This window comes from Macrotis lagotis, chromosome 2, assembly GCF_037893015.1.
Source record: "Macrotis lagotis isolate mMagLag1 chromosome 2, bilby.v1.9.chrom.fasta, whole genome shotgun sequence".
NCBI lineage: Eukaryota > Metazoa > Chordata > Mammalia > Peramelemorphia > Peramelidae > Macrotis > Macrotis lagotis.
The window spans coordinates 237,262,325-237,334,413 of NC_133659.1; the positions used below are offsets into that span (position 1 = coordinate 237,262,325).

General features: G+C 38.0%; 2 protein-coding genes, 3 long non-coding RNA genes and 2 other non-coding genes across 10 annotated transcripts; 1 reads left to right on the forward strand and 6 right to left on the reverse strand.

Moving 5' to 3' along the window:
- Positions 1-2,272: 2,272 nt before the first annotated feature.
- On the reverse strand, positions 2,273-17,538 carry PGBD2 (piggyBac transposable element derived 2). 4 transcript variants are annotated; one of them, XM_074225223.1, is made up of 4 exons: positions 17,343-17,538; positions 13,661-13,722; positions 7,694-7,759; positions 2,273-6,798 (listed from the first exon to the last, which is right to left on the reverse strand). In XM_074225223.1, the coding sequence occupies exons 3-4, from the start codon at positions 7,708-7,710 to the stop codon at positions 5,040-5,042; spliced, it is 1,776 nt and encodes a 591-aa protein (XP_074081324.1). In that variant the 5' UTR covers positions 7,711-7,759; positions 13,661-13,722; positions 17,343-17,538; the 3' UTR covers positions 2,273-5,039. The 4 variants fall into 4 exon arrangements, with proteins under 4 accessions (XP_074081324.1, XP_074081325.1, XP_074081326.1 ...); XM_074225224.1 differs by lacking the exon at positions 17,343-17,538 and adding an exon at positions 17,010-17,229; XM_074225225.1 differs by lacking the exon at positions 17,343-17,538 and adding an exon at positions 16,884-16,938.
- An 11,032-nt stretch (positions 17,539-28,570) lies between these two features.
- On the reverse strand, positions 28,571-53,927 carry LOC141511493 (uncharacterized). The gene is made up of 3 exons (XR_012475346.1): positions 53,670-53,927; positions 52,181-52,428; positions 28,571-28,978 (listed from the first exon to the last, which is right to left on the reverse strand). It is a non-coding gene; the product is annotated as an uncharacterized LOC141511493 (long non-coding RNA).
- Positions 38,331-46,878, forward strand: LOC141510878 (L-amino-acid oxidase-like). The gene is made up of 6 exons (XM_074220297.1): positions 38,331-38,528; positions 39,105-39,217; positions 40,892-41,093; positions 42,968-43,036; positions 43,659-43,795; positions 46,050-46,878. Exons 1-6 carry the CDS (start codon positions 38,331-38,333, stop codon positions 46,876-46,878), a joined length of 1,548 nt encoding a protein of 515 aa, XP_074076398.1.
- On the reverse strand, positions 52,692-52,798 carry TRNAL-CAA (transfer RNA leucine (anticodon CAA)). Its single transcript has 2 exons — positions 52,761-52,798; positions 52,692-52,737 (listed from the first exon to the last, which is right to left on the reverse strand). It is a non-coding gene; the product is annotated as a tRNA-Leu (tRNA).
- Positions 53,928-54,299: 372 nt separating the features above from the next.
- On the reverse strand, positions 54,300-54,407 carry TRNAL-CAA (transfer RNA leucine (anticodon CAA)). The gene is made up of 2 exons: positions 54,370-54,407; positions 54,300-54,345 (listed from the first exon to the last, which is right to left on the reverse strand). It is a non-coding gene; the product is annotated as a tRNA-Leu (tRNA).
- A 13,622-nt stretch (positions 54,408-68,029) lies between these two features.
- On the reverse strand, positions 68,030-69,204 carry LOC141511494 (uncharacterized). Its single transcript, XR_012475347.1, has 2 exons — positions 68,801-69,204; positions 68,030-68,390 (listed from the first exon to the last, which is right to left on the reverse strand). It is a non-coding gene; the product is annotated as an uncharacterized LOC141511494 (long non-coding RNA).
- A 1,548-nt stretch (positions 69,205-70,752) lies between these two features.
- Positions 70,753-71,906, reverse strand: LOC141511495 (uncharacterized). The gene is made up of 2 exons (XR_012475348.1): positions 71,504-71,906; positions 70,753-71,093 (listed from the first exon to the last, which is right to left on the reverse strand). It is a non-coding gene; the product is annotated as an uncharacterized LOC141511495 (long non-coding RNA).
- Positions 71,907-72,089: the final 183 nt, after the last annotated feature.

Here is a 72,089-nt window from a genome sequence, read left to right on the forward strand (position 1 = left end):
ACATAGCATCCAAATTCTTAAAGGAGAAGTTAAATGAGTTAAATGAAGTTAAATGAAGGAAATAGACAGGAAAACTATACTAGTAGGAGAGCTTCACTTTCTCTTCCCAATATTAGATGAATTTGACTACAAAATAAACAGAAAAAAAAGTTAAGAAAATGCAAAGAATTTTAGCAAAGGTTGATGATGGATATGCTAGACTTCTGGGAAAAACTGAATGGAAACAGAAAGGAGTATATCCTTTTCTTAGTTATAAATTAAGGCTTTAAAAACCTCAGAAATACAGAAAAGTAGAAATATTAAATACATTATTTTCAGTCTATAATGCAATAAAAAAATTACATTCAATAATTAGCCAAGGAAACATGGATCAAAAAATTAATTGGAAACTAAATAATCTAATACTAAATAATGAGTGGATCAAAGAAAAAAACCATAGAAAACAATAATAATTTCATTAATAGGAATGAAGTCAAAGAAAAAATATGCCAAAACTTATGGGATGCTATCAAACAAAGGAAAATTTATATCTCAAAATCAATAAAATAAGAATATAACTCTCTGAGCTACCACCCTCCCACCTTTGTATCGCTAAATTACTTCATCTTTATATCCCTTTAAAAGGTCATCTCTTCTCAGCTGAGTTGCTCATCTTTCTTTGGAAGGTGAGTCAACTCGGGGTATGTGATTCCCCAAATAAACTTACATGCCCCTATATCCTTCCTTACTACTTATTCCCTGATGGCAGTGACTGCTCCTGTTGCTGCTGCTACTAAACTCTCTCTTTTCCTTAGTTTCTGCTAACTACAATATTTTTGTTCCTAAGAATGAAATAAAATAAAATAAAACAAAGTATGTACAGATCAGTAAACTGAGCATGAAAATAGAAAAAGAGAAAAAGAACAAATTAAAAATTCCCAATTAAACACCAAATTGGAAATTTTGAAAAAAATCTAAGAAGAGAATAATAAAACAAAGTTAAAAAATAAACAAAACCCATTGAATTGATAAATACAATGAGGATCTGGTTTTATGGGAGGAAAATCAATAAAATAGATAAAATCATTAGTGAATTTGACTGAAAAAGAAAAAGGAGAAAGTCTAATTACTGGTATCAAAAATGAAAGGGTGAATGTTCCACCAATAAAGATGAAACTGAAGCAATTATTAGGAACTATTTTCCCCATTTTTATGTCAATAAAACTGACAATCTAGGAGAAATAAATATAAATTTCAGAGGAGAAAACAGGATACTTAAATGAATTGTATCTTAGAAAAAAACTGAGATTAACAGAGAAAACAGAATGCTTAAATGAACTGAGAAAAAAACTGAGTCATAATTGAGCACCCTAAGGAAAAATTCCCAGGAATAGATGGATTCAAAGTTAATCTTTTTTTTTTTTTTAAGTTTTTTGCAAGGCAATGGGGGTTAAGTGACTTGCCCAAGGCCACACAGCTAGGTAATTATTAAGTATCTGAGGCCGGATTTGAAATCAGGTACTAATGACTCCTGGGTTAGAGTTCTATCCACTGCACCCCCTAGCCGCCCCTCAGTGTTAATTCTACAAAATATTTAAAGAGCAATTAATTCCAATATGATATAAACTATTTGAAAAAAAGACAAAAAAATGAATTTTATAAAAAATCCCTTTATGACACAAATATAGTGCTGATACCTAAAGCAGGAAAAGCAAAAAAAATAAGAAGAAAGAAAACCATAGACCAATTTCCCTAGTGAAAACTGATGCAAAATTTTTAAATAAAATAGTAGCAAAGAGATTCTAGAAATCTAAAACAAATATCATATATTAAAGCCAGGTGGAATTGATACCAGGAACACAGGGATAATTTCGGAAAACCATTAGCATAACTGACCATATCAATTATAAAAATCATATAACCTTGACAGATGCATAAAGTTTTTGACAAACTATAACATTATTCCTATTAAACAATAAAAAGAATAGGAATAAATGGAGTTTTTCTTAAAATTATATATATATATACATATATATATATATTATCTGTAATAGGGATATGCTAAAAGCCTTTCCAATATGATGGGTGGTGAAACAAGAATGCCTATTATTATTGCAATAGCAATAAAAGAAAATGAAGGAATTAGAATTAGTGATGAAAAAAACTATCACTCTTTTGCAGATATGATAGTATACTTAGAGAATATACTAAAAATCTAGTTGAATTAACAATTTCAACAATTACAGGTTATAAAATAAACTCATATAAATTATAAGCATTTCTATATATCACCAATAAAGTAAAACAGGAAGAGACAGAAAAATAAATTTCAATTGAAATAAGTGCAGACAATATAAAACACTTGGGAGTCTACCTGCTAAGGTACACCCTGGACAATATAAACACAATAATAAAACACTTTACACATAAAGACAGACCTAAACAACTAAATATTAATTTTTCATGGGTAAGATAGACCAAAATATTAAAAATGACAATTCTACTTAAATAATTTACTTATAGTGCCACATCCACCAAACTACAACAAAAGAATTTTATAGAGCTAGAAAAAATGGAATATCAAGGAAATCAATGAAAAACAATGTTTACAGAAGGTGGTCTTGCAGTACTAGATGCTAAATTGCAATGTTGTTGCTGTTTAGTTGGTCAGTCATATCTGACTCTTTGTTACCCTGTGGATCGTATTTTCCATGAGATTTTCTTGGCAAAGATATTTGAGTGGTTTGTCATTTCTTTCTCTAGTGGAAAATAGAGGTTAAATGACCTGCCCAATATCATACAGCTAGCAAAATGTCTAAGGTCCAACCTACTCAGGTCTTATTGACTCTAGGCCCAATATCATATCCACTGAGTCATCTAATTGCCTTTAACTGTATTACATAGTAGTAATCATGAAAACAATCAGGTACTGGCTAATAAATAGTATGATGAATTAGTAGAATGCATTAGGTACACAATACAAAATAATCAATGACCACAGTAACCTAGGAATTGATAAACTCAAAAATCTAAGTTTGTGAGACAAGAAACTTGAAAGCTCTTGACAGAAACTAGTTTTAAATTAGTTTTAAACCAAGATCTCAATCAATATAACAAGGTAAGATCAAAAATGGCTATATTTAGACAAAAGGGATAGCATAAGTAAATTAGAGGAGCATGGAAAATTTTATCTGTCACTATGAATATGGGAAGAACTTATGATCAAATAAGAGACAGAGAGCAATATAAGATGTAAAATGGATGTTTGATTACAGTAAGTTTAAAAGGTTTTGCACAAACAAGACCAATAGTTAAGATTAAAAGGAAAAAAGGAAAATGGAGGGGGCATTTTTTACAACTAGTGTTTTTGATCAAGATTTGTTTTCTCAAATTTATAGAGAATTGAGCCAGATTTATAATACAAGTCACTCCTCAATCAATAGTCAAAAGCTATGAACAGGCAGAGGAATTCAAATCATTCGGAAAAAATGCCTGAAGTCACTGATTAGAGAAATGAAAATTAAAACAACTCTGAGGTTACCATTAACAGAAAAGGAAAATAACAAGTATCAGAGGGGATGTAGACCATTGGAACACTAATGCACTCCTGGAGGGGTTGTGAACTGATCTAACCATTCTGGAGAGCAATTTAGAACTATGCCGGAAGGGCTATAAAACTGTGCATTCCCTCTGTAACCACCATTCTTCCAGTCTCCCAGATTACTAACCACTATATTATCCTCTACTCTTCCCTCTCCATTACCTTACATATCCAATCAGTTGCTCAATCTTATTGTTTCTAACTCCACATTTCTATTATCTCTCACAAAGCCATCACCTAAGTCCCCATCAGGTCTAGAGAATTGCAATGGCCTTCCAATTGTTTTGGCCTCAGCAATCTCTCCTCCCAACTCACATTTCTGTCAACTGATTTGTCTCAAGCCAAATACGTCTCTTTGATATTTAAAAACTTTCACAGCCTAGTCCTAATTTATCTTTTCACTATATACACATATGTACATACATATATGTGTACATGTGTGTGTATTTCTCTTTGCTTCTAAGACCAAACTGGCTTCTCTATTCTTCATACTCTCCATGCCTTTCCACTGGATATTTCCCATGACTAGAATGTACTCTCATCCTATCTCTACCTTTTAGAATACTTTTTCTTTTAAAAGACAGTTCAGGTACCAACTTCCCCAAGCCCTCCACCCCATTCAATTGACAGTATCCTTTCTCAAACTATCTGGTATTTAATTATATTTATCTCATATATACACATATATGTATTTATTTATATGTAAGAATGTATATAATAATATACATTCCACAACTATTTGGAAGGCAGTGAGGTGGCAGAGTGCCAGGCCTGGAGTCAAAAAGGTCCCAAATCTCAACTCAGACATTAACTGTAACCCTTGTCCTTTGCCTCAGTTTTCTGACTAAAATGATTATAATAGCATCTACTTAAGAGGGTTGTTGTAAGGCAATATTTGTAACGTGCTTAGCATAGGGCCTGACACAATGCAGGGGCTTAATAAATGTTTTCTTCTGTTTTTGTTGTCTTCCCCTATTACAAGAGAAGTTCCTTGAAAATAAAGATTATTTCATTTAAAAAAAAATAGTGTGTAGCATATTCTGATTTCTAATGCTTCTTTATCCAATTATTGGTTCCTGGTTACTGTCTATTCTCCTCACTGATATCCAACTATAATATAAAAAAAATTAAAATAAATGGTTCAATAGCATATTACCAAGAATTTCAAAAAAAATAGCATCAACCTTTTTTTTTTTTACTATATTTAGGTACAAGACCAAAAATGGGATTTTATTTGGAGAAAAAAAATCAATGATGAAATGAAGGGGAAGGGAACAAATAATGCAAAATCAAACTATCAGAAAGTCAAGTTCAAAAATGCTGCTCTAACTACTATACATAAATATTATTACATATTAAAATAGATATTTGGATGTATATAAGTAAACTTTAAAATGTTAACTCTAGTGGACTGCAAACCATTGTTTTTTTTTTCTTTATAATGCATGTCCTTGAGTGATTATTTTATATGATATTCTCTGAAACATTTTGCATGAACACCTTTCTGACATTTTTCACATCTGGTGTTTGTTTGAGAATGGCAAAGTGCACATCGAGTTCGCTTATCTTGGTGAATGATCCAATGACCAATCATGTCAAATCTGCTCTCTGTTTCTAAACGTCTACTCCTTCTTCCTTGGGATGATGTGTCAGCATTGCTTTCCAAATAGACACAAGCCACATATCTTCTGAAAGCCAGAAGGTCTACCTGGGTTTCTTCACTACAGATTCTGTGAAGCTGCCATGCGTTGTTTAGAGCCACATCAATAATGTAACCTATAAAGCTAGAATACCATTTCATTCCTCTGATTTTCACTTTATATTTGGAGATATTTTGGTCCATCCTGGCAACACCTCCCATCTTCTCATTGTACAACCTCACCAATGATGGCTGATGTACTGATGTCCTGGTTTTGGATGCACTTGAATAACGATTTGTAAGTTTTACAGGTTCTATTCCAACTGCATTGGAACATACATCAATAACACTGCTATCATGCCAACGGCACACAATGATTTCCTCACTTTCATCCACTTTGTAATCAAATGAGCCTTTTTTCATTTTTTTAAAGTCTTTAGGATCTTTAAGTGGGCACCTCTCAGTCATGTATTCATGGACAGTTCCTGTGGCCTTCACCCCCTTTTCCTTCAAAATGGACATTAATTTGACACTTGTAAAAACTTTATCAAAAAAAATATGGTATGGCAGACAGCCTCGTGCCTGAAGGGCATCTACAAATTTTATCACCATGCTTCCTCCTAAATCTATATCCTTTTCTGGTTTTGTGAATAATGTTCCCTGAGAGGGCTCAAACCAGACTAAATACCCTCTGCTAGTTGTTCCACACCAAATCTTATAACCAAATCGAATAGGTTTTCCCTTGTGCAACTGCTTAGATCCACGATGTCCAAAATATTCACACATGGATTCACCAAAGCTATAGAATTCCTCTAGGGGAGCATGCTTTTGGAAATTCTGATTCATCAAAATTATGAGAGGCCTTACCTTTGCAAATCTATCACTCTCATCAAGTTCATTGTTATCAGCAAAGTGTAAGTATGAAAATATTAATTCAAACCTGTCCCTTCTAATTGCATCAGCAACAAGGTGATGATGTGAATCAGGAGATGTTTCCCAAAACATTCTCCTTCTTGGATAAGAAATGTAACCACTCAAAATCAGTATTCCCAAAACACACTTTAATTCCTGAGCTGTAAGACCCAGGCTGACATTTTTCTGCCAAGCATATCGATTAGTTTCATTGACAATGAAATTAATTGTTCCTTCATCAAAAAACAATTCAAAGAGTCCAACTGGGCTCAATTCCTGGCTCTTGAGATACTCGATATGAGGATCTGATGCAGACCAACTTACAAAGTCAGGTCTAATATCTCTTTTAGTCCAAACCCTCCTTGGTTCAGCAATTTTCTTCTGTCTCTTTCTTGCTGGTTGTAGTTCAATTTCTTCATTGTCCTCCCCAGTATCAGAGTCTTCAGACACTACAGCAGCATGTAGCATGCTTCCAGGTAAGTTCCCTCCTTTATGTCCATCTTCGTCTCCTGAGTCTTCATCAGTGAAGTCTCCTGCAGCATTATCAGGTGGTGAGATGAATATAATTTCTTTCTCTTTGGTAGACTCATCTTCCAGAGAATTCAAAACTTCAAGCAGCTTAGCAGCTCTTATCTTAGGGCGAAGCAATTTTCCAGATGCATCTACTCTAAAAGTACAGAACACAGGCATTATTGGGAGGGGGAACACTCTAGATTAGATCATCTTTAGTTGCTTGCTATTACTTTTAAAGATGATTCTAGATAGGAAGAAAAAAAAATTATTTTCACATTTTTATTTAGGCATCCAGAAAGAGGAAAAAAGAATACAATGAATAATTGCAACCTGTGCCAAATTTCAGAGCAAAAAGGAACCTTTGTGACTAATCACTTCACTCCTTTCTTTCCGCAGATGAGATATCTAATGCCTGATAAGTTAAATAACTTGCCCAGGGTGACAGAATTAGGCCTAGGACACAAGTCTATTAATTCCTAATTCAATGCCTGTTTCTCTCTACCACAATGGCTGCTTCAAGTCCATAGAACTCACAAATCAACATTCAAACACTAATTTCCAAGTGTTACTATATGAAAAACAAACATGACTTAAGCAAGTTCCTGGAAGCACTAAGCAATTTTTCCAATAACACTCTCCCAAAATAGAAAAAGACCTACTCTTTGGTGGCATTCAACCATTCCCTACAATATACATTTTCTGTTCTATTCTTTTTCATCTCTTTATTCTTTCCCATTTCCTTTATTTTTAACTTTTCTTCTTCCCATTTTTTCTTATTCCTGGGCATTGCTTAGCTGCACTTTTAAAATACTTTTATCCTCAATAATAAATTCTTTCTTCAGGTCCTCTGATTTCAACAGTGTCTTAGAAAGTTACTGAGGGAATTAAGAGATTAAGTAACTGACTTGTCTATAGTCATACAAGCAGAACAAATGAGAAACTGAAGTAGTTCATAAAGCTCCTTCTGACTCCAAATCCAGCTTACTCTATTAATTATACTGAGAAAGTAAATAGTGTCAGAATATCAAATACAAAATAGCAATTCCTACCTTGAAGTTGATGTCATGGTGAGCTAGGGAATATAGATCTACACATTCAAGAGTCCAAATTTCTCTCTACAACAATTAAAAAAACATTTTTTGAAAATTAAATGTTAATTCAAACTTGTTCCTAAAAATTAAATATAAAACTTTAGAAAATTTTAAACCAGAAATAAAGTTTCTAATTCAAATGTTTTCTTTCATAAAATAATCATTTCTGTTCATCCAATAATCAACAAACATTTATTAAAGACTTACCATATACAAAGTATTGTACCAAAGAAAATAAATCTTTGTTTCACAAATAAAAAATTTTATGTTATTAAGAAACAAAAGAAATGGTCTTTTAACCTAAATATGCTAAAATACTCTTGGGAATACTATTGCTGTTTAAAAAGGTATTTTATTTTCAAGCTGGTATTGAAAATGTATTTCTCAAGTATCTGTTAGGAAATGATTGAGGAAAAAAATAATCAAAATTAAGAGGAATGGGGGCAGCTAGGTGGTGTAGTGGATAAAGCACCAGCCTTGGAGTCAGGAGTACCTGGGTTCAAATACAGTCTCAGACACTTAATAATTACCTAGCTGTGTGGCCTTGGGCAAACCACTTAACCCCATTTGCCTTGCAAAAACCTAAAAAAAAAAAAAAATTAAGAGGAATGAGCAAAAAAAGTGACTAAGAGCCATCAAAATCTTCAGGACAGTAATGGAGGCAACTAACAGGAAATAGAATTTTGGAAGCACAATAGTATATTAAATGGAAACTAATATTCAAGTAGGAACCAGAAGGTCTGGGCTGCAATTTTGGTTCTGACATTTACTCCCCATGTGATTTTTGGTAAATCACTTTAGTTGCCTGGGTCTTGGTTTCTTCATGTGTAAAATAAGATGCTCAGGCTAAGGTGGCCTTTGAGGTGGTGTCTAGTTTTATATCTATGATCCTATGATAGAGTTGGCCTAGACACTCTCCAAGGCTCCTTGTAACTCTAAATCTATGATCTGTAATTTTTTCATAGGAACTTTAGAGGTCATCTAATCCAAATTTCTACCTAATTAAGGAATCTAGTGACAGATAATTATTCATCTTCTGTTGGAACACTTGTGGGTACTAAGGAGATAAGCATTTCATGTTCCAATTTTGGATATTAAACTATAAGAAAATTTGTTAAAATCGGTTATAACATTTCTCTATGATTTCCTTCCATTAGTGCTACTGAATGGAATACAATAAGTTTATTTTCTCCTCTAAATGACAATTAAGTCTAAGGCAAAGAAAAAATACAATATTTATAATCTTTTTTAATGTATCTCTGCATCATAGAACTTTTTGGGTTAGTGAAAGAAAACATGAAGTCTAAAGGAGGAATTCTTGGTGGCTAGATGGATAAGATAGTTATAGCCAAGAAGTCAGCAATTAAGACAGGATTTTATTATGTGACTACGTTCACCAACATGGCCGGTAAAAAAGGTTCCTGAAAGATCTTTGTAAAATGACCTTAAAATCTATAGTAGAACTCTCTGGGAAAGTCAGAGATATGAATATGAAGTAGATTCTAAGAATATACTTGGCAACAGAAATTCTACTCAATAGATTGATCCTGCATCCATCCAATTCAGATGATTGAGGACGACATCCAAGAAAGATTATACTAGGCAAGAGGAAATAAGTAAGACATATTTAGTTCAAATTTAGTTCAAAATTTAAGGTTAACTGCTAAAAAATGTTTTGCTATATAACTTTTCTCCTTATCAATTTAATTCCAGTTAATTGCAGTTTTTCCATCTTTAATAGCTTAAAATAGGGGGAGGAGGGGAATTTGCTACTTTAACTAAGCTTGCTACTTAAACTTTAACCTTAATACTACACTAAGACTCTTGGGATATCATATATTTCCCTATTAAAGGTAGAGTCCTTTTAACAAAAAAAGCATTGTTAATTTCAGGTATAGAGAATATGAGATCCCTTTCTAAATGCAAAATTGAATTAAAGAACCCTGGATGTGTTAAGGGGTAGTAGCAGCAAGAAACTATTAGATCAATCCTTGCTGGTAAGGGTTTCAAGCAAGGCAATCCTTTTTTGCTTCCCTAATTGATTCCCTATCTCCTTTCCCAAAGAAGCTATTCCCAAATTTATTTTGTATCCTCAAACTTCCCACACTTATCCCTACCACCACCCTGTAAGATGAATATTTTCTTTTCTTTATCTCAGAACCTTCTGATACCACTCCCCCCAAGTCTCTGATAACTAGATAGTTCTTTATCTTTAGTTTATTCCTTCCTGTTTCTTTCAGCAGACTGAAACCTCAGTCACCCCTCAACTTGTTCTTTAATCTTCAACTTTTCCCTATTTATTTGTTCCTTCCCTACCAAATTGTTTAACTTTTTCCTCAGTTTCCTCCACTGTAAAATGCTCCCAGGGTTGCTGTAAAGGCTCAAATGAATAACATCTGCAGAATCCTTAAGCACAGTACCTGGCATGCACCTAGATATTGTTGTTCAGTCATGTCCAACAATATGTGACCCCATTTTGGAATTTTCTTTGTAAAGACACTAGAGTAGTTTGCCATTTCCTTCTCTAGTTCATTTTACAGATAAGAAACAGATGAAGCAAAAAAAGTTAAGTGGTTTGCCCAGGTATACACACAACTAATAAGTGTGTGAGAATTTGAACTCATGAAGATGAGTCTTCCTGATTCTAAGCTCTACCTACTGTTCCATCCAACTACCCTATAAATGTAGTTATTATTATTACTTTCAATTATGCAAAGTCCCCAATTCTTAAAAAATCCTTTCTGTCCCCTAAAATCATATTTCTGCATCTCTTCTCCCTTTCTCATTCAAACTGTTAGAGAAAATTATATTCACTACCTCCAATTCTTTTTTCTCATTTCTTAACCCTTTGCAATCTGACTTCTGACTCAACTAAAACTGCTCTCTACAATGTTATCACAATCTCTTGTCAAACTTGATAAGTCTTTAATTTCAATCTTTTTAATTCTATGCTATATTTGATTCTGCTGGCCATCTTCTCTTCTTGGATATTATTTCTTCTCTCGTGTTTCTAGAAACTACTCTAAATTCTACTACTACTACTACTACTACTACTACTACTACTACTACTACTACTACTACTACTACTACCACCTGTCTCACTGGCACCTTCTCAGTCTCTATGCAGGTTCATCGTCCCTCTTATACCTCCTGTGAGTGTTCTTCAAGATTCTGTCCTGGACCCTTCTTTCCACACTTCCTGTTTTTAGTGATTTGCTCCCATTGATTTAATTATTATCTCCATATAGAGGACTCAAAAATGTATATATTTAGCCCAAATGTCTCCTGAGCTTCAGTCCACATCAACTTCCTATCTGACATTTCACTATCCCAGAGCCATCTCAAACTCAACATAATCCAAAGAGAATTATCTTCCCCCTCAAATCCACCCTCTTGCAAAATTCTTTACCTCAGTAGAAAGCAACACCATTCTTCTAGTCACCCAAGATAAAAATCTCAGTTATCCCTCATACCCAATTAGTTGGCAAATCTTTTGTTTCTAACTTCACAACTTCTCCCTGAGTCAACTTCTCTTTACTCCCATACCTACTATTTTAGTTCAAGCCCTTGTCATCTCTCACTACTTAATGCTCTCCCTGCCTTAAGTCTCTCACATTCCAATTTATCCTTCATGGTGTTGCTAAAGTGACTTTCCCTAAACCCCTATCTGACCATATCAACCCTCCCCCATTCAATAAACTCAAATGACTCCATATTACCTTTAAGATCAAATATAAAAGGTTTAGATTTTAAAACTCTTCCATAACCTGGCCTGAATTACACATTATTCTCTTTCCACACTCTCCAGTCTAATCAATCTTTTCTGTTCTTTACAGTGAATTCCTAAATTTTTTTTCTTTTTTTTTTCTTTTTATCTGCCTTTGTCTGAGGTCAAATTCAAACCTCCTGTCTTCAAGGTCAGTACTCTATCCATTGTGCCACCTAGCTGTCCTATCTGACCTCTGACATTTGACATTTACTGTGTGACCTTGGGCAAGTCCACTTAACCCTGATTGCTTCATATCCAAGAACCATCTCCAGTCATCCTGATTCACAGCTGACCACTGAACCCAGATGGTTCTGGAACAGAAAGTGGGGCTGGTGACTTACCACAGCACCCCCTCACTCAAATCCAATTCATGTGCACGTCATGGCACCACTTCTCTGACCTCATGATCTTCTTCAAGAATGAAGGACAAAAATCATCATCTCTGCCTTTGAAGAGATTTATCGATACTTCCTATAAAGTACTCCCTCCTTCACCTTCTTCTCACTGATTTTCAGTGAAATGACCACTTTTAATACAAAACCTTTTCTGAACCTTCAATTGCTTGTGTCCTCCTTGCCTAACAACCATGTATTTATTTTGTATTTAATCTGTACATATTAATTCTATTATGTGCATATACATCTATGTGTATACACACACATATATACATACATACATTGTTTGACACGGTAGGCATTTAATAAATGCTTACTGATTTAAGTAAAAGTCTAGCACTATAACTTGATGGAAAGTTATCTGATATAATGAAGAGCCTCCATTTTTTTTTGAGACAGACCTTTTTGAAAGAAATAATGCCAAAGCCTTTGCAGAATAATGTTTTTAGATAACTGAAAGAAATGATAAATTTCAGTTAGAAGTTAGTAAAAATAAAGATGTAAAACCTTTCCCAATCAAATTCATGGACCCCTGAGATCTATTAGGGGGTGTGGGCAATGGAGGAAACAATCTGTGGACTCCATGTTAAGAACCCCCCCAGTAGAGTAGACTATATTCCAGAAATAAAGTTAAGTGGAGAACTGACAAAAAATTAGGAGATGAGTTCTACCAAGTGCTTTTCAATTCAGTAAACAGTTGTTAAGTGCCTACCTACTATGTGTGAGGTACTGTGCCAAGCACTGGGGTTATAAAAAAGAGGCAAAAGACAAACCTATTCTCAAGGAGTCTCTATTGAGCTATCTGACCCATACCAATATTTCCAAGTATTAATCCATGAAATTTCTACTACCAAAAATCCCTATTTCTCTAAAACTTTAAGCTTTCAAAAACTGCCTTTCTCAGGAGTTCATGATCAATCTTAATGGATTTGCTCATTTCATCAGTGCAACAATCAGAGACAATTTTAGGGTATCTGTGATGGAGAATACCATCTATATCCAAAGAAAGAATTGTGGAGTTTAAAACAAAGACCAAAGACTAATACTTTTAATTTTTTTAAAAAAGGTATCTTATTATGTAATTTTGCTATCTCTTTTATTTTATTTTTTTCCTTAAGGATATGATTTCTCAACACATTCAATTTTGATCAATGTACAGCATGGAAACAATGTAAATACTATCAGACTGCCTTCTATGGGGGGAGGGGAAGTGAGATTGGAGAAAAAATTGTAAAATTCAAAAAACAATTTTAAAAAATGTCATTACACCAATTTGCCTCAGATTATCTAAAAATTTCTCCAAAAAATGGTCACTCATTTTGATTCTAAAAAACAAAACAAAAAACTGACTTTCTCTTGTAACCCTTAATCCTCCCTCCCCCATCTTGCCTAACTCTTGGATCTTCCTCAGTCTCACTGATCAAGACAGAGCAACTAATAGTAAAGAATTTAAGTAGTTTAGAAGTCTGAAGTACAGTTGGGATGGCCTGGACAAACAATGAGATCATTAATTCTATGATTTTATGAAAACCAGAAACTCAAATAACCTTCAACTACTGCTTCTAATGATAGTAGCAAGATTAAAATATCAAAAAAGAAAAAGAAAAAATTAAAATATCAACTCTTATAAAAATGGCCATTAGAAATCACTAGTATACCTTACTTCACTTTGAAGATAAGGACCCTGAAGTCCAAGAAGTTCTGCAAGGTGGGGAGGGAGGATTTAACAAAACTCAAGATCTATGCCCTTAAGGAGCTTACCTTTGTGGAAAAGTTTGCAAGAAAGGACTTGTAAAATCCATTGAAGATTCATTTCTATGATCCTAGTAGAAAGAACATAGGTTTAGAGTCAGAATATCTGTATTCAAGTCCTAGCTCCAATACTTTTGCTCTTATAACATTACATGGGCAACTATATCATACTTATAAAGAAATCAATAAATTCTTCCAAGTGTCAGTTTCCTCTGAAGTGCTGTGTTTGTTTTCTGAGGCTGTTTAGTTTGTCACTTATAGGAATTGTTTTTTATTTCAAATCACACTTTCTTTTGAATTTTGGTACTGTTCTCTTGTGCGCTTCAAAGATCCTTAAAATAAATGACTTCTCCATATCAACAGCAATAACTTTAACACTCTGAAGCATTTTAAAGAGCTGAAGTATGCTTTTTAAGTTATACCATAATGCACATTTCCTTGTATAAAAATCTTTTTTAAAAACCAAAGAATTAAAAATACAACAAAAGAGAAAAGAAAGTATGTGCATGGCATGAAATTAACACTTTACTAATAGAAAATTGACTACAGGAGGGAAAACTAGCTTTATATAGTTTCAAGTCAAGTTGAAATGTTTGGAGTCAGTCTAATATCAGTAAAAACAGGCACATGTTATCATTGCTATCACAGAACTAATCTGAAATCATATCAAAATTATTGATTATCCCAAGTAATTTGCACATTATAGTATGCAGAAGTAGCAGGCAGCAGTGCCTTAGAAGTCAATTAAGAGAATGTCCCTACAAGCTTCATAGTAGTCCGGAATGATTAGGAAAAAGAAGATCCTGAAATTCAGTGATAAAAAATTACCTACAGTCTCTGAGAAATCAGTTTTAGCAGAGGGAAGTGAGAAGAACCAGAGTACAAGGAATTGAGAAGTAGAATAAGAAAGAAGAGCACAGGCCAATCTTTTTAAGTGTTGTGAAAGTGAGGGGAAATGCAGGACAATAACTTAACAGGATGACAGGATAGGGTGAAGGTTTTTTTTAAGGATGAATATAATATACCTGAAGTTTTTGTAGGCAGCAGAGAAAACAGTAGATAAGGCAAGGTAAAAAATGAGACAAAGAAAAGGAATAATGCATGAGGCAAGCCCCTAGAAAGGAGGCAGCATCAAGAGCATACAGTCTTGCCAAAGGTGAATCAGCTGCTCATCAAAGACTTGGTTTTGACAAGAAGATTATGAAAAATGATGATTGAATTCCCAATGGATGATGAATTTTTTCAATAATGAGACATGGTCATCTCCTGACAATTTCATAAGTTTGTGTGTGTGTGTGTGTGTGAGAGAGAGAGAGAGAGAGAGAGAGAGAGAGAGAGAGAGAGAGAGATTGAGAGATTAGAAAGAGGTCAGAGTTGGATTAGAATAAAGATTTTGGAGAGTTCCAAAGAAAAATCAGGAAAGAACAAAATTAAGAACTCAGATAAAATGAATTTGTAGTAAATTCAAGATGGCAGTCTGAGCAATCATCTCTCTTCAGTGGCAGTAGCACTTACCTCCTTCCTGATCAGGTACTGTATGAGGACTGCTACATTCCAAAGAGGATTCAAACATGTCCAAAAGTTAACACTTCTCCTGTCCTCCCCACTACAAAAGTCTATCCTTTTTAAATTCTCAGTTTTTGCTCATAACAGCACCATTCTTCCAATTTCAAAAACTTTGAGTCAAAGCTGCCTCTCCCTTTTATTTCATTTCTTAATAGCATTCACCAAGTTCTGTTGAGAATACCTCTTCTGTCTCTCTCAAACTTGTTCCTTTTCACTATCCCATGTTGCCTCTCCATCATCAAACTGGTATTTAAATTACGTACCTGTCATTTCTCCTTTAAAGATTATAACTCCTTTAAGAGGTTTATAATTAAGACGTTTCATTATTTTATTTCTAGTATTGTGTAGGTGCTTAATGAATGGTTGTCATTTAAAAATGAGGACACAATATTCTATGGCACGTTCATTTCTGTATTCTTCCCAGGAATGGCTTCTGTTTTTGTTCTGGCTTATCTCTAAAATTCTAAGTTCACAAGTCTATTACTGAATCCATCTAGTTCAACCCCTTAACTTTTCAGAAAAGAAACTGAGGCCCAGAGATATTTGCCTCAAGTCAAACTGGCAAGTAAGCATCAAAGGCAAGATTTGAACCCAAGTCCTTAAAATATAGAGGAAGTACCCTTTCCTCTGTCATTTTATTGAGTTTCTTTCTGCAAAATGGATAATTAAATGTAATTAATAGGAAATATATATATATAAGGAGTGGAATACAATCCAAAATGGTGATATCATTATAATTTTACAACATCCATAACAGTCTTTCTCTCCCCCCCTCCCAACACATACACTTAATTTCCCATAATTTTACCATAGAAAAAGCAATATTTCTCTATTTCTTCTATGTGGAAGGCTTCACAAAACAAAGATCTTTTTTTTTAAACAATAAAGAAATAAAATTAAGCTTAAACTACATAAAAGGCAGGTGGCAATTCAAAGGCAAAATTGATTGATTGTTCAGTGGAATTTTTTTTTTACAGTACTCTGTAAATTGTTAGGATGTAAATCCTGTTAAAGGATGATAGAATCAAAAACTGAAAAGCATCTTACTGATAATACTGTCCAATCATTTACTTAAGTCTACCACTGAGGAAATGAGGTTTAGAGCAGTTAAATAAGTTGTTCAAAGTCAAGAGTAGAAGTACACACAGCTGGGTTTCCAATCCAAGTCCTCTGACTCCAAAGCCAACACTTTCACCATACCATACACACTAGGAGGCAAAATGAACTGAAGGCAGCAAATTGAGCTGAAGATGAATAATAATTTATAAAAAAATATGTTGAAAAATTTTGAGCCCAAAAGTGATGAACAATATACCCACCTTCTAATGGGAAAAAAATAACTTAAAATTTAAAAAGAGATCTATATTTTTGGATATGGCTAACGTGGGTATTTGTTTCATCGACTATGCAGCTCTATACTCGGGGCCTTGTTTTTCGGGTTTTGTTTTGTTTTTCAATTTCCTCAAGGAGGGCTAGCGGGAGGGGCTGATCATTTTTTTAACTGAAAGAATAAAAATAATTAACCTCCAAAAAAATGAAGCCCGTGGCAATACGCATTTTAAAAAAAGCACTGAATAAGAAATGTCAGACGGCGTGCAGAAGTAGACAAATCTTGAGGCTCTCCACTCCTCTGGGGGCGCATCGCCATCCTCCCCGCTCTCCCCACCTTTTAAAGCAATTCGCGCGGCCCGCGCCCCCCGGGCCCCGCCAGCCCCAGGCGGCCCCAGCGCGCGCGGCTTTCCGCGGCCTCGTTTCCCCCGCCCCTTAGCCGAGCCCTCGGGCAAGGACCAACCGGAGCCGAGGCAGGTGGAAGCGCGTGCGTCCGGGGCGCCGGGCTGTGGCCCCCACGGCGCCGGCTTAGGCCGCACACCAAAATTCGAGGCCGGCCGAATCTAAGCGGGGGCCGGGGGTGCATCGTGTTCCCGGCGGTTAGTCCGGGCAGGGGGCGCTGGGGAGCCCCAGGGCGACGTCCCTACGGAAGCCTGGCGGGACCTCGCCCCCGCCCCCTGCCCCCTGCCCACTACCACAGCGCGGGGCTCGGGAGTGACGAGCTGTGAGGGGCGGGGAGGAGCGTCGTCTCCATGGACTGAACCGGCGTCTTTAGTGGGCCGTAAATGATGCCTACCTGTGGGGGAAGGGCCGAGGGAGGGAAGGAGGCCTCCCCCCGGCCGCCAGCCCCGGACATTCCCTCTACGCCGCTCAGGGCAGAGTCTGCGCAGACGCCAGCTCCCGCAGCCCACAGCGGGCCGCCGGGAATGCGGGAGACGCGGGGGCAGGAAGCTCGCACCTGCGCAAACGCCACCGTCTCGTATGCGCAACCTCCGGCACCAAAGCTCCTCGCCCTCGTTCCCGCGAGGCCCCGCCCCTTCCCGGAAGCTGGACTTGGTTTCCGGGAAGGCTCAGCCAACCGCAGCGACTAGAGGGGGACCGGCCCACCTGCTCCTAAGGCCTTTTCAGGCCCAGTCATTCAGGCGTTCAAAAAGCAGCCGGGTCTTTCTCCCCCACCACGACCTTGTAGCCATCGAGGGCGAAGGCAAGGTGCGCCTGGGCCTCTGCTCCGCCGCAGGGCGCCGCGACGTTACGTTGTGGCCCGTCACTCAGCATCTCCCACCTTGAGCCTTTTTCAGCCAGGAGGCTGCGAGTGCCGTCGGCGGAGTCCCGGACTCACTTCCCCGTGCGTGCAGAAGATCGAGTTGGAGCTCTGTATCCGATGCTTGAATAGACGTGGGACCTTGCTTAGACCATTTACCCTTTGACAGCCACATTTTTGTTCATCTGTAAAAGGAGGTTAATAATACTCTTGACAGGTTTGCTATGAGCATCACATGAGAAGAGTGTAAAACTACTTACTGTAAATGACCCTGGCAGGGTTATTTATTGTTTTCAGTCTCACCAGCGTTTCTGTAATGGGGTTTCCTTGCTTTTTTTTGCAAAATGCTCTGGTGTCTCATTAGTCTATCATAGATTTAGATCTAGGAATAATAGTATAATATCCTACCTCATTTTACAATTGATGAATCTGAAACCCGAAGAAATTAAATGACTTACAGCCAACACTTCTAGTGGAACTTATTGAACCTAAGCTCTCTAAACCAAAATTTCTATTTCTTTTTACCAGTCCATAGAATTAATCCTTCAAAGACCCTGATATAGTGAAAAGATCACTTCTCTTAGGAGTCAAGAATCCTGAGTTATAAATCCAGTTACCTTACCTATTGTTAAGCCTCAATTTCTTTTTCTGTGGTCATTCAGTTTCGTTTGTTTGATTTTGCAAGGCAATGGGGTTAAGTGGCTTGCCCAAGGTCACACAGCTAGGTAATTATTAAGTGTCTGAGGTCTGATTTGAACTCAAATCGTCCTGACTCCAGGGCTGGTGCTCTATCTACTGTGTCACCTAGCTGCCCCAGTCATTAAGTTTCGATAAAGATGAGTAGAATCATAAGATATTATGATTTGAAGGAACCTTGGGAATCATCTACTGAACTCCTTGAGGCCAGGAAACTTGCTTTTGGTTTTCTTTGTATCTCTAACACTTAAAGTACAATGGATAGAGCACTGGTCTTGGAATCAGGATGATGGGAGTTCAAATCCAGGCTCTGAGACTTGCTAGCAATGTGACCTTGGGCAAGTTACCCAATGTTATCTGGCCAGGCCTTTGGACCCGGATGACTGGAGGAGAAAGTGAGGCTGGTGACTTAGCACAGCATCCCCTTACTCAAATCTAATTCATGTGCTTGTCATGGCATCTCCTCCCTCATGTCATGGTCTTCTTCAGGAATGAAGGACAAACATAGCATGTGGCACAATGATTAATTAATACTTTTTAGATTAATACTCAGGGGTGGCTAGGTGGTGAAGTGGATAAAGTACTGGCCCTGGAGTCAGGAGTACCTGGGTTCAAATCCAGTCTCAGACACTTAATAATTACCTAGCTGTGTGGCCTTGGGCAAGCCACTTAACCCCGATTGCCTTGCAAAAACCTAAAATTAATACTTAACTGACTGACTAGTCCAAAGACTATAACTTGTCCAAGTTTCCTTTGGTCCTTTTTTTTTTAAGAGAAAAGTGAAAATTTCAATCTACCCATTATTAAGCAAAATAACGACAAAAGAAATTTAGTCTATATATATATATATATCAAAGTATTCAAAACCATAGTATAAAAATAACACTTTTTCTGTAAGGTAAGTCAAGGGACAAGGAGATTTGAAGAACAAGAAGGAAAGCAGTCAAAAGAGAATAAGATTTAAAAAATCTATACAAAAGAATGCACACATGGGGTGCTATTTCTTAATAGGAGATAAAAGGAAGGAAAAGTCAATTATATCCATTCTAAAGTTAAATAAATTCAAAAAGTATGTACCAGTTAATGTCAAAAACTGTACTAAATGCTGGAAATATAAGGAAAATCCAAAAACAGACACTGTTCTCAAGGAATTCAAAATCTAATAACATGCAAGCACTTATGCAGAAATCAAATAGAAAATCAATAGAAATCAACAAGAAAATTAAAGATAATCTCAGAGGGAAGGCACTGAGATTTAAAATGACTTTGAAAGTCTTCATGTAAACAAAGTCTTCTTGAGTCTTGAAGAATGTTTGAAGAAAGAGAGGGAAGATTGGAAACATAAGGAGGGAGGACATTCCAGTCACTTGAGATAACCAGTAAAAATACCCAGATTCTAGAGATGGAATGTCATATTGGAGGAACAGTAAGGAGATCCTTGTCACTAGATCCCGGGGGGGGGGGGGGGGGGGGGGGGCGCTAAGGTATAAGAAGACTGGAAAGGTAGGAAGGGACTAGGTTGTCAAGGGTTTTTATGTTTCATTTTGGAGGTGCCACAAAGTCTCTGGAGTTTATTGGATGGAGTTGGTTGGGGGTGGGGGAAGAAAGATTGGTGTGATAATACTTGCATTTTAGGAAGATCAAATTTAACAGCTGAGTAGAGTGGGGAGAGGCTTGATCACCAACAAGAGGTGATGAGGACCTTCACCAGGGTAGTGACAGGTAAGAGCAGAGAAGGGGGCATATACAAGAGATATAAAAATTAAAAACAATGGGACTTTATAACTGATTTGGTAGACAGGAAGAAAGGGGTGAGAGTGTGAGATGGTCATACCCTCAACAGGAATAGGAAAATTGGGAGGAGGTGAGGGTTCAGGGAGAGGCTGTGGGACATCCATTTTGAAATGTCTAATAAGAAATTGATGGAATTGTGTGATTGGATGAATCTAATTGTCATCTGACTAGGCTTGGTAGTAGAACCTCTGGGAACTGACTGAGTCACCAAGTCAGACAGAATAGAGGAAAAAGAGCCCAGGACAGAGCCTTAGGGTGTATCCACAAAGTGTGACTTGGATAAAGATCCAGCAAAAGAATTGGTGGTGATCAGTGACAGAGGGGAAGTAGAAGAGAGTAGTGTCATGAAAATCTAAAGAAAAGAGTAAAAAGGAGAAGTTGGTGACTGGCAGAGGATATATAGAGGTCAAAGAAAAAGAAGATTGAGAAAAATCCTTTGGATTTTGACAATTAGAACATTCAGAGAGAGCAGTTGAGAGAAATTGAGTGATAAGGGGTGGTGCAGTGGATAAAGCACCGGCCCTGGAGTCAGGAGTACCTGGGTTCAAATCCGGTCTCAGACACTTAATAATTACCTAGCTGTGTGGCCTTGGGCAAGCCACTTAACCCCATTTTCCTTGCAAAAAAAAAAAAAAGAAATTGAGTGATAAGAAGAGAATGAAATATGTATTGGAAGCACTTATTATAGATGATCTTCTTAAGGATTTTAGCCACAAAAAAGTGGGAAGAGAGAGGATTATCACTATTAGAGATGGATAGATTAAGTGGCTTTCTGAAGATGGGAGAGACATAGTCATGTTTGTAGGTAAAAGTGAAGTAGCCAGTAGACTGGAAGAAACTAAAGCTAAGAAAATAGGAATGATGGAAAAGACAATTTTCTGGAGAAACAAAATGGAATGACATCATTTGTGCATGGAGAGCAGTTTGATGAGAAGGGTCCCCTCTTCATGTGAAATAAAAGTAAAAGGGGAAATAGTAGGAGAAGGCACCTGAGAATTGTGAGATTACGAAGAGGAGAGAAGCTCTCAGTGAATGTAATCAATTTTTTTCAGTGAAATATAAGTCAAGGTTTTCAACTGTCATCTTTCCTTGATCATTATCATATCTTCTATTAGTATACCCCAGGACTCTGTTTTCTTTCAAAAATCTCTCTATAATCTCATTTCCTATGAGTTAATTTATCATCTCTGTGCAAATAATCAAGTATAAAAATATATCCATCATTATGCTCCTTGAGGTCCAGGCTTATATCACAAGATCACTGCTAGATATTTCTACTAAATATTCTTTTATTATCTTAAAATCAACATGTCCAAACTGGAACTTTTTTCTTCTAAACCTGTCCTTCTAACTTCCCTATTTCTATCAAAAGTTCTACCTTTCTCTGAATCATTCAGATTTGCAGCCTCAGTCATTGACTCTTAATTCTCCCTCATCTCCTAATGCGTTACCGAGTCCTTCACAGTAGCTGTATCCTTACCTTTTTTCTGTTTAAGTGACCACTACTCTTTTGCCTGGACTACTGTAATAGCCTCCAAATTAGTCTACCTTTCTCTAATCTAATCCCTCTTCAATCTTTCTTCCATATAGCTGCCAAACTGATATTCTGATCATGACTCTTCCCCTTCTCAGGAAGCTCCCATGTCTCCCTTTTGCCTTTAGAATTTAAAAACAAGGGGTGGCTAGGTGGTGCAGTGGATAAAGCACCAGCCCTGGAGTTAGGAGTAACTGGGTTCAAATCTGGTCTCAGTCTGTCTCAGACACTTAATAATTACCTAGCTGTGTGGCCTTGGGCAAGCCACTTAACCCTGTTTGCCTTGCAAAAACCAAAAAAATAAAAAAATAAAAATAGAATTTAAAAACAAATGACATTAAATAATTAAAGTCCTTCACAGTTTTGCTCCAGCCTATTCTTTTTGTTATTAAATATTCTTCTTTATATACTCTACATTTTAGCCAACTTGGTCTACTTGTCCTTCCCCTTAATCAGGATTCCATCTGTTTCTAACTGTTACCCTATTTGTGGAATGCTCACAGTCTTCACCTACCTCTTGGAATTCATAACTTCCTTCAAGGTATCAAGAGTCATTTCCCACATGATACATTCTTCATTTTCCCCAATTGTTTTAGGGGTTTTTTTTGCAAGACAGTGGGGTTAAGTGGCTTGCCCAAGGCCACACAGCTAGGTAATTATCAAGTGTCTGAGGTCAGATTTGAACTCAAGTACTCCTGAATCCAGGGCTGGTGCTCTATCCACCATTTTCCCCCAATTGTTAAGGTTTTCCTCCACTCTCTATTACCATTACCAAATTACTTTGCATTTATATTGTGTAAATTTTGTGTAAAACCTGTCTTTGATTATACCCAATGGGAGCAGAGAAACTTAGGAAAAGAAATTAACCTCCTTTCTTGCCCAAGACTCACAAGTGCCACTCCTGAATGAGAAAATGGATTTAATGAGTGAGGACCCTTACTCAAAATTCTAATCAGTATCAACCAATCTGATATGATTCCATATGTAAGTAATTATAAGTTCTCTATATTAGGATTCAGAGCTATAAACAGCAGATGTTAAGATCACTTTCATAATCATAGGAAGCTAGCTAGGGGCCCTCCACCCTTGTTTTTCTTTGTCTTGATGACAAAGCCCAGTGTGACAGAGGTGACTCAACTACATAGAGAATTCTCCAACTTATTTTTGCATCTCCAGACCATTTTCTCTCATCCAACATAAGTGAGTGACCATTTTATGACCAATTTATGACCTCCTAGTCAACAGGTATAGCCCATACCATCTCCTATCTAATCTAAGAAAGATTCCCTCCATCTTATAAGCATACTCATAGTAGTCAATGAAGATCTTTTTGCCTTGCTCAACTCGTAACCCTGACATTGTTTTGTCTCTTTTAACCCATGCATCATATGTCAACCAATAAAATCATCCTATATTTGAGATGCCAAGCCCTATAAAAGGGCTTCTGGAAGGAGAGGGTGTTTCAGATAGTGAGGAAAATTTAAGGTCTTCTACATTGGAAGGGACTGTGAACCCTTTAAGGAAGTCTCTTTTATTATGGGCAGGTTAATTTTAGGCACCTCATGACACTGATTTGAGGATTGAGATAACCTTATCCTAACTCCTTTTCACACAGATGAATCACAGGTCTCAAAATGAGAGTCTGTCTCCCTATTAGGGTCCTAGGAACACCCCTAAGGGAGTCAGAGGTGAATATCTAATGTTTAATATCAACTTTAATATCAATACAAGGTGCCTCTGGAATGCTTCTCTGTAAGATCAACAGATGAGAATCATTTAGCCAGTCAGCCTAAAGTAGCTTTTAGAATGGGGTATTTACTAAGGAAGTAAAGACATTTAGTTCAAAGCATTCTTCCAAATGTCAATAGCATCCTTCCCCACAACTACATATAAAGTCCAAGGGAAAGTGAATAAAGCTTAGAGAGCAATGTGGCCAAGGATACAGGCCTTAGTTGTTGAAACTCTTTTGCTTCTGTTTGTGGGATACTCTGGACCTGCAAAATTGTCTAGACTGTCCTCATCTCCCAATGCCATCACTACCTTCTGCTGATCTGGATGCCACTAGGACACTTATGGTAACATGGGAAATCCAAAATCCCCTGGAGCTTTTGAGATTTTTCAAGATCCTCTTCCAACCAAAAGGATAGGATATTAGGACAAAGGAGAGGAGAACTAGGGTAAAGGTAAAACTGAGGTCTGTTTTTCCCTCACAAAAAAACTTCTTCTTAGGAAGTTTAGCTGAAAGTCACACTTGGTACAATCTTTAAAATAAATGAAACTGATACAGAGTGAAATGAGCAAAACCAGGAAGACAATTTGTACATTAATAGGAATATTGTAAAGACAAACAACTTTGAAAGACTCAGGAATACTGACTAAACACAATTCCAGAAGACTTGAGATGAAACTTAATACCCACCTTCTAATAGAGAAGTGATAGACTCAAAGTACAAATTGAGCTGTTTCTTTTTGAACATAACTAATGTGGGATCTTGTTTTGATTATATATGTGACAAGGTTTTATTTTTTTTGAGATTTTTTTTTGGCTTGGCAATGGGGCTAAGTGACTTGTCCAAGGTCACATAGCTAGGTAATTCTTAAGCGTCTGAGATCGGATTTGAACTCAGGTCTTCCTGACTCCAGGTCTGGTGCTCTATCCACTGCACCACCTAGCTGCCCCACTCTCTTGTTTTATTGATGGAAAAATGGGGACAGGGACAGGAGGGAAGGAATGTATATCTTAAAATTTGAATTAAAAAAATCAAACTAGGGGTGGCTAGGTGGCATAGTGGATAAAGCACCAGCCTTGGAGTCAGGAGTACCTGGGTTCAAATCCGGTCTCAGACGCTTAATAATTACCTAGCTGTGTGGCCTTGGGCAAGCCACTTAACCCCATTTGCCTTGCAAAAACCTAAAAAAAAATCAAACTAATATGAGCTTAGAAAAACTATTCACTCACAAGCACAATTAGTACAAAATATCTCTGTCCCCTCTCCAAAAAAGAAAGGTCTAGGATATGATCTTCCACAGGTACACACAGATCCCTGTCAATAGGCAATCAAAACTTCCTGAGAACGTACATGAAAACTAGGCTTATTACAAGAGAAATTAACATGCATATCTATATGAGAAGTGTGCATTTTTATAACAGCAGCAAACAAATTTTGTCAGCTGGTGGGAAAGGGGGTTGGGTCTTGTGGACACATTCAGGGCCTCCTGCATGCTCTGGGTCCAGTGTTTCCGGAAAATATAAAGATTCAAAAAGACAAGTTCAGGGGACTCCTTGACATATAAGAAGAATGGTCTCTAACTATATAGAACACATGTAGTCAAACGGTAAATTCAAAACTCATGATTAAGCTGTTTTCTTTGATCTATAATCAGCATTCTCCATTACAAAGCATCACAGCCCTGTAAGATACTTTATTCTTCTGTTCCCATATAAATCCATGATTGTCCTAACTTTCTCTTCTCTGCTCCCAGTGGGATATATTGTCTCCAAACTTGCCAGAGATTTCCTATGACATGGTGGGGATAGAGAGGGGAGAAGAGGAAGACTAGAACACTGCCTCTGGGCTCACTACCAACCCGTTCCAGTTTGCCATCTGATGCAGGTGCAAGGGTCTGCCTTTTCAAGGTACTCCCAAACCTGGAATTTTTCACCAATTGATTGCTTCACCTATAGACTGATTTATGCTAAAATTCCAGTCATTCAAAGTCCCCAGAGGTATGCTTAACTTGTTAGCTTAACCACCTTCTTGATCTAAAGAGAGAACCTAAGTTACTAGTTTATTACAAGTTAGAAGAATTAACCGTAGTATAGACTTTGTGATAATTTGCATCCTTGCAAATCACTGGAGAGATTTCTCCACCAGGAAATTCCACTGTGGAAACTCTAGTTTCAGATATCTAGAGAATATCCACTAGAGGAAAAACTAAAATTTTTATTTTTAGATATATATTCCCTTTATAAGTTGGACCAGTTCCTTTAAAATCTTTTGCTTGTATAAATGCTTATAAAATGATATCTATTGTATTGCTACACTCATTTGGTCAAAAGTACCCAACCATTTAATTATAAATTGCTTGAAATTTTTCAGTCTTTAATTCTTATTTCATTTATTGTGAGAACCTTATGGACTGTAGTGCTAGTCTGCTAGCATAGAAACCCTTAAAAATGAACAATAACTGCTTACTCCATTTTGGGACACTCCAGATTTAGAACTTACCTGACTGTTTTATAACTTGTCAAACTAAAACTGTGAAATTCATTCATAGTTTTCCTTGCAGTAGGAGGACTCCACTGAGCAAATTTTGATGTCCTTTGTATAGGAATCCATAGGAAATATGTGAAGATATACAAGGAAATTCCACAATATTACAGATACTTGTAACAAAATTTTGTTATCCTCTCTATAAAAAGGGACACTTAGATTTTGTCTAGACACTCCATTTAGATGACCTTCTAAGCTAAATGAATTATGGAATAGTTTTTAGTCAATAAATTTAGTTTCTCTCCTGAGGATCAAAGTGTTGAACCCAGATTTTAAATTACTGACCATAAAGTCCCATGTTTTCTGAAAAATCCCTTAAGGAAGGGTTTCTGAATAATTTTGGAATTTTGGTTTTTCATTCCTTTTTTTTCTTAATTGCCCTTGAATTAGAGAAGACCTTTAAAGGCACAAAGGCAGGTACTTTCTGAGTTCTAGGGAAACAGTCATCTTTGATAGGCTTTGTAAAATGTTCTTCATAGAATCTGCATAACTGTGTTTGAGGGCTTTTATGATTTCTGCCTGTAAATTCTGCCTGTATTAGATATGCTTTACATGGACTTTTCTGAGAGTCTTTAGTAAAAGTACTAGGGAAGTCATATAAAAAGGGCAATGCTTAAGCTTCCCCAGGGCACCAGAGAACTATTCTGGATTGGGTATATGAATGTATTCAAAATTCACCCCAACCTATTTGCAAATTTCTAATGGAGGAAAAAGTGTAATGGAAGCTGGCCAATGAATGCTGAGTCATTGAAGCTTGTTAAAAATGTTCCTTCTTGATGGATTATACAAAATATTGTGCTACCAATTGAAAAAATGGAACTTCTAATGCTGATTTTTGCCCATGATGAAGGTTAGTACTTTGTAAAAGTGAAAAGTTTTCTGGTTGGCTGAGAAGTAAGAAGAGGCTGGGCAGAACTGAGTGTGCAGAAATTCCTTGGTGATCTTCAAGTGAGGATGATATCTTTGAACTGCTTGGGAAGAGTTTGCCACTTCCCCCAACCTGGCATATAGCTACTCTACTTACTTTGTATTTATTTTTTCCTAATTTTAGGTGAATGAGAATTCCAAGAGGATAGTGCTCAAGCAATTGGTAAGTTCAGGATATGACCAGAGCCTTCAGAGAGGCCACCTTCAGAGGTGGTAGCAAGAAACCCACACACTAACCAAGCAATTTGCTCGCCCCAGGCAAACAGTGAATTACCTTATGTGGTAAGATACTGCATCCTATGAAGAGCCAGCCCAGCTAAGAATGGAATTGACTTTCATTTCTAAAATTTTTGTCAGAAGCAAATTTGGTGGGCCACTGAAGGGAGAAAAAAGACTAACAGTGACAGAAGTCAAAAGATATCATTTCTTTATGAGTATCTAAATACATTTGTACTTTAACTTTGAGCACATTCCTCCTAAAAGTCTTGTGTGTCTGCAGGAAGACAGTACATGCCCACTATCTGGGAAGATTGTTTTATGCAGTTTGATCTTACTTTTTCTGTTAGTACACATTAGTAAAGTTAATTGATATCAACTGATTGATGGTTTTGAGGGTCAATTAGATGATATATGTTTGTGAGAGATAGTATTTGAAGGCATAACACCTCAGAGTTATCCCTAGAACAGTGTACTGGAGGCAGCTTTAACCAGCTTGCAAGAGTGATTACAGTTAGGGCTTGACTTACTGTTTTGTTGATTGTCTAAAATTAAGAAATTTTTAGGAAATGTTTAATAATGTAAAATAAATACCAGGATAAAAAAAGTCTCTTCCTGTGAAAAGGGTTTCTAGAAACTAAATTATTATTATTATTAAATTCATTACACATATAATATTAATCAATATGAAAATCATAATTCTCTTGAAAATTGTTGGTGGAGTTATGAACTAATCCAAACATTCTGGATAGTAATTTGGAACTGTGTTCAAAGGGCAATAAAATTTGATCCAATAGTATTGCTACTAGGTCTGTATCCCAAAAAGATCATTAACAAAAAAAGGAGAAAAGATTCACATGTACAAAAAATTTATAGCAACTCTTTTTGGTATGGCAAAGAATTGGAAATTGAGGGAATGCCCATCAATTGGAGAATGGCTAAACAAGTTTATGGTATATTAATGTGGAATACTATTGTGCTATAAGAAATGATGAGCAGGAAAATTTCTGAAAAATCTGGAAAGACTTACATGAACTAATGCTGAGTGAAATGAGCAACACTAGGAGAACATTTTACACAGTTAACAGCAGCAGTGTATGATGATTAACTATGATTGACTTAGTTCTTCTCAGCAATACAGTGATCTAAGACAATTCCAAAAGATTCATGATGGAAAATGCTACCCACAATCAGAGAAATATGAAGTCTGACTGCAAGATCAAAGCATACTATTTCCACTTTTTGCATATGTTTTTGTGGCTTTTCCCCTTTGATTTCTTCTTTCATAAGGTAACTAATGTGGAAATATGTTTGTATGATTTCATATTTATAACCTATATCAGATAACTTGCTGTCTTGGGGGGAGAGGGAGTTGAAGGGAGAAAACATTTGATACTCAGAATTTTATAAAAAATGAATGTTAAAAACTATCTTTATGTGTAATTAGAAAAAATAAAATACTATATACCCCCCCAAATAATAATGTTTAGCAAACTTAAAAGTGTGTGTGCATACCAACCTACCCTTTGTGAAGGTGGATGATCTCCAGGTGAAGAACATTGCACATATTTCTGACTTTTCTGACCCAGAGGGTTTATGCTGATTTCCTCCTCCTCTTCCTCCTCTTCTTCCTCCTCCTCTCTTTCCTCCTCTTTTCTCTCTTTGAAGAACACTGTTTGTTATATGGTATGATTCTTTGGGAGGCATATGGGGAGGAATTCTGGAGAAAACTATAATGTAAAAAAACAAAAGACATCAATAAAAAACTTTTTTAAAGTATATGTGTACTGTAATTGAGGGAAAAAATTAAGTATATATGCATACATTTTTCCCCCAGAGATCCCAATATTTCTCTATAAACATTGCTTGAACTTAGTAGAAGAGCAATAGAAGGCTCAGGGAATTGTCATCACCACACTGGAGGCTTGCTAATTTTAGTTAAATAGCAGTAATAACAACAATAACTGATATTTATGCAGTACTTTAAGTTTTCAAAATGCTTTGCTATCTTTATCTCATTTGAGCCCATGACAACCCTGCCTAGAACCCTGAGAAAAGCAGTAGTTTCTTCCCTTCTGAAAATCTAAAACTGACAATAACAATAACCAACCATAACAGAACAAATGCTGGTGGGAGGGGGAAGATGGAAAGGGGGAGGGTGATACAGAACCATCCTCAGGATAGGCCATCAATAAATAACCAATGTAATTGTTCAGGTCACTGCCCTTCCTTCTCCCTTATGGACGTTATCCTATGACCCTTTGGAAACCTGACTTCTGTTTTTGTTCTTGATGACTCATCCCCAGAAGATTAGTAACTCTGAGAAACTTACGTTCTTTGAGACTGGAAGTAAAAGGTAACCCTAAGGATGACCTTTGGGAATGCATATAATTTTTCTCCCTCCTTAAGCAATAGGTCCCTAAGGAAAATCCCTACTAATTATTACCCTATGTAGGGTAATTATCAGATCTCAGAGAACCTGGACTCTTGAAGAAGTCTCCAAGAAATCATTCTGGGGATGGAGGGGATTAGAAAAGATGTAGAAAGCGGTTATGGTAGTATTCCAGTAGGATATAAGCTCCTGGGATTTTTTTTTAGTTTTCTAAACCTAACAATATATCTTACACAAAAGTAGGAGATTATTTGTAATCATGTAGAACCTGTACTGTATTGAATTGAATCCAGTTGGGCTTAAGTGAGTTGATTTGATTTGGGGAATTAACTCTTCTGTCCTAAGGAGTAAAGGGGGCAAAAATGAGCCTTTGACTTTTTTGAAAGGTAAAGTAAAAAATAAACACTGGTGTCCATGAACATTTCATCTGTAAAAGTGCCAAAATGACTTGTTTGTCACATTGTGGACCCCATCTCTTCATTTCTCCCCAATTGTTTCTTCAGAATTATCTTATTCCTGAACTTGGCCCAAAAGTCAGGGAAAACAAGAGGAGTCAGGAGAGGTGGTATGGAGTGAATCATTTTTGTCTGTGAGAGACAAATTTTGAAGATGAGTGGTGAAACAGCCCCTGAGTAAGGTATCCAGATTCTGGAGGTGGATCTGAGCCTCTGGATTGGTTGAGATGGAATATTTTGACCTCATCAAGTCAAAGCACCCCTCCCTTCTATGTTCTATATGCCTACTCACCCAAATGGACACACTCCTCTACAGAAGACTTCATGAGAAGGGGAAAGTACAAGACTAAAAGGGTTAGACATCTGGAAGAATTTCTAGATTACCATGCAGTATTGAAATTATCACACAACTAATTTCTGGCATGGGCAAAACCAAGATGATAGTATAGCAAAAAGAAATGCAACTGAATTCCCAACTACAACTTCTCCAAATATAACTAGAAAATGCACCAGACTGAATCATAATAGGGAAATTCAGAAAAAGTCACAGTGAATCCTTTATCTGATCCATGTCAGCATAGGGAAAGAGAAGACCCTACTTATACTAGGAATTGATTTAGGGCAGCACAGCACATGGAGAGACTGCACAGTATGGTAAGAGGAGGTTCCAGACCCAGACTGGCTACCTCCCAAACTATACCAAGGCATTGCAAAAGGAACAAATGCCAAATGGTACCTTTGTCATTCATTACCCAGTTCCAGATTACAAATTCAGAAGGGGAACTTTGCACAAGCATGACATCCTTTGTAGGGAGGTCAATTTGGTATACTGAGAAAGAAAGTAGTTCAGAAGCAAGCAGCTGTGGTTTGCCTTGGATCTCAGAAGCAGAGCAGGATCTCAGTTCCAGCATCTAGCACAGTCTACAAAGAAATAACTAAGGTAAGAATCTCAGTCTAAAGGGAAGCTATAGTTTGGTCACTCAACCAGCAGACCTTCCTAGCTGGTTGATAGGGGCTAACTTTAGCCACATTCTACTGCTGCTTTGACCAAAAGCAAGAAACTTGTAGAGTTCATATGAAGGAGGTGGCAGAGTAGCAATCAGACTTTGCCTGGACCAAATAACTCAAGGAGCACATCCCCAGAATGTGCTTGAGATTCCAGATTAAGATAACACCCAACATTCTCAAGAAACCAGCCACAGGATCAGCCTAGGACTTCCCTCCAGAAGTGTGGTAGAAGCCTGCCCCCCAAAGTGTAAAACTCTACTTTTCACAAAAGCCTTCTCTAACCCTTCTTAATTCCAGTGCCTTCCCTACTTTCACTATATTCTGTTCTTCTTGTATATAACTTACTTTACACATACTTGTCTGCATGTTGTCTCCACTCTAGATTATAACTTACCTTTGGGCAGTGACTATATTTTTTTCTTTCTGTATTCCCAGTGCTTAGCAGAGTGTGTTGCACATAGCAGGTCTTAATAAATACTTATTGAATGAATGACATTCTAGAAGACAAAGGATATGAGCTTACAGCCAAGCAAAACTGAGTAAAATGCTTCAAAGGAAAAAATTAGATATGGAATGAAAGGGGGTACTTCCAAGCATTCCTAGTGAAAAGGCCTGAAATGTGTAGAAATTTTGAAGTTCAAACACAGGAGTTATAAGAAATATATAACTAGTTAGTTACAATGTAAGGATTCAAACCCAAATCTTCCATTTGAACAGGAAGACAATGACAATTCTCTACCACTCCCCATTTATCATTATTTGTCAAGGATGGTCTGATGGTTGTCCTATTTGTAAGCAAGGATATGAATATTAAGTAGAGAACTACTGACAAAGTTTTGAGCATTGTACTACTAACCTCATAGCTTTTTGCGTATTTGCATAGTGCATTGTTTTTTTAAACACCTTATGTCAATTAACAGCAAAACTGCCTGTTATACCTAACATATAGCAGGATGTCATGAACAACCCTCCAAAGTTCATTCTTTTCCTCTTTTTAGCTTCACACAGATAGCACATAGACACCAGGGATGAGCTAGGTCTGTATTCTGGTACTGTCACTAACTAGTTATGTGACCTTAGCAAATCATGTCATCTTATTTTTACTGTCTCCAAAATGAATGTTTTGAACAGCACAGACTCCAGTTCAACTATTACTACAAAAGATGATTTCCATGATTGCTTCAGTGGTAAAATTCTATGATCTTATGCTTTTATGATTATCTAGAAATCTTTTTCAGAAGTCTAGCCTTCATTCTTCCCTTTGTACTTTCTTCTTCCTTGTAATAGGGTCTTCTAAGGAGGGAATATACTTTGGCAAGTTGGTTAAGGTCAAGGGGAAGGAGGATTCAGAGAAGAGGGAGGGAGTGGAGGGAAAGGAGAACGTATCACACAAAGGAAGGGCTCAAGGATTCTCAGACTCTTAATGATACTCTTAGCTGGCACCTCACTTATCTTTACTATCCAGATACTTTGAAGATACAATTTATGTCTGAGTGTCAGAACTGGTTGGGGATAGGGGGTGATGTTGGAAGGTCAGATAGAGTGAAATTTAGGTCCCTAAAGGGACCAGAAAATGTATTCGGTAACACTGGTTTAGAGAAATGATCAAGGACTGTCTGCCTTTCATTCTAACTTTGGTATAGATCAAACTGAAAAATCTGAACATGAAAAACATTAAGCTATCTAATTAAGGTAGAGCCTTTTACCATGCATTTCCATTGAAATTTTCTTAAAATGTAATTGCGTTCCCTTGAGTGCTATATTGATTCCCTGATGGTAGATATCTCAGTTCTTATTCTTCAGTCTTTTGTCTGTTTTAATATTTCTTGTTACCTCACTGAATCATTTAGTTCACTTTGTTCCATTCTGTTTTCAGAGTATCCTCTACTTTAGACAAAGTTATCTTCTGATTGTATGTTGGATCTTGTGTTTTATGTCTTTTTTCATTTCTTCCAAACACTCTAGGAGCAATTATAGCCAGTTCATTCTTTTTGTTTCCTGCGGTTGTATTCATGATTTTTTCATACTTGTTTCTTTCCTCTAGGATTTTTATATTGAAATTCTATAAATGCATACTATAACATGGTTGTGGAGTTTTCTGCTTTTTTAAATCATATTTTAACTTCAAATTTTAAACGAATTTATGTCAGGGCCAGAATGTGCCTCTTCTCATACTCTTGTGTGGGCTAGTTATTCCCAGATCCCATCTCCCATTGCAGTCCTAGAACAGAGCAATGTTATATATGGGAGGTTTTGACTCTAGAACAATCAAAAAGACTTTGTCTTGTTTTGATCCTAGATGTAATGGCTAAATTTGGATCCTACTTCTTCAATTGTAGCTTATGGGTTGATGGTTTGCCTAAATTCAAGCCCTGCCCTCTTTCACAACCCTAACCTGGAATCAAAGTCCTGACCTAAGACCAGGAGATAGACCTGTTTGTTGGGACCAACCCCTAACCCACTGCTGCAGGCTACAGCTTCTGGCTCTCTTAAAGTATCACATTGGCTTTGTCCATTTCCTTATGCAATAATTTCAGGCTAAACCCATTGAGCAGGGCATAACCTAAGAATGAACTGGCTTTAAGCCCATTTCCTAAGTTATCCTTATACATATAGGCCTGGACCTCATTTCCTTGCACCTGTCAGACAGCCTTAGCCCCACCCCTGGAGTAGACTTTGTTTCAGGTGCCATTTCCTTCTTTGTGGATTAAAAGAATTTATTGCGCATGCAGGTCCATATTTTTATGGGGGGAGGGGGTATTTTGTTTACTCTTAAACAAGAATATTTTATTAATGTATAAAAATATTATTTGTACAAAATGAGAATAAATATTAAATTAAAAGAATTTATACTATTTCCCATTGGTTCTTTTGTTTCACATGATGTTCTTCATATTAGTAAATGTTTCAGGGGAACTGAACTCTTTAATATCCTTCTAGAACATAGAAATTGTTAGTCCTGTTACATTTATTTCTAAGTTAGATGTAAATTAACCAATACAAAAAGAGAGGGATAGGAAAAGAGAAAATTGTTGAAAATAAGGGAAGAAAAGACCAAAGGTAGATATCAACTGAGTCAAAACCCCCTCATTTTAAGAAAACTGTGGCCTCATAAGAGTAAATGATTTGTTCAAGATCACACAGGTAGTAAGCATAAGTAGGGCTTGAACCATGGTTCTCTGACTCCTGAGCCCCTACTCTTGGTAAGAATCTTGAAGAAGAGAGAATAAATAGAAATAAATCAGTAACCCTAGGAGAAAGAGCAGTACAGGAAAAAAAACCAGGGATTCTATTCTCCATACCTAGAATTCTTTCCCTTCTATTTCTTTCTAATCCCTTCCCTCCACTATTTCTGCCTATTGAAATTCTATCATCCTTCAAATGATGAAGCTTTCTCTGATTCCCAATGCAGAAACAAAAAATTCATGAATGATAACTAGAACTTTAGAAATAATGAAATTGAAATTCCCTCCTTTTACAAATGAGGAAACCAAAGTCTAAAGAAGTAAAATGATTTATCTAAGATCACACAATGATCTTTTCCTTCTTAGAAGTGTAACAGCATTTTGTTTGTACCTTTCATGCATTTCTCATGTTCTATTTCATATGATACTAATTCACATCTTATTTTTCTTGCTAGGTTAAGCTCCTTGAGAAAAAAAGATGGGACACTTAATTATCTTTATAACTTCCTCAGCACCTAATGCAGTTCTGTGCCTATTAAAAAATTATAATTTTGTTGAATAAGTGAATTAGGATATGAGAAAGATGGTTGGAGAATAGGAAAAAATAGTGAGACTTAGGCCAGGGAGCGGGAGAGGTGGGATGTGATTGTAGATTAGAAAGCATCGCCTAATGGAATCCAAAGTGAAAAGTGAAAAGGGAGAATTCCTGTCCTCAATCCTTCCATTACTCCTGCCCCTTCCTCATTCTCTTCCCAATCTTCCTAATTCTTCTTACACCTCTGAGTGTTTTAAGATTTTCAGATGTTCCTTTTCTTCTCTTACTTTCAATTTCTTCTCAGAGTCCATGGTTAGAAAATATTTTTGAAATTTCAGAGATGTAGCACATAACAGGGACTCCTTCAAACAAAGAAGAAAGAGTTTAGACCTGTTTGTCTAAAGCCACATTACAATATATTGGAAGTGAGGATGAGACTAGTAAATAGCAAGGTGAACAGCTAGAGAACAAATTCATATCTAGGACCAAACAAGTGGTCTTTATGAGACATCATCTGTCTCATAAAATATGAAACTAGAAACTAGAAAAATGACAGAGAGTGGGGTGGGGAGAAGGGGAAGGCCTGAAAGTACTCACTTCTGTGGGATCCTTTATCATCAGGTGTCTGAATGAGGCTTCTCCTTAAAGAAGCTAATACACTCAACCACCAGAGTACTGAAAGAATCTGAAATCTAACTGTGGTTGTTTTCTGCTGTCTACCTATTACCTCCTTCCTATTTCTCAAGCCTTGGAGGGGAATGACTGATATAAGAGTGGGAGGAGAAATGTAATTAAAGAGGCGGAGGTTGGAAGGTTCAGAGAAAAGAGATAGAAGACAATATATTACCAGCCTATGACCCAGTCTCTCAACAGAGGTATCCAACTTGAACCATCCAGGTGAATAAGATCTCCCTCCACATCCTGAGGACTATGAAGACCCTCTGTGAGTAACCAAAGATAGAACCAGGATGACAGTGTAATGGGAATTTCTTCTTATATCTAATTTTCTGCCATGCCTTTCCCATCTTTCTTTTCCCTTCATCTCCTTAGTTTCATATCTTTTCCTCATTCAAGAGAGGTGCCTCATGTTCTTAGTCTTCCAAGTACAGGACATATATATATATATATATATATATATATATATATATATATATATATATATATATATATATATATATATATATATTTACTGCTTTCTGGGGTTTTATTAGAAGAATTTCACACTCATATGACATTCTTCATACTTCTATCTTTCAGTGCTATAAAGGGAATTCCTAAAACAAAAGATTAGAGTAATCTTTAAATTCAAATACAAAGACTGGCAGATTAAAGCAATCTGCCAACCTTCAAGAATCCTTGTCCCCCATAACAGACAAATTATGAGGCTCTTTCTTTTATGTCACCAAAATCAATCAGCTTTATTTTCCTATTACTAAATCCTTGGCTTGGGAAAGAATAACAACCTGTTAATGATGTGACTGTGGATGGTTAGCTTAGTTGAAGAGAATAACATTGAAGATTTATAGACCAATTAACTTAGGTCTTGGCCCTGCTACTAAGCAGGTACATAACTGAGAGCACTTAGGCTCTCAAGATTTCACTTTCCTCATCAGTCAAATTAAGAACTTGAACTAAATGACTTTGAACATCTCCTCTAGGATTCATTTTTAACCACAAACTGGGTGAGAAAATGTGAATGACTCAGTGTAATCTGTCTCTACTACTAGAAAAATAATTGAAAGCTTATCTATTACAGATTGAGGATTCCTTTCTTGTTAGGATTAATATAGTAAGTAGGATCTTTGAATTACACAGAATTATAAGCATCTAACTTTACAAGTTTAATTGGAATATCACTAGAAGTCAGAATAGTTTTCAAGGATTAGAATTCTATATGACACTCAGACCTAACCAGATTCCATTTTTCTCAGAGGGGAATGAAGTGAAAGAATAAAGCCTGTGCTCTTATTCCTTAAAGGAATAAGATAAGTAGATAAGTCCCAAAACTAGTACATTTCCCATGGAGTGTGTGATGGCATATTGCATGCATGAATAATATACATGTGTATATGTCTGTATGTGCTTTGCAGGATGGAGTGGAGGAAAAGAGAGCATTAGGAAGGAAGCCCTGGGTCTTCTCATTTTGGTGAAAAAGTAAAAGAAAAACTCAGAGAAGGTTCACAAGAGATGGAGAAAGAACTGAAACATTCTGGAAATAGGTCAGAGGGGTCAGGCTAATATCAGAGAAGAGAAGGCTTGACAGAGATACTTCATTTTGGGCCATTAATTAAAGAAGAAAATACCAACAATAAAAAGGCTTGTAGGATTTAGAATTAGAAGGGACCTTTGATCTAATACTGCCTTATTTTGGATGAGAGCTAAAGTCCAGAGAAGGGAAAATGCCTGCCCAAGGGCAACACAGGTAGAAGTAGTAGTAGAGCCAAGATTCAATTCCAAGTATTTTTAAACTCCTAATTCAGTGTTCATTTCGGAATATTATGCTTTCATTCCATCTTCTTCACCGCAATAGATTATAAAATTAGTATAAATAATTATAATCTATAATGTGATTACATACAGTATATAATGTGTGTATATATCCTGATATATATGTGTGTATATATAACCTGTATTCAACACAGTGTCCTACATGCAGCTTGTTCTTAATAAATGTTTGCTAAAACATTGAAGTAAAAAACCCAGGAATCAGAATAAGACCTAGAGATCTAATCAAAGTAGGTAAACTCTTAATCAAAGTAAGGATGACATGATGAGTCTCCAGGCTGAAGTAAAGAATGGAAGATTGGAGCAATTGTCTCAACTGCCATCCTTAGAAACATTTTAACAATCAGATTACAAGGTTATTCCTTTATCTCCCATTAAAAGACAGAAAAATATGCAAGAGGAATTAGGCATCATCTACAGCAGGAAAATGGAGATTAGATGATGGTCTTCATTTGAATGAAGAGACAGTAAAATGAAATCTTGAAAGAATTTGGAGTATAAGTAAGGAGAGTGGAGTGGAATAAAATTTTGTTCTAAAGTAATAAGATGAATCTTTTATAAATCCTCTAATCTATCAATGTCCTAAATGGATCTGGAATCAGGAGTCCTAGCTGTCTGACTGGAAATTCACTTAGCTATTTTGTGCTTCATTTTCTTTATCTCCAAAAAATGGAGATAATTGTAAACAAATGAAAAAGCATTTATTCAGTCCTTACCATATGCCTATCACTATATTAAGTACTATATTATTTTCCTTCTAGGGTTGTTGTGAGGGAAGAATTTTATAGACCTTAAAATATTATACAAATGTATGCTATGACTTTTTTAAAGTTGTTGTCAGTTTTGGGGTTCTCCCACCAACCTCAGAGAGGGCACAATCAATAAGTTGTGTCATTAATCTAGTGACATTTCTGGAATTCCAGACATCTCTAATGTTATAGCTATTCTCTTGACACTAGTTTTTGTCTGCTATCATTCCTAGTGAAACTATTGCTCATGAGTATGATATTGCTGAACCCCCACTCCCAGGCTTTTAATATTGAGCTGGCAAAGTGCTTTGATGATCCCCAATATGAAGACCTGCTCAAGCTATTACGGGATGGTCTGGGACCATCCACGGAGAAGAAGAGTGTGGTAGTGATTGGAGCTGGCATGGCTGGGCTCACTGCTGCCAAAATCTTACAGGATGCTGGTCACCAGGTATAAGAGTTGGGGATGTCAGAATCTGGGACTCAGAACTTCAGATTAAAGGCAGATGGGAATGAGAAAGGGAAGGCAGTGGGGATTGTTGTTCAGTTATTTCAGTCAAGTCCAACTCTTGGTGACTTCATTTGATGTTTTCTTGGTAAATACTAGTGTGGTTTAGCATTTCCTTCTCTAGCTCATTTTAAGATGAAGAAATTGAGGCAAGCAGGGTTAAGTGACTTGCCCAGGATCACACATAGTAATATCTGAATAGCCACATTTGAACTAGGAAAATAAGTCCTCCTAATTCCAGACTCTATTCTTATCTGCTACACCACATAGCTGCCTCAAACAACAAAAATCACAAAAATCAGAATTTATGGAGAATCGATTAGGTGTGGCTAGATCCCTTTAATTCCAAACCTAGAAAAAGCAAAAGATATTAACTGGAATGGAACTAGTGGAGTGGGATCTGGAAAAGAGGAGGAGAGGTGCAATCAGAATCAGTTCTAAAGGGTTGGTACCTTTGTTGAGATAGGGTTTAAGTGGAAACCTGATTCCACTAAGGCTGAGCAGCATCTGTCTTTCTAGGTTACTGTCCTAGAGGCCTCTGGGCGAGTAGGTGGGAGAGTTGAGACTCATCGAGTGCCTGGAGCTGAGTGGTATGCTGAACTTGGTGCTATGAGGATCCCAGCCAACCACATGTAAGCAATGATTGTTATCCTTCATCTATTCTATCCCCAGTCTCCCCTCTTGAACCACCCTTTACACAGCTACCAAACTTATTGTCCTAAAATAAAGAGCTGATTGTGTCATTTCCCTGGTCAAGAAATTTCAGTGGCTCCCAATTATCTGCCTCTTTCAGCATCTAAAGCCCTTCATAATCTACTCCAATCAATCTCTTCAAATACATATATATATATATATATATATATATAATTCTATTATATTATATTATAATATATTATAATATATTATTATTGTTATATATAATATAAAATAATTATTTATTGCTCTCTCTATTTTCTCTATTTATTTCACTCTATTTTTCAGTCAAACTAACTTTGTTTCTTCTGAAAAAGGAAAACTGAACAATACTTCTCTACCAAATTTTTTCCAATAAATACATACAAACACACAAAGATATACACATATATGAACACAGATACACAGACATACAGACACACAGATACACACACACACACTCACCATTCCTCTAAAGAAGACTGATTTTTTCTTTTTAAAGTGTTAGAAACCTCAAATACAGAAAATATAATCTCATGGCATACTAAAAAAATAAAATAAAATAGGGTGACTTCTTGACTACTCTGTCCAATCACATGAAAAGGTGAAAACAGTTGACAAATTGTTTGATGAATCCTTGAGAAAGGTAAGTCTTGGAAAGTCTACAATTCTCCACGATCTGTTACTGTCTTACCATGACGAAATGAAAAGTTAAATGGGAGTAGGAATAATTAGTAAAGTTTACAATTCTCCACCATCTATTACTGTTTTACCATAAAGAAATGAAAAGTTAATTGGGAGTAGGAATAATTAGTAAAGGGAAATATGGTGCATAGCATAAATGCTTTCTTCCTGAGTCTCTGCCTTTTTTTAAAATTAATTTATTTATTTTTGAATTTTACAATTTCCCCCTAATCTCTACCCTCCACAGAAGGCAGTCTGTTAGTTTTTACATTGTTTCTGTGCTATAGGTTGATCTAAATTGAATGTGATGAGAAAGAAATCATATCTTTAAGGGAAAAAAAAGAGGAGCAAAATTACATAATAAGATAATGGTTGTTTTTTTAAATTAAAGGTAATAGTCTTTGGTCTTTGTTCAAACTCCACAATTCTTTCTCTGGATACAGATAGTATTGTTGCACTGATGGAATAGGCAAGTCCATTAAGATTGATCATCAACCCCATGATGCTGTTAGGGTGTACAATGTTCTTTTGGTTCTGCTCATCTTGCTCAGCATTATGCAGATCCCTCCAGGCTTCTCTGAATTCCCATCCCTCTTGATTTCTAATAGAACAATAGTATTCCATCACATACATATACCACAATTTATTAAGCCATTCCCCAATTGATGGACATTCACTCAATTTCCAATTCTTTGCCACCACAAACAGGGCTGCTATGAATATTTTTACACAAGTGATGTTTTTACCCTTTTTGATGATCTCTTCAGGGTATAGACCCAATAGTGGTATTGCTGGATCAAAGGGAATACACATTTTCATTGCCCTTTGGGTGTAATTCCAAATTGCTCTCCAGAAAGATTGAATGAGTTCACAGCTCCATCAGCAATGCATTAGTGTTCCAGATGTCTCTGCCTTTCTTAATGAATTCCTCTAACTTCTGCTGCTACCAGGTTATCTCGTGAACTCATCAATCAGTTTGGCTTGAAGTTGAATGAGTTCTCTAGATATGATGACCGAACATGGGTCCTCATCAATGGAGTTCGTCGAAGGACTGGGGAGGTACAAGTCAATCCTGACCTTCTTGGCTACTCTGTCCAGTCACATGAAAAGGGGAAAACAGTTGACAAATTGTTTGATGAATCCCTGAGAAAGGTAAGTCTTGGAAAGGGATAGACTCTAGACATTCCCATCTAATCATGCTAAGAAAAACCTCAGGAATGCCTAACCAAAGAGTCCCCAAACTCAGGCTACTGATGTTTCTCAAAAGTTTGAAGAGTGTAAGTTTTCTTTCCCTGGATAACTGTCTGGTGAGAGTCCAAATTTATTCATCATTTAATCTACATATCCAATATAATGCTTAGCCAATGTCACAGAGAAGAGATATGAATTAATGAATGGATGAGTGAATAAATGAAAGAAAAAATTTTAAACCTTTATTGACCAGTGTGATGGAACACACCTGTAATCTCTACCACTGGGAGGCTGAGGTCCTGATCTTGGAAGTTCTGGCTAGAAGATGAAAGTTTATTGGATATCTATACTGTGTTGGACATCAATATCCTGAGACCCTAGAAATAAGAGACCACCAGTCCACTTAAAAAGGAGTGAATTGGAACAGGTCAAAAACAGAACTTATTAAAACTTCTGTGCTGATCAGCATTGAGATCAGCCAGTCAATGGTTGCTACACTTAAATTAGGGTGAAATAGGGATACTAGTCACTAAAAAAAAGTGTTAGGTGATAAGCATTAAGAATAAAATTTTAAAAAAGCCAGAGGATTCTTACTTTCAGGAATTTATGCAGGAGATGAGAGATATCATATGCAAAGGTTTTCAGCTTCTGGGTAGAAAAAAGTTCTGCAGATGCTAAAGATTCTATAGCAAGACCCAGGATGGGTCAATGTCTGCCCTACAATATGGGCTGTGTGGAGGGGAGTGGCTCACCTCCAATGGAGGGCAATCCCTGAAGATATTTACTAGATATACAAGAAGGCCATACTCTTAGGGAATTTATAATCTATTATGGGACAGAAAAAGACCCTTCCCCCTTTCCAAGTTGTTTTTTGTCTAATCGGACAGTCCCTACCTAAATTTAGCAAATTTCCTAGCTGATGAAGGAAACAGTCACTTCTCACAACCATTGGGAAACTTCCAATTTAGGGTGAAGCAGGAAACACAATACACATGTGCCATCTCTTTAAAACACACCTATTCATGATTTTACTACTGATGTTTTGTAAAATTAATTATGCAACTCATGGCCTAAGAATCCTCATAAAATCCACATTATTGCTAGATCAAAAATCATGACTCATAAGCCAAAGTGTTTAATTAAGACATGAAATGCCATAAATAGCAAGTAAAGGAAAGCAAGTAAAGTAAAAAACAAAATCAAATCATTCTCTTCAGTAATATACAAATAGTTTCACTCATATCTCTAGGGAAATCATTATCTAATTCCCCTTTATTTTCTCTGATTCCACATCACAACAGGAAAATGATACAATTCAGAACTTGAAGTCCCAGAGACAGATATTTAGAATGTGACGCTTTCTATCTCCTAAAATTTTTGTGGAAAAAAGGGCAAGCTTAAAAATTGGATAAAGCTTAGCCTCTAGTGTAATCAGAGTCTAGCTATGACTACTGTTTGGAATTTTCATGTTCTCACAGATCTATGAGTTCCCCTTCTTTCTCATCTTCCATCTATAAGTTCACTATTTCCTTCACCCATGTCTACTTATGTGGCCATGCAGTAGTCCAGCTTTTAAAATCTACTTCCTTCAGGAGTATTCCCCATCAATCAAAATCCTACTACAGTCAGCTCAAAGATGGTGGGAAATAAAGTCCTAATGTCACAACTAGTAGCAGACTACACAAAACCAACACACTGACAAAACATATGAATGCTGAGGGAAGAGTTAGTGAGAAAGGGGGATATGAAAAAATAAACAAAGAATAAGATAGAATAAATCATTAGAAAAGTAAGATTTACTTTCTCGATATTTTTCCTCTTCTTTTCTGCTTTAGGTGGTGGAAGAGCTGAAAAAGAGCAACTGTACCCAAATACTAGAAAAGTATGACTCCTTCTCCACTAAGGTTAGTCTCTTGGTCTCACTTAGCCCCACTGATCCTCATATCCTTTTCCTGCCACTCACAAAATATGAAAAGAAATTATAGTAAATCAAATTTATTAGACTAGTACTGATGTGGGATAGCAGTTGTTACCTCAAGAATTCAAGAAAATTAACCATATATATATATATATATATATATATATATATATATATATATATATGGTTTACAAAATGCTTCCCTTATGAAAACCCAGGGAAGGAGGTTGCACAAGTATTTTTGTCTCCATTATACAGTCTCTGAGAAGTCGTGTAACTTACCCACATGGCTATCCCAGCCACACAGTGTGTGAGAACTGGGATCTCCTGTGATCCTCCATCACCCTCCCTCTCTTCTGTGGGAATGAAGAGAACTTGAGACCCTGAAGTCATTGCAGATCAGAAGTGCCCTGACCTGGTCTGTCCTGGCCTGAATTGATCTATGCTATAGGGATTCTCTGGAAGGTCTGTCTTTGTAATTCAGACTCCTTTCCTCTTTGAGTATCCTATCTAGGATTAGAAAGATAGATATTATAATCTCTCATGAATCAAAGTTTTTTTTTTTTCAATCTCTGATTTCCTTTCCTCAATTCCTTCTGCCATGGCAGGAATATCTGATTAAGGTGGGAAATCTGAGCCGGGGTGCAGTGCAGATGATTGGAGATCTCATGAATGCTGATGCTGGTTACTATGAAGCCTTCCCTGAGACCTTAAGAGGATTTATTTCCTTCTTCCAGAACCCCCGGTGAGGTCTGGGACAGGATGGGCTAGGGAGGTAGAGAGGGAGGAGAAGCAGGTGGGAGAACTGATCTTTCATTCATCTAAATGTAGACAACAACAAAACTAAGCAAAAATCTCAAGGGTTAGAAGTTATTTATCAAGCAAAGACCTTAAAGTACTTTAGGTATTATATCACATAGTACCTATGTAGCAGACTTTTCCTGGGATAACATATGGAATTCAGTATAGTGGAATGGGGAAAGCACTGGATTTGGAGTCATGAGTCCAGGTCCAAATCCTGGCTTTACCATTTGCCCCCCTGTGACCTTGAGGAAGTCATTTTATTTCTCTGGGTTTCAGTTTCCCCAACTACAAAGTGAAGGAGCTGGATTAGATGACACCTACATTTCATTCCAATTCTGAATCTATCATTCTATTGCTCCCATTTGGAAGGACTTTGTGTTTGCTGCAAGGAGATATAGTTCTCTCTAAACAAGGGGAGAGGGCGGCTAGGTGGCGCAGTGGATAAAGCACCGGCCCTGGAGTCAGGAGTACCTGGGTTCAAATCTGATCTCAGACACTTAATAATTACCTAGCTGTGTGGCCTTGGGCAAGCCACTTAACCCCGTTTGCCCTACAAATAAAATAAAATAAACAAGGAGAGAGAGAAAATAGGAAGAGAAAGGAGAAGACTTACCCAACAGTAGGTTTAGAAAGGTAGTGTTAAAATAAACATTGTAAGCTGGGGATGTGTATAACTCATCTAGAACACCCTTGGCTTTATACTTTCCCTCCTATTGACAGATCTTGAAGGACCAAACACTCAAGGCATATCAGGTTGGGGATCAAAGCATCAAGACCTAAACAGGATCTTAGAAATCATCTAGTTACACCCTCATTTTACCAAAAAAAAAGTAAGACCCAGACAGATCCTGTAAATTGTCCAAGTCTATGTATGATCTTTTTATTCTATTATTTATCAGCCAAGATAGAATTGGAATCAGCATTATCATACAAAGTCAATTTCAACAGAAATGAAATATAAATTCCTGCCTCCATATCATAGAGCCCAGACATATTTTCCCTATTTTGCCTTGTTTTCCAAATATGGAAAAGGAGAACCTTAAGTTGGGTATCTTAGCCCAATTGGTCATACTGACACCCAGAATGCTGATAACCTCATGTCATAAAACCACAGAGTAGTAAAAGAGTAGCCAACTTGCAGGACCTAGGACCAGGTTCAAGGAACTCAGCATAAAATTAGATATCTATCTGTTCTGCCAAACTAGTGAGAACTAGCTGAACTCCACCACTGCTTAGGACCTCCCAAAGAGGTGCAGTGTAAAGGGAGGGAAATGTCATTTTTAATTATATTCAAACTGTAACTATCATATCTTTGAAAGATCAAAAAAGAAAAAAAGATCAAAAAATATATTGCTATATAGAGACACACGAGGAGTGCTAATGAACTAGTAATAAAGTCATTTTCATATAAAGATATTAAGTATCATGACCATTTGTCAGTTATTTTCTTGAATTCATACTACTCCCATGAATTCATGCCACAACCTCGATCTAGGAAAATTAGAAAATTACAAGAGAGGCAAATTTCAAATGAGTAAAAGGAAGTATTTTCTTATAAGTAGCATTGTGTTTAAAAATGGAAAGGGCTCCCTTTCAAGCTCTCTGTCATTGCTGGTAATTCAAATAATATCTGGATAACAACCTGTTGAGAACATATAAAGGAGAACCTGCACTGTGTAAGAAGCTAATCTCCAAGGTCCTTTACAATTCAAAATCCCTAAGAATCTGTAATTCTCATTCTATTGATTAAAATTCTTGTTTGCAATTTCTAATCACATCAAAGCTTATAAGGTTGTAAAAAAGACTGATGCAAGTCATTGTGTGTTAATCTTGCAACTAATCCACTTTCTCCAAAGTCCAAAACAAATCAAATGGTGAGCCCCAAAGAAATGGAAAACATTCTACCTTACCTTCCACTTTGATCTGCTGGAATAGAGTATATAGGAGTTCAGACTGTTTCATCTCTCTTCTAATTCTGCTATAGGGCCTCCTGAGGAGGGAGATACCCTTGAGTGTCTAGGTTAGAGTGTCCCAATCCTAGTTTTGCAACATCCCCAATTATCAGAATAAAATATTGAATAAAATCAGTTTTATAACAATATTTTTTAAATAAGCCTGGGTCCTCTGAGTCCAAGACTAAATACATATCAACCGCATCCTTTGTATGACCTTTTCACCATGCTTCCTCCTCTTAGGTTTGAGGAAATTACTGGTGGCTTTGATCAGCTTCCCAAGGCCTTACATGACTCCCTAATCCCTGGTACTGTCCACCTCCATTCACAAGCAAAGGAGGTAATAAGGGATGGTGACTATGTCCATGTTGTCCATCAGACACCTGACCCTCTTTGGCCTCATGCCCGCCTCACTGCCAACTATGCCATTGTAGCCACAACAGCTAAGGCTGCCCGGCTCCTCCGTTTCCATCCACCTCTGTCTCTAGGCAAAGAAGATGCCCTGCGTTCAGTCCACTACAACAGTGCCACCAAGGTAATCTTGGCCTGCACCAAGCGCTTCTGGGAGCAGGATGGTATTTATGGTGGGAAGTCTATAACAGATCGTCCCTCCCGATTTATCTACTACCCCAATCATGACTTTCCCAATGGAACAGGTGTCATCTTGGCCTCCTATACCCTGGATGATGACTCTACTTTCTTTGCTGCCATGGATCAAAAGCAGACTGTGGATGTAGTGTTAGAGGATCTGGCTGCTATCCACAGTCGCCCCAAGGAAGAACTTCAGGCTTTTTGCCCCTACTCTGTGATCAAGCGTTGGAACCAAGATCCCTACTCCATGGGAGGCTTTGCCTTCTTTACTCCCTACCAATATGTAGACTACTCCCAGGAGCTCTTCAAACCTGAAGGGAGGATATACTTTGCAGGAGAACACACCACCCTTCCTCATGGTTGGATTGATACAGCCATCAAGTCTGGACTTCGGGCAGCCCAGAGTATCCAAGAAGCTGTGAGATTATTGAAACAGGACAAAGAAGTCAGGAAGGAAATTAGGCCTAAGAGTGAGTTGTAACCAGTGAAAAAGAACTCATATAGATGAGGTAGTCTAATATAGTGAACCTTGACTTAGAATCAAGAAAGACTTGGGTTTAAAATCTTGCCTCTAGCAAGTGTTAGCTATTTGACCATAGGCAAATCACTTAACTTCCTCAAAACTCCCTCACTTTAACCATCTGTAAAATGAAGACATTAATTCCTATTAGTGGGTACCAACTTCATAGGATTGTTATGATGATCAAAAGAAAAACTGTCTGCAAATTTGCTTCTGAAAATGTTAAAAAAAAAAAAAAAACATTTCCTGACTTGCTATCAGTAGGCTATACATGTTCTTGACTGATTTCCTAGTTTTGGGGATGGGTTGAAGACACCTGCCAACAATTTGTCTCTCTTTTGAAACAATGATACACATTTGTGAGATAGATGTCTGGTTAATGTTTTCAGTTAAGGAATAAAGAATAGGGGTGCCTAGGTGGCACTGTGGATAGAGCACCGGCCCTGGAGTCAGGAGTACCTGAGTTCAAATTCACACTCAGACACATAATAATTACCTAGTGTGTGGCCTTGGGCAAACCACTTAACCCCATTTGCCTTGCAAAAACGTTAAAAAAAAAAAAAAGAATAAAGAATGGAGAAAGATCAAAAAGTAGAGACCAAACCCCAAACTTTACTCTTAGAAACTATGTTGTGACCAATTAAGCTAATTAGCCCTTTTAACAAAGACATCATTATAGTTCCTTAATCATATTTAAATATCAGTTGATACAAAATGTGTATTCTAATGATTGGCCTATTATTAGCATTTATTAACCAACAAACCACATTTGCAATTAACACAATAAATGGTTAACCAAATTTAAATCTGCTCATTAGACAACATAGTATGCATTCTAAAAATTAGGAGAATTTCTCTCTTTCTTGGAGTTATAAGTCTGCCTTGTCTACCCTCACACCCTTCTCTTAATTATGGGTTTCATGTAATCACTCTGCCTCTAAAAGTCAGCAACTTTTCTTTCAAGCTGAGGTCCTGAGAACTGGAGGGAAAAGGGCTGATACACCTTCTTAGTGTATGCACTCAACACTTCTGCAACCAGAAGAGAGTCAGAAGAGACTCAGCTCTGCCTCACCTTCCGCCCCCCCACCACCACATATCCCTGCCTTTAGAGATGGTGCAGAGACCTGAAATCAAGAACACTTGTAAGATGTAACATCTCAGTTTCCTCTTCTGTAAAATGAGGATAATAAAAGCATCTGTCTTCAATGGTTATTGTGAAGATAAAAGGAGATATTTATAAGGTTCTTTGAAACCTTAAAGCATTAATAAATGCTATTTAATATTAGTAATATAGTTATAATAACCAATAATATAGTAGTATAATTAACTTAATACAGTATTATGATTGATAGTATTGTAAGTAAAATTGCAATGAGACATTCCTCCTATAAATTCACAGTATATTCTACCATAAATGTACATACCATCAATTGGAAAAATGGACATACCTAGAGGATATGCATGGAAGCTTAGCACATAAGGAACATATGTGCCCAAGATTCACATGTAGAAGGAAAATTCACACTTCTTTATGTTGCAGGACTCCTACTATTTTCTACTATTTTCTTTCTACTCTCATTGAGCTTGCTACCACTAGACATGGTATCCCCTATTGCACATATTGCTAATTATTTGGTGTCATAATCTTTGTTGGATTTCATCTTTTCAGGTCCACTTTTAGACTATCTTAATTCCAGTCTTCTAGGGAGGGTGATGAGAACCTCCTAGTGATAACCAACACACCCAACTAATAAAAATTAGTCATTGTGATTCTTTTTTTTTCTTTTTTATCACTAGGCCTGGATTGAAATTAAACCCATCTGTTATAGATAATTATTATCAGCAATAAAGTCATGTTGCTTTGGTGCTGTATTTTATTTAGCCAGAGGAAAAAAAAAACCTAAAAATTATCTCCCTAAATTGCTTTTCTTACTATTCCTAAGGGTTAGCACAGGAAATCCTTAATTAATGTCTATTGACAGACTAAATTTGCTAAATCCAGTGTAATTTTCTCAACCTTCATCCTTCATAATCTCTGTAGCTCTAGGTACATAACCCTCCTCCTCCCTTTTTATCTTCTATTCTGAATATTCTCTGGTTTTTGTAGTTACGCTATTAAGACTTTCTTCCTATCTGACTTAATTTTTCCTTTCTCATTGTCCTTTGTTAAGACATTGTTCATGTGTAAGGTAAAACATTTGACTGGGATATGAATGGATTCTCCTTAATCACAGTGGTCCAGCTTGATCAGATGTGACCCATATTTGGACATTCACTTCATAAGTTATATAATTAGATGGGCTTACTGTCCTTATATGAAATCTGAGTAGCCAGTTACACACCTGGTCTATATGATGATATTTATGTCTCAGATTTGGCAGACTTTGTTTTATGACCCTATAACTATACAGGCTAGGAAATTGGCCATGCAGACAGTTGTATTTGTAAAGTGGATGGGGGGGGGGGGGGGTGGAATGGTACACATAGAGCAAACAGGACAAGGGGAGAAGTGGACTAGGTCCTTGAGGAACTGATAAACAAACTTGGGCTATGCAGATAGACTTGTGTGTGGAGTTGACACTGAAACCTCCCCCCACCAGGGCTATACAGTAAAGAGTTATAAATCTCTACAAGCCTACTCAGCATTCATTTGATCTCTCTGAATAAAGAACCTGCAAAGTAAACAGGAGAAGAGGAGAAAAACTTCCAGAGTTCCTGCCTTACAATTGATGTTCCTGGAAGTATTTGTCTGAACCTAAAACCTCCTAGACTTGTAATTGGCAAACAAGAATGGGATTTGTTTGAAACATCCTGCTCCCCTGAGTTAGACAAGGCTTAGAAGTCTTGACTTCTTGGATCTGACTTAGACCATTCTTTGTATAAACCCCAGGGCTCTGTCCTCTCTATCTCTCTCATCTTCCCTCTCTACTTTGTTTCTTGGCAGTCTCATGAGCTCCCAAGTTCTATCTTCTTCATGCAGAAAACTCCCAAATTTACATTTCTAGTCTAAAAATACATGTACTAATATAATAAAAATGACAATTCTACCAAAACTAAACTACCTGTTTAGTGCCCTACCAATCAAAATTCCAAAATTTTATTTTAATGAGTTAGAAAAAAATGGTAAGTAAATTCATATGGAGAAATAAAAATTCAAGAATTTCCAGGGATTCGATGAAAAAAAGTACAAAAGAAGATGGCTTAGCCCTACCAGATCTAAAATTATGTTATAAAGCATCAGTCATCAAAACTATCTGGTATTGGCTAAGAAATAGAGTGGTGGACCAGTGGAATAGACTAGGTACAATAGCAGTTAATGATTATAGTAATCTGTTTAATAAATCCAAAGAGTCCCGCTATTGGGATAAAAACTCTCTCTTCAATAAAAACTGCTGGGAAAATTGGAAGTTAGTAGGGAAGAAACTTAGATTAGACCAACACCTCACACCCTATACAAAGATAAGATCCAAATGGATACAGGATTTAGACATAACAAACAATATTATAAGCAAACTAGAAGATCAAGGACTAGTTTACCTGTCAGATCTGTGGAAAGGGAAGCAGTTTATAACTAAGGAAGAGTTGGAGAACATCACTAAAAACAAACTAGATGATTTTGATTACCTTAAATTAAAAGGCTTTTGCACAGACAAAACCACTGTAACCAAGATCAAGGGAAGTTTAGGAAACTGGGAAACAACCTTTGCAACTAGTATTTCTGACAAAGGATTTATTTCTAAAATATACAGAGAACTGAGTCAAATTAAAAAAAAAAGCCATTCCCCAATTGAGAAATGGTCAAAAGCAATTTATAGATGAGAAGATCAAAGCAATCCATAGTCATATGAAAAATTTCTCTAAATCATTACTTATTAGAGAAATACAAATTAAAGCATCTCTGAGGTACCATGTTACACCTCTCAGATTGGCCAATATGATCAGAAAGAACAATGAGCATTGTTGGAAGGGTTGTGAGAAATTTGGAACACTAATACGTTGTTGGTGGAGCTGTGAACTCATGCAAACTTTCTAGAGTGTAGTCTGGAATTATGTCCAAAGGGCAATAAAAATGTGCATACCCTTTGATCCAGCAATACCACTACTGGGCCTACCTATACTCTGAAGAGATGATGAAAATGGGTAAAAAAATATCACTTGTACAAAAATATTCATAGCAGCCCTGTTTGTGGTGGCAAAGAATTGCAAATCGAGTAAATGTCCTTCAATTGGGGAATGGCTTAGCAAACTGTGGTATATGTATGTCATGGAACACTATTGTTCTGTTAGAAACCAGGAGGGAAGGGATTTCAGGGAAGCCTGGAGGGATTTGCATGAACTGATACTGAGTGAGATGAGCAGAACCAGAAGAACATTATACACCCTAACAACAACATGGGGTGATGATAAACCTTGATGGACTTGCTCATTCCATCCGTGCAACAATCAAGGACAATTTTGGGCTGTGTTCGATGGAGAATACCATCTGTATCCAGAGAAAGAATTGTGGAGTTTGAACAAAGACCAAGAACTATTACCTTTAATTTAGGGGGGAAAAACACCTGATATCTTATTGTCTGATCTTGCTATCTCTTTTACGATTGTTTCTTCCTTAAGGATGTGATTTCTCTGTCATCACATTCAATTTGGATCAATGTATACCATAGAAATAATGTAAAGACTGGCAAATTGCCTTCTGGGGGGAGGGTGAAGTAAGATTGGGGGGGGGAAATTGTAAAACTCAAAATAAATAAAATCTGAAAATATATGTAAGCCGAACTCCACAATGCAAGGTTTACTTGCTGCTGGTACTTCCAGATAAACCATTCTAAATTACCATTCTGATAAGTGGTTCATTGCTGAAAAACTTTTTGGCATTAGATCACATTCTATAATTTACTATTCGCCATTTCCATACCACAAGCTCTCACTCAGATTTTGCTCACTGGCATGGTGCATGGCACTAGCTTAGTAACCCAAAACCGGTTCCATTACTTGATTGTGACCTTGGGCAAATAACCTAAATGCTCTGAGTCTCAGTTTCCTCGTCTATAGATTGGGAATAATAATACACTCAAATGCCTTACAGCGTTGTTGGGGGTCAATAAATATTTATTGAGCGCTTGACTGTTCGGCAGACACTGTGCTAAGAGCTGGAAATACAGAAAAAGACAAAAACAGCCCGTACCTTAAGAAGCTCAGGATATAAGGGGGGGGGGGGGGGGGGGGGGGACTGGAATGCGGCTGCAAAGAGCTCTGTACAAACCAGGGACTTGCGCTGAGAGGACGCGAGTATGTGCCTGCTCTGCCTTCCTTCCCCTCGCCGGGCGTCCCTGGCACGGACGTGGTATGGAGAGGGTAAACTGCAGTAAGTGTGTAGGCAGCATAGCGGCTGCTGCGGGATCTCCCCTCTAGGAGGCGCTGTGACGACTTAGACGGCCTGGCTGCAGCCGAGGAAAGGACCGAGGTGAGACAGCAGAGGACGGCTCCGTCTCCGGGCCAGCCCGGCCTGAACTGATAAAACAGATCAGAGAGAAAAGGAATGAGGAAAAGTGGGGACCGGGGCACTCCGAGACACCAATCTTCGGGAGGGGGTGGGGAGCCCGAAGTGAGAGAGGCGGGCAAACCCATTGGTTGATCGAGATCCACGCACTCCTTAAGACTCAAAAAATGGATCGCTGCCGTCACTATTGGTTTTAATTAAAAACAAACCAAAAAAAACTTTATTCTTTATATTTACATATAAAAGGTAAAATAAGGGTGAGAAAAAATTGATGTGTCAGAAGTGGGATTTGAACCCACGCCTCCATACGGAGACCAGAACACCCTGTACCGGAAGGAGTAACCTTGAGTCTGGCGCCTTAGACCACTCGGCCATCCTGACACCCGGAAACCTGGGCTGCTAAAGAGCTTATTCAAGAAATGAAAACGAAACGTGGATTTCAGTGGATTCTTTTAAGGTTTTTTCTCTTTATTTTTTCCTGTCTCTCGCTAATTGCCTCATCATTTTTCTTCTTTCCCTTTGTTTCTGCCTCTTTCTATCCTACAGTTTAGGAAAACACGGAGCCGGTGAAACTAAATCCTGCTGGCGCTTTACTGAAACAGAAACGGAGACAATCTATTTGCAATTAATTCAGTAAATGTATGGATCACCTACTCTTTACATACCCTCCCCCCAATAATCTAGTTTTAAATCTGACAATGCTGGGATCCCCGCGCTACTCCCTTAATTATTTCCCCACAAAAACTTATTTAATAGCAGAGGCCCGTCCTTCAGCTTCTGCTTGATCCCTTCCAAAGAGAGGAAAACCTCTAGTCCCTTTGTGCTGCTCGAGTTCGCAGGATATTTTTCGTGGCTTCAAACCTAAATTGACCTTTTTTGCTTAACAACTTAAATAAGTAAAAATATTAACTCCGGTTCGTTGCTCCTGGTTCTACTGTCCATTGCCAACAAGACAGATTTTCAAATACTTTTCTCCCCTCTTTATACTAAATAAATACTTTTCTCTCCTCTTTATACTAAATATGCTCAGTTTCTTTTATTGATCTTCCGCTAAGGGACACAGAGGATAGAGTGCTGGGTCGAGTGGCAGGAAGATCTATGTTCAAATTTTATCTCAGACATTTACTAGCAGTGTGACCCCGTCTATCTTAACCTCTGATTATCATCTCAGCTTCCCCACCTATAAATAATAATAGCTTATCAATAATTAATAATAGCTTAATAATTATGTCACGGACTCCAGATCCTTTACCTAGCTTCCTTGATTGAACACTTTCAAATTGGTCAATTTTCTTTCTCAGCTGCGGTTCCCAGAGCTGTGCATGACACTCCAGATGAAGTCACATCATCCTGGAAGCTACTCCTGGAAACTAAATCAAGCCCCAACCCTGTCCGCTTGGGCTGCCGCCTCACAGAGCTGGCTCAGGCTAAGCTTTCCGTTCACTAAAATTCAGAAGGAATGCTTGTTTAATCATATCTAACCCCATCTTGTACTTGTGAACTGGATCCGGTCCAGTTCACGAGGACACAAAAGAAATAACTGTTTTAGCGGTTTGTAGAAAAGTTTCCTCTAAGCAAAAGAGTTATGGGTAATTTATTTGGTATTTTAAATATCATCAGGGATTCACTTATCTGCTTGAACCTTTGAAGGGGCATGAATCTAAGGAAGAGGGGAAGAGCAAGGGGATGTTCTGGGTCAGAAAGTAAGACTTTTTACATTTATCCCTGTTGAATTTCATATCGTTATATTCAGTACAATGTTAGCCTATCAAAATATTTTAAGATCTTGTCTTTAAGATCTCTTCCATCTTAATGTATGTTCTGTCTATAACTTTATTCAATTTAGCGATAAAAAGAAAACACACACAAGGAAAAATTGATGTGTCAGAAGTGGGATTTGAACCCACGCCTCCATACGGAGACCAGAACACCCTGTTGTGGGAAGGAGTAACCTTGAGTCTGGCGCCTTAGACCACTCGGCCATCCTGACACCTGAAAAAACGAGCTGCTGGTACACTTACTAGAGCACGAAGCTTTGAGTACGGAGCACGGTAGTTCGAATCTGACCTCGGATATTTGAAAATTACCGTCTGTGTGGCCTTGGGCAAATCATTTAACCCTGATTATCCCGCATACAGAGTCATCTCCAGTACTCCTATCTATATCTGACCGCTGGATCCAGATGGCTCTGGAGGGGCGCCCCTTCACTGAAATCCAATTCATGTGCTTGTCATGGCATCACCTCCCTGATGCCTGATCTTGGTGAACGAAGGATAAGCAGCATAGGGGCGAACCATGAAGTATCCCACTGAAGACTTTCTGCTACATTCACATTGAACCAGAATTACTTAAACCGTCAAACTAGTTCTGAATCCACCTGACTGGATTTCCACGTCTCTTTATCTTTTCCATAAGAATAATATGAGATACTCGGTCAAAAATGAAAACTCATCTGCTTAGAGATGATTACTGAAACCCTGAGAGAAGATGAAATAGCCTAGAGAGCGCAAAGAGAGGAAGCTCCAGGACAGAGCTCTGCTTACCTCCAGGTTAACTCTAGAGTGTGGGGCATACATGATGATACAGACTGAGGAGTGATCACATAAACAGAAGAGCCAGCAGTGTCACAAAAACTCGGAGAGGAAGAAGTATAAGACACTTTCACCTCCTTTCATAGTATCTGAAGATACTGAGGTACTTTCTGACCCAGAACATCCCCTTGCTTTTCCCCTCTTCCTTAGATTCATGCCCCTTCAAAGGTTCAAGCAGATAAGTGAATTCCTGATGATATTTAAAATACCAAATAAATATCTATAACTCTTTTGCTTAGAGGAAACTTTTCTACAAACTGCTAAAACAGGTAGTTATTTCTTTTGTGTCCTTATGGAATGCTTAATCCAGAGGCAGCTAACTTCCCTTCATCTTAACCTTTTTTCCCTCACCCTTTCCATCTTACTAGGTCTTATGTCCTAATCCCCCACCTCCCACCTCCTCCACGGAAAGGCGATGTCCCTAAGCTATCCCTTCCTATAGTGTCACTACCTTCATTTATTCTCCTAGGTCAAGGTGTGTGTGGTGGGGTGGGGTTGGGAATTTTCCTTGCTCCCCATTTCTACTTTCAGGTTCTCCCCCTTTCTCCATCAGTCAATAATTTCTCTTCATTTGAGGTTTATGCTATTCATATCTTAACACTCAATCAAATCCTGATAGTTGTTAACTACAGACACCCAGATCAGGAGATCATTTCACTTCCATCCCCACTCTTCAATAATAATTTCAGCAATTCTGACTATTCCCAACTAAAATTCCAGCTTCTATAGGAAGCCTTCTTTAAACATTTATTCCATTGCTTTTTCCTCTTTCAATCAGATATAGATAGGTAGATAGATAGATAGATAGATAGATAGATAGATAGATAGATAGATAGATCTTATTTGTATATATGTTTGCTTTATATCCACCATTAGATTGTAAGCTCCTTGAGGGCAGAGACTCTTTGTTGCCTTTTTTGTGTTCCCAGTGTTTTAGCTCAGTGCCTGGAATATCTTAATAAATGCTTATTGATTGATTGATTGATTGGTTGACTTCCCAAAGGTCACTCCCAAATGTTGTTCCTTGTTCCTCAGGGCATCCATCAGTGCTGCTTTGGCTATTAAATCTAGACTGAGTTTGATTTTTGCTTGTGCTGAATCATGATTCAGACCTAGGAACGCAGGTGTGAAAAGAAAATAGGGATTTATTAAAAGAAGTTACAACACATCAGAAAGTGATGGGAAAGTTAAGAAGAGTTGGAAGAAAAGACCACGTGGATTGCTAATTAATCTTGGCAGGTCAGCTGGCAGGCAGAGAGAGAGAAGGGCAGGCAGCCACAAGGCCACATGGTGAAGCCCATGGAGCTCCACATGGTTTAATGAAGAGCCTGAGGAAGGCCCATCCTTTTGCTGGAAAAAACAGGAGAGTCAGAGGAGCGGAGCTTTCTGTAAAGTGCTGCTTCACTGTAGGCTGGACAGAGAGGGTGGTGCTTAGGGTCTGGTCTTTCACCTTGGAGCCAGATAACCTCCAATGGCAATCTCCATGCTGGTCCTTCCAGTCTCAAGGTATTTGATGTCCAATATTAACATGCCAGCCAGTGGCAGGGTGAAAGTTAAGTGGGTTAAGTGAAGAGAGAAATGGAAGATGCAGTACAACAACAGACTCAAGGGGAGACAGGATACAATCAACAGTGTCCAAGGGAGGCAGAATCTCAAGAGTGGAAACCTCCACCCATTCAACAGATTTAATAGCACTTAAGATTACAGATTTTATTTTTGCTACATTCATAATTCTCTACATCATTAATATCAGGACACCAAGAAATTTTCCAGATTTTTCTAAATAACAAGGTTGTAAGCTTCATTCCCTCCATTCATTGCTGAACTCCCCACTAGAGTGCTTAGGTAGAAATAGGAACTGAAGCTAACCAGATTTTTTAGATGCCTCTTCAATCACTTAAAAAGCCTCTTCAGACCAAAATCAGAGGCAGAATGTCTGGTGAGGCAGTCCTTTGGACATCATCATGACTCTCTAAGAAGCAACTACCTAGTATTCTCTACAAGTAGACATGCTATCACCCACTAATTCTGAACCTGCCCCAGATCTCCCTCCTCTCCCCTAGCCATTACACTATCTTTCCAGTCTTTTGCACATTATTTCCATTCATACAATATAGTCCAGCTATACTGGTTAACATGATGTTCCTCTTATACATGCCTTTGCAATGACTGGCATATTTTCCCTCCACTTCCCACCTTTATAAATTTTAACTTTCTTTAAGACCCAGATTGAAGCAGGGCAAACACTAGGCAGAGAGAAATATTGTAATTTTTTCCTTTTCTATATTAGAGACACATATTGTAATCTAGACAAATGTTATAATCCTCTTTCTGTTCTATTAGAATCTTTCCCCTTCTGTATTGGCTGTGCAGACCCCCACTTAGCAGGGCACTGGAGGAGGGGGGGCCAATCTATAGTTCTACATCAGTCATGTATACCTTATTAACAGAGAGACCCTCCCCAGAAGAGAACTTTATCCCACTTCCCAAAGGAATGTGGTCCTAATTGTTTGAGAGGAAAAAATGATGGAGAAATATTAAAGGAAATATTATCTGTGCTCACCTGGCATATCCTGTGGATGCCTGATTTCCTTCCCATTGTTATCTAATACCTAGACCTATTGAAATGTAAATGTCTTAAATTTCTTCCAAATTCAATGTAAGTGTTTTAGTTTTTTCCCCAAACTCCCCTCAGGACTTTCCCACAGAGACTGGATACTGATATAGTGGGAATCATCTCAATCCCTTCTGAGATGGTAGGAGTCACATCAAACCTTCCCTTCCCTTTCTCTTAGCACGAACAACGTGCTCTGCCAAGGTTTCACCTCACACCAGTCACATTCAGGTGTCAAGTCACTCCTTGTCACCTCCCCTGACTTCTCCCAATATAGACAAGCATGCCAGGCTCCTATTCTTGCCACCCCAGCTGCACATATGCCAGACCAGTTGCAAATATGCCTTGCCCCTCACCAAAGTGTATGCCTGACATGCATCACATTCAAGTGTTGGCCACTTCCTGGTTCCTCCCAGCAAAGACAACAAGCCAGATTCCCTTCTTACAAGCCCTGCTCTTCCTCTCTGCCAGGTTGCTGTTTTCAGCCCAGTTGCCAGTTTTTTGCAGCTATTCCCACCTCTCTTCTCCACACTTCTTCCTCTATGCCACTTATGATAGCTGCCCCTGTTGTTGCCACCAATGTTCTTTTGCTTTTTTTAACTTTACTATCTTCTTTTTTTATTTTATTTTTTAATTCTCATTTTGTACAAATTTTTTTTTACATTAATAAAATATTCTTGTTTAAGAGTAAACAAAATACCCCTCCCCCCATGAATATAGACTTGCTTGGGCGATAAAGTAAAGGTGAGAGAAAAAAATTAAAATAAAAAAAGAATAATAGTAATAATTGTAGGTATGGCCAGGTGGCACAATGGACAAAGCACCAGCCCTGGAGCCATGAGCATCCGAGCCCACATCCAGCCCCGTAGACCCAACAATCACCCAGCCGTGTGACATGCAAGCCACCTGATCCCCACTGCCCTGCAAAAACCAAAAGAAGGGGAAAAAAAGACCCAAAATAAAATAAAATAGTAATAATAGTAGGGGTGGCTGGGTGGCAGACAGAGCACTGGCCCTTGAGTCAGGAGCACCCGGGTCCAAATCCAGCCTCAGACACCCAAAGATCACCCTGCTATGTGGCCCCAGGCAGGCCACCCAGCCCCATTTGCCCTTCACCCCCCCAAAAAAAATAATAATAATAAAAAATGTGCTTCAGTCTTTGTTCCAACACCAACAACTCTGTCATGGGTGGATCACATTCTTTATGGTAAGTCCATTGCAAAAGTTACTTCCATATTTTTCCAATGTTGCCATTGCTGATCGCAACTCCCTCCTTTCTTATTTCTCCACTACCATGTACTATATTTTCTCTCTCCTTTCACTCTGACTCTGCTGTAGGGTTGCTGAGTGGCACAGCAGACAGATCCCTGGTCCTGGGGCCAAGAAGCCCTGAGCCCCCATACCACCCCTTAGGCCCAGCATCCACCTGGCCCCTATGATCCTGGAAAGGCCTTCCAATCCCAGCCCCTTGCAAGAAGTAAAAAAGAAAATGTGTTATATCTGACCACTCTCTCCCCATGGTCCATCCTCTCCTCCTTTATTCACATCCCCACCCCTTCCCCCTGCTCCCCCTTCCTTCTTACTCCAGATGTCTATACCCCATTGAGTATATATGCTGTTTCCTCTCCTAGCCACCTCTGATGAGAGCAAAGTTTCCCTCATTCCCCCTTGCCTCCCCCTTCCATATCATTGCAATAGCTCATTGTAATAATAAAAAAATCTTATTATATGAAATATCTTGGCCTATTCCCCCTCTCCTTTTTCTTTCTCTCATTACCTTTCCCTTTTTTTTATTGACTCCATTTTTACACCATATTTTATCTTCGAATTCAGCTTTCTCCTGTGCTTCAACTATAAAAGCTCCCTCTACCTGCTCTATTAACTGAGGAGGTTCATATGAGTATTATCAGTGTCATTTTTCTATGTAGTAATACATGAAGTTCATCATCATCATCATTAAATCCCTCATATTTTCCCCCTCTCCTCCAATCTCCATGCTTCACCTGAGTCCTGTATCTGAAGATCAAACCTTCTGTTCAGCTCTGGCCATTCCAAAAGGAACATTTGAAATTCCCCTGGTTCATTGAAAGTCCATCTTTTTCCCTGGAAGAGGACATTCAGCCTTGCTGGGTAGTTCATTCTTGGCTGCATTCTAAGCTCTTTTGCTTTCTGGTATATTATATTCCAAGCCCTACGAGCTTCCAATGTAGTTGCTGCTAAGTCCTGTGTGATCCTGACTGCAGCTCCACAATATTTGAACTGTGTCCTTCTGGCTGCTTGTAATACTTTCTCTTTGACTTGGGAGTTCTGGAACTTGGCTATAATATTCCTAGGGGTTAGTTTTTTGGGATCTCTTTCTCAGGGGGATCAGTGGATTCTCTCCATTTCTATTTTGCCCTCTGCTTCTAGAATATCAGGGCAATTTTCCTGTAGTAATTCTTTGAAAATGATGTCAAGGCTCTTTTCCTGATCATGACTTTCAGGTATTCCAATAGTTTTTAAATTGTCTTTCCTAAGTCTGTTTTCCATATCAGTTGTTTTTTCAATGAGATATTTCACATTTTCTTCTAATTTTTCATTGTTTTGGTTTTGAAGTATTGATTCCTGATTTCTGGTAAATTCATCAATCTCCCTGATTCTATTCTTTGTCTGAAGGATTTGTTCTCCTCAGAGAGTTTTCTTATCTCTTTTTCCATCTGGCCAATTTTGCTTTTTAAGGCATTCTTCTCCTCCATAACTTTTTGAACTGTTTTATCCATTTGACCTAAGCTGGTTTTTAGCATGCTATTTTCTTCATCATTTTTTTGGATTTCCTTGACTAAGATTTTCATGTTTTTCCTGCATCTCTCTCCTTTCTTTTCCCAGTTTTTCTTCCAACTCCTTCATTTGATTTTCAAAGTCTTTTTTGAGCTCTGTAATAACCTGAACCCAATTTCTGTTTTGCTTGGAGTCTTTAGATGCAGGAGCTTGTACCTCCTCATCTTCAGACTGAGTATTTTGATCCTTCTTGGGCTCATGAGCAAAATATTTCTCAATGGTCTTCCTCTTATTTCTCTGCTTGCTCATTTTCCAAGCCTGAGCCTGGTTTTGGGAGCTGCTTCCTGAGCTTTTGGGGCACTCCCACAAGGGTCTCAGTGTGTGAGGCTCTGTCCTCCCTCCTGGTCTGTGAATGTCCATAAGCGCCCTCTTCTGTCACGGGGCTCAGGTTGGGGGGGGGGGGGCCTGCTGTTCTATTGGGGAGGGCCTAGACTGCGATCAGGATCTGAATGTGGTCAGAGCCCCAGAGTCCTGTTCCAGGGGCAGAGGACAGAGCTCTGCAGTCTCTCTCTCTTCACTCCCCTCCCTCAGCTCAATGGACTCATGCCCTGGAGGCTCCTGCTTACTGGCTCTGCCTGCTTCTGTTTCCTGGATTTGGGCTGTCGAAAGACCCAGCTGCTGGCTGTGTGCCCCGAGGGCTGGGCTCCATGTGCTCGCTCTGGCAGAGGTCCCCCACTGTTCCCCCACTTTGTGCCCGGTGCTCCCCAGGGTGCAGCTCAGGAGACTCCCCCGCTGCTGTGAGCCATGGCTCCCAGTGCCCTGGGGCTGCCTCCTGGAGGCTGAAGTTCTTTGGTTCTGGTGGGCCACCCCTCTGGCAGGCCGCCCCTCTGACCCCGGGGGAGCAGAGCCTTTCTGCTCTTTTCCAGGTTACCTTGAGTAGGAGAACTGCCTCAGTGGGTCCCTTTGTGGGTTCTGTCTCTGGAAAGTTTAGTTAGAGTCCTTAGTTTCACATTTTATCAGAGAGCTCCTAAGACTTGATCCCTTCTTGTCGCCATCTTGGCTCGGCCCCTCAGCTCTACTATCTTCTTTTAAAAAAAAAAACAACTCCTTTTCCATCCTGCCTCCTTGAAGAACTCTGTGTATTTGCTTGTAATCCTTTACAGTAACCAGTAAACATGAGATTTCTTAATAAATGAACCTCCAACAATCTTTACAAACTCCATAGCAATACCAACCTCCTATACACCTGTCCTCAAGTTCAGATACTACCACCTATAAGAAGAATTTCCTAGCTCCCCCATCTGCTAATAACTTTTTCTTTAAGATAATTTTCCAACTACTCTATCTTTATCTTGTATTATGGAGCTATAAATGATATCTTTCTCATTAGAAAACCTTTTTTATGAATTATCATGGACTCTGGCAATCTAGTGGAGCCTATGGAGTTTGATAGAACATTTAAAAAATACACAGGGTTATAAATGGCTCGAGAATACTTAGTCCAGAGTGATTAAAATTGTTTTTATTAAGATATCTTAACAAAATGGTACACCTTTCTCATGGTGGGAGAGAGGGGCAAGAAATTCCAGAAATGGAAGCTTTTTTTTTTGTAGTTTGAAAGGCTTTGTTCCTGCCCCCTCATGTCAATTATAGGTTGGGGTTACAAATTTAATTGATATATTGGTTCCTATATATTTCCCCCACTCTGATCATTATACTAAAGAGCAAGAACAGCTAGATCTCCTTGAGCATGCTAAAAGAAGGTCAAGACTCCAGGTTAACTTAAAAGCAGGTGGGGCAATCTCATCAAGTTTTAGATCAGATTGATTGCCCATAAGGCAACAATAGACAGAGTCCAGTCTTTGTAATGTAAATTTAACAATCCTCCTTTCACATCCTTGTGGAACCCAAATACCCACATTTTCCTCACAACTGGATTTTACAAAGGAAACCAATTATATAGAAATAAAAATGGATTTTTTTCCATCCACCTGATAAGCCTCAGGTTTAAGAAGTTCTACTGTAAAGGCCCCATAAAGGCAAGAACTCTTTTTGCTTTTTCTTTGTGTTTTAAATGCTTATCATTGGGTTGGCTAGGTGACAGTGGATAGAGTGGACCTGAGTTCAAATCCCGATTCAGACACTTAATAATTACCTAGCTGTGTGGCCTTGGGCAAGTCACTTAATCCCATTTGCCTTGCAAAAAAAATGCTTATCATATAGCAAGTACTTAGTAATGCTTACTATTTAAATGATGTTTATTTTGAAGTGGGCTGTTACAAAGAATAAAAAGTTATGAATGGAGTGTGGACCAATCACAATCCCCTGACTGAAGAGGTGGATGGGTGATAATCAGTGAGGAATACATTGTATAATGTTAAAAGAAATTGACTCATTTCATTTTGTTAAATGCTTACTTTCCCCTTTTTATTCTTTGTTATAAGACTGAGGTAGAAGTAATATATTTGGAAATAAAAATAAAAATAATTTTCAAATAAATATAATTTATCTATAACATTATAAAGCAGCTCCTGTTCTAGACCAGTACACATACTCAGCTTGTTTAGCTACCAGACAAATGAGGCTTTTTCCCAGCTCTCTGGTTTTTCCACCTTTCAGTTTTCAAGTTTCAAATCCTTTAAGTCAGTTAGTTCTGAAATGAATTTCTTGTTATTGAGGTTTAGTTGCAATTTAGTGTGCTTTTTTGTTTATTTTATATTGTTACATTAATCTTTGTTGTGAGAGTAATCATAAACCCCCTCTCCCCACCAAAAAGATCAGAAACCTGGTGAGAGAGAGAGGAAAAAAAAAAATTGTATTTCAGTCTATGTTCAGATTCCAATAGCTCTGTCTTTGGAATGAGTTCCCTACCCATCATAGCCACCAGAGAAGTTGCTTCAATATTTTTCCTACAGTTGTTATCACTAGCTATATTTCCCTCCACTCTATTCCTCCCCACTCTCATCTATTCCATTCTCTGTCTCCTTTCATCTGTCCCTGTTCAGAAGATTGTTGTGACTGAATACCCTCTCTCATGATCTTCCCTCTTTTCTATCACCTACTCCCCCCCTTCCCTCCCCCATTCCCCTTTATCCCATCCCTTTCCTCTCATTTTTCTCTAGGGTAAGATAGATTTCTATATGCTATTAAGTGTGTATGTTATTTCCTTATTCTGTCTTGCCTTCCCTGTTCCACTCCATTGTAAAAGCTTTTTCTTTACTCTTATGTGAAATATCTTAGCCCTTTCTTCCTCTCCTTTCTCTTCCTCCAAGGACTTTCCTTTATCACCATTGACTCCATCTTTTTACTATATTATACCATCATATTCAGCTTCTTCTTGTGACTTGTCTATATATGCTCCTTCTAACTGCTCTTACGAGAAAGTTCATATGAGTTATCAGTATCTTCTTCCCATGCAGGAATACAAGTGGTTCAACATCATTAAGTTCCTCTTAATTGGTCCTTCTTGTTCACCCCCTCTTTGGCTCACCAGAGTCCTATACTTTAAGATCAGACTTTATGTTCAGCTCTGATTGTTTCAATAGGAAAGTTTGAAAGTCCCCTGTTTCATTGAAAGTCCATCTTTTGGGGCAGCTAGGTGGCACAGTGGATAGAGCACTGGCCCTGGAGTCAGGAGTACCTGGGTTCAAATCTGGTCTCAGACACTTAATAATTACCTAGCTGTGTGGCCTTGGGCAAGCCACTTAACCCCATTTGCCTTACAAAAAAAACACCCCCCCAAAAAAAACAAAGTCCATCTTTTTCCCTGAAAGAGGATGCTCAGTTTTGCTGGGTAGTTGATTTTCAGTTGTAAACCAAGATCTTTTGCCTTCCAGAATATTATATTCCAAGCCCTATGAGCCCTTAATGTAGATGCTGCCAGATCCTATGTAATCTTGACTGTAGAGCCAAAATAGTTAAATTGCTTGTTTCTGGCAGCTTTTAGTATTTTCTCTTTGACTTGGGAGTTTTGGAGTTTGGCTATAATATTCCTGGAAGTTTTTCTTTTGGGATCTGTTTCAGGAGGTGATCAGTGAATTCCTGCAATTTCTATTTTATCCTTTGCTTCTAAGATTTCAGGGCAATTTTGCTATTTTAATTCTTGAAAAATGAAGTCTAGGGGTGGCTAGGTGGCATAGTGGATAGAGCACCAGCCCTGGAGTCAGGGGGACCTGAGTTCAAATCTAGCCTCAGACACTTAATAATTACCCAGCTGTGTGGCCTTGGGCAAGTCACTTAACCCCATTGCCTTGCAAAAACTAAAAAAAAAATAAAGTCTAGGTTCTTTTTCTGGTCATAACTTTCAGGGAGCCCAAAAAATTTTAAATTCTCTTCTGGATCTGTTTTCAGGGTCAGTTGATTTTCCAAAGAGATATTTCACATTTTCTTCTAATTTTTTGTATTAGTTTTATTACTTCCTGAATTCTTGCAAAGTCATTGCCTTCTTTTAGTTCCATTCTGCATTTGAAGGAATTAGTTTCTTCAGAGAGCTTTTTTTGTCACCTTTTCCAGCTGGCCAACTCCTTTTTTTTTCTTTTTAGGTTTTTGCAAGGCAAATGGGGTTAAGTGGCTTGCCCAAGGCCACACAGCTGGGTAATTATTAAGTGTCTGAGACCAGATTTGAACCCAAGTACTCCTGACTCCAAGACTGGTGCTTTATCCACTACGCTACCTAGCTGCCCCTGGCCAACTCCTTTTTAAAGCATTCTTCTCATTTGCCTTTTGTGTTGCTTTTTCTGTTTGGCCTAAACTGTAAAAACCAGTTTTCTTCATATTTTTTGTATTTCTTTCACCAAGTTGCTGACTTAGTTTTCATGATTTATCTTCATCACTCTCATTTTTCCTCCCAATTTTTCCTCTACATTCCTTAATTGCTTTTCAAAGTCTTTTTTGAGTTCATCCATAGCCTGAGGCCATTTTCTATTTCTCTTGGAGGCTTTGGATACAGAAGCTTCAATTTTGCCATCATCTATGTATGTATTTTGATCCTCCATGGGACCAAAGTAACTTTCTGTGGTCATATTCCTTTCTTTCTGTTGTTTGCTTATTTTAACCAGGATCTGAGTGTGGACAAACAGCTGAGTCCTGCCTCAGGGAAAGCAGAGAGACCTTTGCAGTCTCCCCTGACCCCCTTACTGCCTATGGGCTGAGAGCTCTGGACTTGCTGGGGGTTGAGGCTGGAGCCCCACTCTGCACTCACTGTGGTGTGGCAGAGCTCTTTCACCATCCCTTCTGGCTGTCCCTGATGATCCCTGGGCCAAGAGGTTTGGAACCCTCCTCCTCTGCTACAGACCCAGGTGCCCAGCTCCACTGTGCTGTGGCTCTGGCTGGGGCTGCACTGCTGCTTTTTCCAAACCCCAGTCCCAGTGGAACACACCTTTCCTGTGGAACTTCTAAGTTGTCTTGGACTGGAAAATTGTTTCACTCAGTCTTTCTGTGAGTTCTGCTTCTCTAAATTTTGGCTAGTCATAATTTGACAGCTTTTGGAGTATTTTGGGGAATGAGTTTCTGGGAATTTCTTTCTTCACCTCCACATCTTGGCTTCACAACACCCCCACCCCCACCCCCACCCCTAGTGTGCTTCTTTTTTATGTGGATTTGATACCTTATTTTCTTTTAAGTAGATTACTGAAACTTTCTTAACTCTATGCTTTTTGTCCAAATTGGATTTCATAAACTCTGATTAGCTTTTGATCCTTTTAAACAATTTCTCTTATTTTCATATATATATATAAATGTGCTACCTAAAAAAGCAAATTGTACCCAGATTCCACTTTGACCTTCAAGTAGCTCATTTTCTTTAAAAAAATTTAGATGCCTCATATAATTTGACTACTCTGGCCTTAATGAATGAAATTTCTACATTTCTAAGAACAGTTTAGCATTTTGCCAATCAATTTTCTCTCCTTTCCTTCCTCTTTGGTAGCTGTATGACCATATTCTAGGACAGAGATTCTAAATGATTTTTGTATTGTGGACCTTTTTGACAGTCTGGTGAAACTTACAAGCCCTTTCTCAAAATAATCTTTTTTTTTAATTCATGAAATAAAGCCCACAATGTTTTATTTATTTTTGTTTTTTGCAAGGCTATGGGGTTAAGTGGCTTGCCCAAGGTCACATAACTAAGTAATTATTAAGTGCCTCAGGCAAGATTTGAACTCAGATCCTGACTCCAGGGCTGGTGCTCTATCCACTACACAACCTAGCTGCCCTGGTGCCATCTAGCTGCCTCAACTCACAGTGTTTTATAAAGAAAACTACTTATATTGGAAGTTATCAAAATAGTAGAAAAAGTTCACCTACCCCCAGGTTAGGGCTATTTTCATAGAAATTCAATTTCCTCACTTTCAAAGTGTACAAAATTCAAAGACTAGATATTTCATTGGAGAATTAAGTATTCACATATCATACAGGTAGAAATCAGTAATTTTATAATCCATGAGGATTTATTCAGATTTGTAGGTCAGCCCATAGAATGGATTTGTGGAGTCCATCACATCACAAATACAAAGCAGAATTTTATGCTGTCATATTCCTTAACCTCCCCTCCCCTAAAGTTGAATTCATTTACCATGTAATTTTGCATTATAGTTTTATATATATATATATATATATATATATATATATATATATATATATGAGAAACCTAACCCATCTATATGATCATTGGCAATCATTTAATCTCTTAATTATCTAGGCAATTCTCCAAAGTAAGTTCTACAAACAAGTCTCATATCAGAACTTGACATACTGATGAAATTGCAAGAACGGAATGATTTTTAAAAAAAGACAACATAGAAGCAATGTGTCATAGTAGAAAATTAGCATTGTCTCAGGTTGGAGGATCTGGGTTCAAATTCCTCCTCTGTGGATCTCCTTGAGGTCCCATTTTTTTTATATGTAAAAGTTGAAGTTGAGGTCATTTTCAGGATCTAAGTTCATGATAGTATCCATTGTGTACTTTATTTGTATATATTTTGTTAGCAGAATTTTTTTGGACTGGTATATCAAGGCAAGTATATCAGCAGTCAAGTAGTAGTTTAATTAATTTCCGAGTGAGGAATATGGTTTGCAAACTTGAAGTTCTCCTGAGGAGACTTTAACCTGCTGAAATAAAGGCATAAACCACAAGTAGAAAAGGGATGGAGGTGGATTATAACTCTATCATTCCTAGGTCTTGAGAGATTTCCCAGGCAGGATAATACATATGTTCTATAGTCCTGTGGGAATGGTTCTTAAATTGATTGTTACAAGTCTTGATTACTTTGCAGGGGAGTTCTGTGACAGGAACAGGAGGTACAGTCTTTGATTCACTTAATTTACACAAGACCAGCACAAGCCCAGGAATGTAGGAATTGTCAGAGTTGTAAATCTCTAATTCCCAAGCCAGAATCTGCTGGGGAAATGGAGCTCTGAGAAATCTCAACTGGATGTTCATTACATATGTAATTGATCAATATGAAAAACATTCCTTTACAATTTCAAATTCTAAAGATTTTTATTTCTTTAATATATTTTCTACTGCTGTTGTCCTATCCTTTTAGGAACTCACTTACCTGTTCAATTCCCAAATGCTCTCCCTACAGCCAACCTCAGCTAGCATTCTGTTCAAAATTCCCATCACATTTTCAGAAAACACACAAAAGCATATTCCTTTGAAATGAGACTGCTTATGTCCCCCTCCTTTTTTATTATTTTTCAACTCCGATCTTATTTTTTCAATGTCCTTTGCCCTCCAAATCCCTGATGTTTCCTCATAAATTCTGAGTCACCATGGTTATAGGTCGGGGCTTTTGAGAGTCGTGCTCGATATGGGGCTCTATGGACCTCCCTCACCACACTCTTTCTTTAGGTCCTGAGGGACTTCTTGTTCTGGCTCTGGGAGGAGGCTTTCAGTTATGGAAAACTTCTTGCCTGGTTTGGCCTCATTTTTATTATGAAAGTCATTGATGTACTGGATGACACCTTCCGTGTAATTCGTGGGATTGTCTTTGTTTAACTTTTTTATCACCTACAAAGGAAGAGAGAAGTCTAAGTGTTAGAGAAGATAAAGGGGAAGAAGACTTTAAAAGGAATATAAGAGTAGGGTAGAACTAAGAAACAGAAAAGGTGTGGCATTGAAGAGAGTTGAGGCTACTGGGAAGAAATGCTAGGTGAAGGGAGTGGAGGGGGCTTAAGATAAAGGGGAAATTAAGGTAGAGGGAACTGGGACTCAGGGAGAAGGGTAAAGAAAGTGTGAGACTAAAGTAGGAAAAGTAGCCAGCAAAGAGTTTATGGGAGTTACATAGAAATGAAAGCTGTTAGTTAAGGGTGCAGAGTTAGACAGTAGGGAGTTTGGGAGTAAAGGGAAAGAAAGTGGAAAAGGAATGAAGTTTGGGGTTGAAAGAAAGAAAAGAGCTAAGCTAAGCTCTGCCAACTAACCTGGGCCATACAGTAGGATTGTGATCCCAATTTCCTTTTCTGTGATGTTGACTTCTTTATCTGAGCTGGAGATTTCTCATTCGGAGCTGGGGATTTCTTATTTGGAGCTATGGATTTCCCACTGGGAGTAAGTGAGCCTTTCTTTCCCTGAGTTGAGGATTTCCTTCTCTGAGTTGTGGATTTCCTTCTCCGAGTTGTGGATTTCCTTCTTTTTTTGCCTTTGGACTTCTTAGCTCTCTCTTTTCTTTTTCTCTTTGTTTCCTTTACCATTTTGTCTGTGGCCCCCAAGCTGTCTAACCTTTGGGGTCTGTCTCTCCCTATAAATATGTAAGCTCTAGGTTTAACAATGAGGAGCAACACCCTTTGCTTCTGATTGGTCAGCCAGGCCCTCCCTTCCCAACCAATTGTATCTCTAAGAAAACACTGATTCACAAAGCACCAATCACCAGCCCCCCTCCCCCACCACAAAACTAGGTATAGACAAGTATTCAAAAATGTCCACGTGGGTCTTCTAATTTCCCCTTCCATCTTGGTGTTTCTCTCCCCACTGTTAAATTTTTATGCAGTCTTGCTGGGATAATTGGAAGTTAGTATGGAAGAAACTTAGATTAGACAAACACCTAACATCTTTACCAAGATAAGATCCAAATGGTTACAGGACAATAAGAAAATCGGAAGATCAAGGACTAGTTTACTTGTCAGATATATGAAAAGGGGAGCAGTTTATGACTAAGGAAGAGTTGGAGAACATCACCAAAAACCAACTAGATGATTTCGATTACATTAAAAAGCTTTTGCACAGATAAAACCACTGTAATCAAGATCAAAAGAAATGTCGTAAATTGGAAAACAATCTTTACAACTAATGATTTTGACAAAGTACTCATTTCTAAAATATACAGAGAACTGTCATATTTTTTTTTAAAAAAGCCATTCCCCAATTGACAAATGGTCAAAGAATATGCGAAGGCAATTTACAGATGAGGAAATCAAAGCAATCTATACCATATGAAAAATTGCTCTAAATCATTAACGCATCTCTGAGGTACCACCTCAAACCTCTCAGATTGGCCAATATGACCAGAAAGGATAACCATCATTGTTGGAAGGGTTTTGGGAAATCTGGGACACTATTACATTGTTGGTGGAGCTGTGAACTCATCCAGCCTTTCTGGAGAGCTATTTGGAACTATGTCCAAAGGGCAACAAAAATGTGCATACCCTTTGACCCAGCAATACCACTACTGGGTCTATACCCTGAAGAGATGATGAAAAAAAGGGTAAAAACATCACTTGTACAAAAATAGTTATAGCAGCCCTGTTTGTGGTGGCAAAGAATTGGAAATCAAGTAAATGTCCTTCAATTGGGAAATGGCTTAAATGTTCTTCAATTGGGGAATGGCTTAGCAAACTATGGCATATGTATGTCAAGGAACACTATTGTTCTATTAGAAACCAGGAGGGAAAGGATTTCAGGGAAGCCTGGAGGGATTTGCATGAACTGATGCTGAGTGAGATGAGCAGAACCTGAAAAACACTGTACACCCTAATAGCAACATGGGAGTGATGTTCAACCTTGAAGGACTTGCTCATTCCATCAGTAACAAACTGGAACAATTTTGGGCTGTCTGCAAAGCAGAGTGCCATCTGTATCCAGATAAGAAGCTGTGGAGTTTGAACAAAGTACAAGGACTATTCCCTCCAATTTAGAAAAAAACAGATATCTTTTTGTCTTATCTTGTTGCCTCTTAGGCTTCTCTTCTCAAAGGATATGATTTCTCTCTCATCTCACCCAATTTGGATCAAGGTACAACATGGAAACAAAGTAAAGACTGACAGAGTGCTTTACGGGGGGGGGGGGCGCGGGGGGTGGAAGGTAAGATTGGGGGAAAATTGTAAAATTCAAATAATATCTTTAATAAAAATTAATTTAAAACAAGAAATGAGACTGCTTATGTCCCCCTCCTTTTTTATTATTTTTCAACTCCGATCTTATTTTTTCAATGTCCTTTGCCCTTCAAATCCCTGATGTTTCCTCATAAATTCTGAGTCACCATGGTTATAGGTCGGGGCTTTTGAGAGTCGTGCTCGATATGGGGCTCTATGGACCTCCCTCACCACACTCTTTCTTTAGGTCCTGAGGGACTTCTTGTTCTGGCTCTGGGAGGAGGCTTTCAGTTATGGAAAACTTCTTGCCTGGTTTGGCCTCATTTTTATTATGAAAGTCATTGATGTACTGGATGACACCTTCCGTGTAATTCGTGGGATTGTCTTTGTTTAACTTTTTTATCACCTACAAAGGAAGAGAGAAGTCTAAGTGTTAGAGAAGATAAAGGGGAAGAAGACTTTAAAAGGAATATAAGAGTAGGGTAGAACTAAGAAACAGAAAAGGTGTGGCATTGAAGAGAGTTGAGGCTACTGGGAAGAAATGCTAGGTGAAGGGAGTGGAGGGGGCTTAAGATAAAGGGGAAATTAAGATAGAGGGAACTGGGACTCAGGGAGAAGGGTAAAGAAAGTGTGAGACTAAAGTAGGAAAAGTAGCCATCAAAGAGTTTATGGGAGTTACATAGAAATGAAAGCTGTTAGTTAAGGGTGCAGAGTGAGACAGTAGGGAGTTTGGGAGTAAAGGGAAAGAAAGTGGAAAAGGAATGAAGTTTGCAGTTGAAAGAAAGAAAAGAGCTAAACTAAGCTCTGCCAGCTAACCTGGGCCATACAATAGGATTGTGATCCCAATTTCCTTTTCTGTGATGTTGACTTCTTTATCTGAGCTGCGGATTTCTCATTTGGAGCTGGGGATTTCTCATTCGGAGCTGGGGATTTCTCATTTGGAACTATGGATTTCCCACTGGGAGTAACTGTGCCTTTCTTTCTCTGAGTTGTGGATTTCCTTCTCCGAGTTGTGTATTTCCTTCTTTTTTTGCCTTTGGGCTTCTTAGCTCTCTCTTTTCTTTTTCTCTTTGTTTCCTTTACCATTTTGTCTGTGGCCCCCAAGCTGTCTAACCTTTGGGGTCTGTCTCTCCCTATAAATATGTGGGCTCCAGGTTTAACAATGAGGAGCAACACCCTTTGCTTCTGATTGGTCAGCCCGGCCCTCCCTTCCCAACCAATTGTATCTCTAAGAAAACACTGATTCACAAAGCAGCAATCACCAGCCCCCCCTCCCCCACCAGAAAACTAGGTATAGACAAGTATTCAAAAATGTCCACTTGGGTCTTCTAATTTCCCCTTCCATCATAGTGTTTCTCTCCCCACTGTTAAATTTTTATGCAGTCTTGCTGGGATAATTGGA

Coding starts and splice junctions, on each gene's coding strand:
- LOC141510878 (XM_074220297.1), top strand. CDS start 38,331: ATGATATTGCTGAACCCCCACTCCCAGGCTTTTAATATTGAGCTGGCA. Junction 39,218..40,891: donor AGGATCCCAGCCAACCACAT/GTAAGCAATGAT, acceptor TGCTGCTACCAG/GTTATCTCGTGAACTCATCA. Junction 41,094..42,967: donor TTGATGAATCCCTGAGAAAG/GTAAGTCTTGGA, acceptor TTTCTGCTTTAG/GTGGTGGAAGAGCTGAAAAA.